Here is a 60,948-nt window from a genome sequence, read left to right as displayed (position 1 = left end):
TTAACATTATTTTTTAATTTATTTTAATTTCCGTTTTTTTTAAAACATACAAATTTGAAATTTAAACTAATACATTAAATAAGGAAAATTCATCACGTGCATGGGGCCCGCGTTCAGCGACGGGTTTTGAAAATCCGTCGCAAATAGCGACGGTTTCGAATTTTTTTTTTAAAAAAAACTGACACATGGACGTTCATACATATGAACGCATGTATGAACGCCCCACATCCTCTCTCATGTGAGTGGACGTTATGAGTGGGCGTGGGCGTAACGCCCACTCACATTAGAGAATGGATGTTAAAAGGGTGTTATAACACCCAACACCCAAAGTGGGTGCTCTTAACGAAATTTCAAGAAATTTCGTGTCTTGTTCGAGTACAGTTCCTCTCAAATCAATGATTATTATTTAGTGAAATTTCTTCGAACTTCGTGCCTCGTGCTCGAGTAAAGTTCCTGCTAGGATGAATGGCTATTACTTAGCGAAATTTCTTAAAATTTCATGTCCTTGGATTAATGAATATTAGTTAGTGAAATTTCTTCAAATTTTATGTCTTGTGTAAGCATATATAGTTGTTGTTCGGATTAATGATTATTATTTAATAAAATTTACGTCTTGTCCGAGTAAAGTTGCTGCTCGGATTAATGATTCTCACTTACTGAAATTTTCAGGAAAATTATATTCGGATCTATGGTGAAGAATTGTTTTACTCGGTTTTACTCGGGTGAGCTTGCAAAGGAAAGAGACATTTCAATAGATCGGGAAAGGTACAACTACACACCTACAAAAAAGGGAGGGGAAAAAGAGGAGAGAACTGAGCCAAGGCTTCTCTAGTTCGACCTCCTCCCCGTCTGTTTCGTCTGACCCGGATACCTCCCCTCCTCGGGCATTGTCCTCTTGGCATTTTATGGGATCAAGGAATTGGGCCGGGTGTCCCGCCTCAGGATACCCATTGGCTCAGAACCGAGTCAAGCAGCCTTTAAACCTCTCCTTTATCCAATCACCTCTGCTTTCCATTTGAGTGAAGGCGTATGCCATTTAATTTATTCAGATGCACGAATTAATGAAGAATACATTCGCAGTCCATGTAGTTGCTGCTTCTGCATCTGTGGCTCTAGGCACTACCATCATTTACCCTCTTGATAGTCTCACAGTCTTGAAACAGGTTCTGACCATGAGAACTAATGCTATAGTTTTCTTTATTTGGTGGACTTGCATTTTATCGTTCCCTTGAATTTTCTTTTTTTCAATATCCATTAGCGCTAAAACATACATAGAAAACAGGTTGGATCCACTATTAGGAAACAGTTGGCTGTGGGTCAGGTTCTCGCTAGAGTACGAGCTATATCTGGATATTCAGGTTAATTTTAGTTACTCACCTTTTCCAACATTTTTTAGGCATAGGGAGTTTTGTAAATTGCAAAGACATCATCTTTTCATTTTTGAACATAAATATTTGTGACAAAATCAATTTACTGATCAGGAATTGTGGCTCAAATTATGTGCCGTGCATCTTACCACTGTATACACAATGACATTTGCATGCATATGTTTCTGTAGATGACAAAATCTTGCTTAATGAGTCGGTGTTAAATGAGTTTTGTCCATGTCCTTGTGGAATTGTTAACCCAAAAAAAAAAAAAAATCAACTCTTCAAGCACTAGTAGGCTGAGTTTCAAGTACTCTGTGACACTCTCCTTTTACCATTGTGGGTCTGATAGGCCACCTGAAAATATAAGAATTTGGGGAAATGTATGTTACTGATATTGCCTTAATATGTGAATGCTAAAGATAAATTTTTAAAGATGAAATACCTAAATTTGTATATGAAATGAAATCAATTTAAAATTCTTACATATGTCAGGAAATGAATCAAGTCTAACTATATCAGAGTACCCAATCATCCAATTTAAATTTACTCCCCTAAATAATTACCTCAATTGATTTTGTCCGATTTCCTTTTTTAGGTTTGTATAGTGGTCTTGGATGGTTGATTGTGGGGAGAATATTTGGTCTTGGAGCTCGCTTCGGTGTTTATGAGATATTAACGGCCTTCTATAAAGGAATTTACTTTTCTGTATCTTTCCTTGTCTGTAGTTCTCTTTTTCTACTTGCTGCACCTTTACTTTCTGACTGCGAACTTGCTCAAAACTTTTGTGATGTATTATGCAAATGTTTTCTATCAGGGGACCAAATATATGAAAGCAAGTACACATAGTTATTAGGAAGGTCAAACAGTGTTATATTTTGACCAACTCTCTGAAGATATCTAACCTGTATGAAGATATGCACCATGGGCATGGATTAGAAATTTGTAAAGTAAAGGGGTCACATAACTAATGATACCTATCTCAAGCTTTTGCTTGACTATTTTAGTCATCATTGTGGATTTCTAACTGAGTTAGGTTGTGTTCATTCGACAGAAGGGATATTATGTGGGGTGCATTGTTTCGCTATTTATGCTTTCTGTCAAAGTTGTCACATTACACAAGTTTCAACAATGTGATCAAGCACAAGTGCTACTAACTAAAGATCGAATTTGTGTGTTAACAATGATTTGCCACCAGATGAAACAGTTAACATAAAGTTTACAGAGATTGCGCTCTTAATATATGTAATATGACAGTAAAGATTAGGGTGGTTAATGAGTAAACATTCTGGACATTGATGCGCTGCAAATTTTATTTACAGCGACAAGTGACAAGCAGTGAATATAATTGAATTGCTTATGTGAGGAATTGATTTAGAAATCAATTATGACAGATACCCCGTTCTTCATGCACATGCTTGTCTCCACCACTGTACAGATTATGTTTATGAGAGATTTTTATGCTGTGAGAAGGAAGGACACATCTTTATTCTTGTTTTGGCTCTTAGAAAATCCTATCATGTATCAATGATTATGTTATGCTCGCCCACATATTGTTTTATGTCAGATGGCCGTGTAGATTCTTATGTTGATGTCTCTGAGGCACTAATGGCTGGGTTTGCTGCTGGCATGGTTGAGTCACTTGGGTTGAGTCACTTGTAAGATCTCCCTTTGAAATTATTAAACTTCGTGCCCAGGTGGCTTCTGCCTCTCGTAGTCCGCACTCTTCATCGATTGCTGAAAAGAGTTCCGTTTCCCCTTTAATTTCAAGCTTGCTACCCAGATATACAATGAATATGATGTTGATGAGTAACTCTATAGGCATTTTCTCCACCTTGACCACTAAACATGAAAATCTGGTAAGTGAATTGAGAGAATATCCATGGATGATGACCGGATCTGGGAGGCCACCAGCTGTCAGTAATGTCAGAAAGCCATCAGACGTCATTGCGTTGGAAGGATGGCGTGGTCTATGGAGAGGTCTTAGATCTGGAGTATTTCGGGACTCAATATTTGGTGGCATATTTTTCTCGAGCTGGCAATTTCTGCACATTGCAATGATAAATTGGAAAGCAGTGGGAATGGACCCTGTACCCAGGTTAATATTAATATAAATCCAAAAATGGTTGTCCATCTAAGTTTTAATGGTTGAATTTTCTCTCTGGGATTTGAAAATGTGATTTTCTTGCTAATTTTAGTCTATAAAATGTTGATTCCTATTCTTGAGCACTTAAAAGTTTCGAACCTGAAATGCCATACCTAAATATATTGTTCATACCTGTTTATTGATAGTGTTGGTGGGGAAAGCTTGTGTAGGTTGTGACTGAGATAAAAGTGGAATTTTTCTTGTGCGAGTGGTTTTACTTTTTCTGTTGATTATCCTTCTGAGGCGAGATTTTTCATTACCAACATTTCAGAATGACAGTTGCATTTCTAGCTTGTCTTATGGTCACCAGTATGTCAGAGTTATAGAGCAAACCTCAACTAACCCAAACCTAGTTGACTAGTCACCTCTGAATTATACATTTGGTTGTTTTTAACTTTGTCTTCATTAATATTTTTTAATCACGTGATGGCATAAATTTGTTTGATATAAATGGTAGCTATTAGCGTAACCAAAGGGCAGAAGAACTGAGAAAATCTCTCTCTTTTAACTTATCTTTGCCATTTTCTCACGATTAGAATGATTATATACTGCTATACCCTGTAGCGCCTTGTGGTATATGGGCTGGATGTAGCTTTTACAAATTGAAAATGTCCGTCAAAGTGCTTTTTTCGAGTTGGAAATTCAACCTGTCATACTTAATCAGTCTTTACCTTATTCAGTTTTGTCTTGTTTGGAGGTTTATGTGGATGTCTTATGTCTCATTTCTCAAGAAGATGTTTCTCACTGTACATTCTCTCTCATTGCAAATCAACAAAAAACAGACATGAAACCTAAAGCACAAAGCAATAAGACTGACTTTTAAATTTATTATTTGAAATAATATTTTTTTCATTTATTGTTCAAGTTAATCTTCTGAATTCTACACTCTGCTGTTCAAAGTTCTGCAGGGTAGATTCTTTGCTACGCCAGATAAAATCATCTCCTTCATTTGGACGGCAAAAATGTAGAATTTAATATGTGAGTTTGGCAGTGAAGTTTAATAAGTTGGTAAAATTTGTAATCTTTGCTTTTCAGAATTAAGTTGCGGATATTCAGCAGAGTGGCTTGTGATTTGGAGTTCATGTGTGTCTATATTTTCTATCGATAAACTGAAAAAAATTGTACTAATGATCTGTCTGTTTGCCTTCTTTTCCTCATAGTGTAGACTGTGTTGTTCAGGGGCGATGAAGACGTGGGTCCATTGTCTCCACTGGCTGTTAGTATTGTGGCTGGAGTTTCCGGTTCAATTGCTGGTGCTGCTTCTCATTGTTTCGACACCGCTAAAAATCGATCACAATGTACCGTCATTCCCAAGGTATGATACTTGCTGAAAGGAGTTGGTTGCTGTTCAGTTTTGTTAGTAATCATCCCTAGTTCAAATACTCAATGTTTCTCGAAGCTTCATTGGGTTCTCCGTTGAGCGGAGACGCCTATCTTCAAATGCATATTCACTTTTATAGACGACTGGTAATTGTCATAGTCATCTCTTTTGTATGACCATGGCAAAGGAATATGATGGAGTTTGGGCATGGAATCTTCTTGGTGATCAAATTGTTGTTATGTGTCATTGTTATAAAAGGCGACTGGGTGCTGGGCAAAGCCACAGGCGCAGAGCCCTTGCAAAAGGCGCGTTGTGTTGCCCGGGTTTTGAGCTGGCTAAAAAAATTCGAGCCCAAGTTTTAAATATTAAAAAATAGCTTGTGTATGGCTCTCTTTGGTTCATTTTATCATTTAAGTATGACCCTTGTTTCTGTCCTTGCGCCTCAGATAACATATCTTATTCTTTGAAATGTTTCCTACAGTATATATCCATGGAGAGGAAATTACTTAAATGGCGCAAACCAGGAACAAGACTCGGGAGGCTAACTGGGATCCACCCAGCAGATAGAAACTTCTTGTTGAATGGCATACGATTGAGGACGGTTCGTTGTGGACTTGCATCTTTTTTGTAGCTGTTGGAAGTTATTTTTTGGCAATTGATCTTTTGGCTTCTGATTGAAGATCCCCACTGTTTGCACAATATTGATATTTGCGGGTGTGTCAGGTGCAAAAATGCACCGATTTGTGTAAAAACAATGAAATCTAACTTCTAACTATTCAAGCGACGTCAATTCTAAATTCGACTGTCGGTTCTAATCTCCTAAAACAAATATAACGCCAAAACAAAGAAAACTATTGGAATTTGAGGAATAAACCCCTGACATTGTTTATATTTTCAATAAACGGTAGGAATTTACAAAACATAAAAATATAACACATAAAGTTGCTGAAATCTAAAACAAGAAGAATTAGATTGCTAGAAATATGCTGGAAAGCTTGAAAAGTAATGCTTGAAGACTGAAAATTAGCTGATAGCTATTTGCAGATTTTTGTTCCTAGAGTTGTGTGTTCTTTCTTTTTTTCTTTTGCCAATCATTTTCTTCTGAATGCTGAGCCGTTCTCCACTCTCCCATGATTCACGTTCTTCTGCTTTTCATCCCACGATCTCCCTCTCTTTCCTCCCACGATCTCCTCCCTTTTCACCGCATTGCGATCGGTTTGAATTAATAAGAATTGATCCGCTATGGGCTTGTATTATTTAATTGAGCTTTATAATTTAATGTGGGCTTTATAACTTAATTATTTTAGCCCAAACAATTGCCCCCCGCAAGCATTGGCCCGTGGCTCAAAATGCCTGTATGTAAGCCAGGTCCAATTCGTTTATTTGGAGCGGCCGAAAGCATTTTTCTCGTGAAGTGGGCTAGTAATGTTGGGCCGAGCATCCAAGCCCATTTCTTTGTTGGATTTTTTACTGCCTCTTGGAGTTCCCTCCTACATATTCAAACATTTCAACCCTTTTTCTTCTTCCCTCTCGGTGCTCTTGCTCATCACTCCCCGCTACCACCGGAAGACCGTTGTTTCTTGGAATCCGTTCGCCTCGCCTTTGCCGTCGTTCCCCCCACGCAGTGGTTGCCGAGGATTTAACAATGGCTCAAGATTCTTCTCCGGCGCGCCCATCTGAATCGAGCGCTGCGAGCGCTCTTTCTGTTTCAGCCGTCGCCCCTATCTCGCCGACCGTCGCGTTCACTGGCCCCGCTATGGTTGCCGAGGGTTTAACAGTGGTTCGAGGCTCTCCTCCTGTGTGCCCATCCGAATCGAGCGCTGTGGGCGCCCTTTCTGTCCAAGTCGCCGTTGCTACCCCGCCGCCCGTGGCGTTTGCCGACTCTGCTATCGGCTTCAACTCCTTTTCCATCACCTCTGGGTCTTCTACTCAATCTGCTTCCACGTCAATCTCACCAGGGATCGCATCCGGCCTCTGCGGAGTTGTTGGCGCAACTGACTTCACCCTTTACTGCCATGGGTATTTCCTCACTTCCTTTTTTCTTGAACTTTATTCAATGTTTCTAGGTTCCTTGAATGTTGAACACTGTTAGTCGTCTTGATTGACTTGCAATTTTATTTCCTGCTTTGTATGATTAATCTTGATGTGTTTGAGAAGAGAGGGTGAATCCCTGTACTAGGGTCTTGTACTGATTCTTTTATGAGAGGCGGCACGATAAACATTTACGCTTATTTGTCTGATCCGTCTACCTTTAAAAAGGAAATTATGAACTTCGGGGCTGTCTGGCCATACATTGGCCTTTGCTCTGTGGATAGGGCAAAGGGATCATTGTTTACATCTATAGAATTGGCAATCTGATTGTTCAGTGGTTTTTAATCCCAATCAATCTACCGACCCCGGCTCTGTCCCCGTTGTCACCCCTATTGATGCTGAAGGAGCTAGGTATGTGGTGTATTTGCCCTAGGGAAGAGTGGGGAATTGCTTTGCTTATGCTTTGTTGTTTTACAGGTTGCCATCTAGCGCACTTTCTTCGTCTCTGACCACCTCTACCACGCTGACTCCATTCTCGAAAGTAGTCGTTCCATCTATTCCCACCTCAGTGTTGGCTACTCCAGCGATTCGTCCCTTTACATTTCTTGTAGGTGTATCCGGCTCTAGTCCGCTTACATCTGAGTCTGGGGCCCCTCACAAGTCTGATGTGGTTGCTAAAGCTGGGTATGAACTGTATCATCCATTGATGTCTATCTTCCTCATGTATTGCATTGGTTCTTATTTATCTGTTGTTCAAACTGCAGGACCGAAGCCTTTACTTCCCTGGCCCTGCTATTATTGGCCCTGTGCGGCATCCTTCCTACCCTGAGAATCAGTTTCCTCCATCAGTCCATCTGTTGTTCTTTCCCCTGCCTTCGCTACACCCTAGGGATTTGTTGCTCTCCAGACCTCTATTGCCTCATAGTGAGCCTTCAAAGTTTAAATCTTGGCCACGGGTTCCTGAAGATTGGGTTGAATGTGCGAGGCCCGGGGCCGAAGAGGGCGGGGGGTGATCGCTGGTGCCATCAGTTGCACGGACAATGAGCGGCTCCTGGCAGGCTTCTAGGTGGAGAGAATATGAATGAACCGACCCACACGTGAATGAGAGGGATTCCGAGACTGTTCAATGTAATGGACTGTACAGTTGAAGAGGGTTTAAAAGATTTGATTTGTACTACTCATATCACGAAGGTGCATCTTCTTTTTGGTAGCTCATCACTTAAGAACTCCAAAGTTAAGCGTGCTTGACTTGGGGCAATTTTGGGATGGGTGACCTCCTGGGAAGTTTCCCAGGGTGCGTGTGAGTGAGGACATAAGCACGCTGGAAAAACACGTCTTGATACAGTGAGGACGGTCGTCGAATCTGGGACGTTACAGTTGGTATCAGAGCCGACCTCTCTTAGTACAGTGTGGTTCGGGGACGAACCAAGCGGAAGCTGGTGGGCATGTGAGGCCCGGGGCCGAAGAGGGCGGGGGGTGATCGCCGGTGCCATCAGTTGCACGGACAATGAGCGGCTCCTGGCAGGCTTCTAGGTGGAGGGAATATGAATGAATCGACCCACACGGGAATGAGAGGGATTCCGAGACTGTTCAATGTAATGGACTGTACAGTTGAAGAGGGCTTAAAAGATTTGATTTGTACTACTCATATCACGAAGGTGCATCTTTTTTCGGTAGCTCATCATATAAGAACTCCAAAGTTAAGCGTGCTTGACTTGGGGCAATTTTGGGATGGGTGACCTCCTGGGAAGTTTCCCAGGGTGCGTGTGAGTGAGGACATAAGCACGCTGGAAAGACACGTCTTGATACAGTGAGGACAGTTGTCGAATCTGGGACGTTACAGAATGGATCGATCGCTTGGAACCTCATTTTGGACGACAGTGGCGCCAACAGGGCTTGTGGCCACTGGTCATGATTTCTAAGATGAAAATAACCAAACAGTCAGTTTTATTCGATCGTTTTCTTAGGTTTTGGTTCCTTTCTTGCAACGTCTTCATCTTCCCATTCGGTCCATTGTCCATAACTTTGTATGACATATCCTTGTTCCTGGGGTTGCCTGTGGTTGGGCCTGACTCCCCTATTTCGTTGATGATCCCGCTGCCCCGACTTTAGCTCATACTCGTTACTGCTGTCCCTCTTACCAGGCAATGGTTAAGGAATGATCTTCGCGTACCGGTATTCCCTCCGTGGTTGAACACACCATGTTTCTCTGGGTGTTTGTCTGTCATTATATATTTTACCCTTCGTTTGGCTAGCCATCCTCTGAGTAGCTGCCCTTGGCATGCTCCTCAGCACCGGCCGAGTGTATAACTTGGCGGTAATGTTCCTAAGGTCTGTATACCATGGTTTGAATCAGTGTGTTCGTCACGACCCTCTTTCCAAGTTGGGGAGAGTATCGTGGTTTTTGCAGATATGGGCCTTTTCTTTACTTCTCTGGCGTGATGGACTTCCTCGCCGGTCCTCCGACTATGTTGCGCACTACTTCACTGATGGGAAGCCGTCTCATTCTTTGAGCCCCTGATTTGATGGACTATTTGCAGCGGCTGAAACTTGAATCACTCCACCTACCTGCACGACCCAGCGTTTCTTGCCTCACACAGCCTTTCTGGGTTGGTGTTTTTCCTGATTTTCATGGTCGCTCTCCCGATAAGATTGCTGCTCTACTCTTAACCTGGTACATCCATCTCAGATTGTTGGTAGTTGATTGTTCTTCCACTCGCCCGCCGTACAACGATAAATCAAGTTGGTCGTTGAATTTTATAACCCTTCTTTATATGCATATCAATTCTGGCTTTCGCCGGCAGTCCCTCACACCACTCTGTCTTTCCTGGTGGGCTTGACGCATATTGCTTCGGAGGTCATGTCTAGAAGACTCTCTAAGGCCACAGTGCAACTCCTATCCACGTTGCCCTAGAGGTTTCTCAGCCCAATGGTGCAAATTGACCAAAATATGGCCGAGTCATTCGCTATCTGATGGAGGTGTCTCGCTATCTAGACCTGATTCCATTGGTAGTCCGACACTCTGGTATGGTCTGGTATCTTTTTGTTTTCATTTATGTTTACACAGTTTCTTTGTCATCAATATTTGTAATTCCCGTATTGTTTTGGTGCTTCCTATAGGTGCTCGCATGCGAGGCTCAATTCTCGATGATGACGCTTCTTTTGCTGTCAAACTCACAAAAGTGAACACCCAAGGGAGGTTGAAACTCAAACAAGGTTCGGACATCGTGTCACCAAGAACCCACTCTTCAAAAACGAAGGTTGTTCCTAAAGTTGCCCCGACAGGAAAACCCGCGCCTATACTTCGGATAGTGGGTCGACGATATCTTACTCCCCATATAAGCTGATTTCTGGCCCTATCAATATTTTTGATGATCCTATCATCCTTGGTGAAGATGATCCACCTCCCGTTTATGCGCAGCCAAGTCCCAAGAATTCTAGCACCGAAGTTTTAGACAGTGATGAAGCTTTTGAAACTGATTTCTGCCCAGCAGTATCTGGAAAGGAAGCCCCTCAAGCTGGAACCTCTGGGGTCAAACTCGATGATGATCCTGGTATGTTTGAGAAGCGAATGAATGATTTTTTAGTTGATGATGACACATTTCAAACCCTAAGGTAGCAAACTCTGGGGAAGTCTTGAGAATAGAGACAGGTGACAACATGGCTAATCGTTGGGACTCCCCAAGCTGATGCAAGCCAAGGCAGGGGAAGTTTCGAACATCCATCTTTGCATGAGCAAGCGCCTCCATAGACGGTGTGCACCTCTCAAGATTAGAAGTCATGGAGGAGATATTATCAGAGAAGCTCAAATCATCCTGGCTCTCAGGTTCGCCCGTAAGCCTGAGACGAGCCCTCCGAGATGTGAGATCCTATCAAATAAACAAAGTCTAAGTTGGGCGTGACAAGTACGTGGAGATATCTAAGACTAAGAGACATGTGAAGAATATTACCATAGAGGGAGTAGCGGCATCATGTAGAGAACTAGGTAGGTTCGGACTGGACCAGATAGTGGATGGAAACATCCGCGAGGCAAACGTGTTATCATCAACTAAAGAATCATCTGTTCGCGTCTCAGACATACCAGGATCATCATCGAGTTTGACACCAGAGGTTCCAGCTTGAGGGGCTTCCTTTCCAGATAATGCTGGGCAGAAATCAGTTTCAAAAGCTTCATAACTGTATGAAACTTCGGCGCTAGAATTCTTGGGACTTGGTTGCGCATAAACGGGAGGTGGATCATCTTCACCAAGGATGATAGGATCATCAAAAATATTGCTAGTGCCAGAAATCAGCTTAGTCGAATGACGAGTAAGATATCGCTGACCCACTGTCTGAAGTATAGGCGCAGGTTTTCCTGTCGGGGCAACTTTAGGAACAACCTTCGTTTTTTAAGAGTGGGGGTCTTGGTGACACGGTGTCCGAACCTTGTTTGAGTTTCAACCCCCCTTGGGTGTTCACTTTTGTGAGTTTGACAGCAACAGGAGCGTCCTCATCGGGAATTGAGCCTCGCTTGCGAGCACCTACATGAAGCACCAAAACAATGCTGGAATAACAAATATTGATGACAAAGAAACTGTGTAAACATAAATGCAAACAAAAGATACCAGACCATACCAGGGTGTTGGACTACCGATGGAATCAGGTCTAGGTAGCGAGACCTCCACCAGACAGCGAATGGCTTGGCCATATTTTGCTCAATTTTATTTCCTGCTTTGTATGAATAATCTCGATGTGTTTGAGAAGAGAGGGTGAATTCATGTACTAGGGTCTTGTACTGATTCTTTTCTGAGAGGCGGCACGATAAACATTTACGCTTATTTGTCCGATCCGTCTACTTTTAAAAAGGAAATTATGAACTTCGGGGCTGTCTGGCCATACATTGGCCTTTGCTCTATGGATGGGGCAAAGGGATCATTGTTTACATTTATAGGAATTGGCTATCTGATTGTTCTTTGCATGTGTGCAGTGGTTTTTAATCCCAATCAATCTACCGACCCCGGCTCTGTCCCCGTTGTCACCCCTATTGATGCTGAAGAAGCTAGGTATGCGGTGTATTTGGCCGTAGGGCCACTAATGTAAATGTTTGTTGATTATGATTCAAAAACGAAAACGATCAATTAAAGTTGGCCAGTAGGCCACTTTTATCATATTAGATTCATTGTGTTTCGATAGGGAATAAAAGAGGAAATAATCTCGAGTGGGGAGTTTTAAGCCAACCTATGGTTTTGCTTGAAGCTATTGAAGTGAGTTGGGTTAAGTGGATTAAGAACGAATAGAAACTCCTTCCCAACATCCAATATACAACATCACATACAAACCCACCTTCATTCCACATCCATCACCCAACAACCACAACACAAAACCAACAGTCAACAAATATAAAGCGGAGTCACCGCATGCAAGAACAACAAGTAAATGTGTATGCGGAAAGAGGTTCGACTGAACTGCAAATGCATATACGTGTATATGGGAAAGGGGTCCCACTGGGCGTGCCAAAAATTGTTTGCACAATTTTGATATTTGCAGGCGTGCCAGGTGCAAAAATGCACCGATTTGTGTAAAAACAATGAAATCTAACTTCTAACTAATCAAGCGACGTGAATTCTAAATTCGACCGTCTGTTCTAATCTCCTAAAACAAATATAAAGCCAAAACAAAGAAAACTATTAGAATTTGAGGAATATACCCCTGACAATTGTTTATATTTTCAATAAACAGTATGAATTTACAAAATACCCACGTAGGCATGAATTTGGCTCAGTACGTTGACAGGATCAAGGGGACGACATCTCTTGCCACCACCTACAAACTATACGATTTATCTTGAGGAGGTAAAGAGTTAGAGCTACGTGCACAGATTTGATTTTCGAGAATAAGGTTCGAACTTGTGCTTTCTTGATCATCCTGAGTTGGTGAAAGTCTGTATTTGTTTATCAGGATCCAGTTGTTTAATGTTTGGTACAGAAATGGATCTATTGACACCATTTACTTATGCCTACGTATTTGGTATTTAATATCATGTTTTAATGTGTATTGGTATGCAAATGAAACTAGAATCCTCCATATAATTATACAAAAAACATGAATTTCATGGAGTGTTTGCAACTTCTAAAATAAGTGATTATGAATTTTTCGTTCACAATCTTCTTTTATTTCATACATGGTGGCTTGTATAAGGTACTTCCATTTACACGACTCTTCGAGCATTATATACAAAGCACGACTCTTTAACCATAGGTGGATTTGAGGTTAGTGTTCGTAAGATAGATCTTGGATCCCACATGGTAAAAACAATTACAAAAAATTTTGTGAAATGGTCTCACGAGTCAATTTTGTGAGACATATTTCTTATTTGAGTTACCAATGAAAAAATATTACTTATTTTTATAAATATGAGCATTGTTGATCTGTGAATATTCGTGAGACTCTTTAACTAGAGGCCTAATAAAAAATATTGGACAGTTGGATTTATTTTTTTGGAGCTTTCTTCAGCAATTGATTAACCTAATCCACGTGATTACAAGTCAAAGTTGCAAGGGAAGAGTTATACACATTATACTAAATTAAGTATTTCACCACTAGCGGTGAAGATCCCATAGGCTTTATTTCTTGCTGTTATTTTCCATGTCTAAATCACAAGTCTCGCTTGCATATTTGAAGGGTGGGCAATGGCCGGTTTGGCTCAGTTTTACGTAATTACGGTTTAATTTTTCAGTTTACGATTTTTGAAATGTCTAATCAGATAACCAAATCACTTTATTACGGTTTGATTCAGTTTTATAATATTACGGTTTGGTTTATATGAGCGGCTTATGTGGTTTAGAAACAAATTTTTTTGCTTTTGTTTCGAGATTATTTCTGCTGTTGGATGAAGATACATGAGGCGAATTGAGGTTACATCTGCGATTTGGAGAGGAATTTCAGGTAAACCCTCGCAGTCGTGTGTTGAACCCAGATTTGATTTTAGTTGTATACGTGAGCTGGACAAATGCTATGTGCTTGTTCCATTAAATGCTTAGATTGAGACCGAGATCATATGCCACTGAATTCAGCATGCTACTGAATGTGGTTGTAAAGATGAAACACTGTCATGCTGCCCTCCTAATGTTGATTGAATTAATGGCTACACGATGAGTATCGCTAATTGCTATTGCCTGCTGAATCCAGTAGATTTTGGGTTCCCAATTTTGGGTAGATTCTTCAAGCTTGGCCATCAACCATCCATAGTTACCTTTAGCACCCTCATCAAAGGGCTCTTTTTAGCAGATAAGGTTTATGATGCGGTGGAAGTTTTTAAAAAGTTATTAAGAGAGATTATCTGTGCCGAATGAAGTCACGTATCTAGCTGTAATAAACGGGCTTCGCAAAGCTGGGTCTACTCTCATGGCCCGTGATTTGCTTGGTGTATTGGAAAAGGGAACATGCAAACCAAATGTTTACTCGTATAGCACAATAATAGACAGCCTATGTAAAGATGAAATGGTAGATGATACCCTCCAACTCTTAAGCCAGATGATTGAGAGAAGCATTTACGCAAATGAGGTCACTTACAATTCGGGGATTATGCAATTTTGGTCGATGGAAAGAAGTGAGGGACTTCTAAATAAAATGAGGAACCACAACTTTTTTTCGAATTTGGTGATTTTTACAATATTGATCGTTTTGCAAGAATGGAGTGGTTAACGAAGCTAATGGTTTGTTGAAAATCATGAACCGAAGAAATATTCCTCCTGAAATTGTCACAGGCAATGCCTTGATAGATGGGTATTGCTTGTGAGGAAAAATGAACAGAGCACGAAAAATATTTGATTCTTTAGCAAATATGGGCCTTAAGCCTAGTATCATTAGCTCCAACAGTATTGATCAATGGATATTTTAAGAAGGGAAAGGTGGATGAAGCTTGCAATCTTTTTCATCAAATTTCCTGTGAAGGATAGGAGCCTTCAACAATTACTTACAACATCATGTGCATGGATTATTTTGTGCTGGTAGATCTGATGATGGCTGGAAGCTCGGAAAGTGTCTCATGATATTGTTACATTTAATATTTTGTTGGATAGCTTGTGCAAGACTCAACAATTTGCTGAAGCATTTTCTTATTTACGAAATATGGAAGAGAAGGGCTTCAATCCGAACATAACTACCTATTTTATCGTAATAGATGGATTGTGCAACATGATATCTCCAGAAATCTTTTCAGTGAACTTCCTTTTAAAGGTCTGAAGCCTAATCTTATAACTTACAACATCATTATCGGTTCTCTTTGTCAAGAAGGATATGTACAGAAGGCAAAAGATTTGCTATTAGATATGGAAGACGGTGGTTGTACACCTGATAGTGCAACTTTCAACATTTTGGTCCAAGGTTTAGTGACAAGAAAAGAGTTTTATGAGGCAATGCCACTCTTGGAAGAAATGGCCAAAAGGGGTTTCTCAGCTGATGCAACAACTATGTCCATGCTACTTCATTTGGGGAATGTTAAGATGATGTTCTGCTAAATATGATTAAGAGAGTTGTTCCAGAAAAATGAATCATCCTTATCTGGAACCCGAGGTTTTTTTCTTTTGAAACTGAAATTCTATTCATCTTTCAACAGTTAATAAATATAAAAAAGTGAAAATTTACATAGAATGATTAAGGTTTACGAGCTAAACATTCTGGACATTGTTGCGCTGGAAATTTTATTTTACTGCCGAGAGACGAGCAGTTCATATAAAAATAGCTTATATGAGGAATGGAGTAAGAAAGCAAAATCCCTGTTCTTCATAGACTTGTGTGTGCTCCATTGCTCCTGCAGATATGCATATGACCGTTTTTTATGTTGTGAGTGTTGGGACATCGGTTTTCTCCTGTCCAAATTGCAGCGGAAATTTTAAAATTTTTTTGACAATCAAATTATTTGGACACTCCTGTGGTTTTAAATTAAATAAACATATATGTGATGTTTAAAACTTTTACTTTTAGTGAATTTTCACTTGGCTCCAACTACGACGCCGATATAAACGAACGTGGCTCTTGTTGTAAATCCCATGTACGTTCTTCAAATCTCATTTCTTCAATCTTTGAATCAGGTCGACGATCGGATTACTTGTTCTTTTTCTAACTTGCACTAGAAAATTAGAAGATATTTTACGTTGAGATTAATCAAACAAGAGAAGACTCAAAACCCTTTAAAAAATCAAAGGTGTAGGCCGAAATTATGATAGGAGGATTTTCGAAATTTGCAAGTGTGGAGGCTAGGGTTTGTGGCCTTTTTACTATCTTTTATAGTCAAGTCATGACATAATTTTCATAATTAACATTAATGGGCTTAATTAATTACTTGGACTAGTCCAATTAGTTTTAATTAATTAATCAAAGTCCATTAAGAACTTTAATTATTTAGTATGTTGGACTTGTACTCCTACAAGCCCATTAAATATACATCCCACTATGTTTAATTTAATATTTAATAAACTTAACTTTTGAGTTTAATAAATTAAATTCTCAAATTTTATAAATTCAACTATTTGAATTTATTCTCTCCAAATTATAAATATCATAAATTCAACTCCTTGAATTTACTTTATCATAAATTCAACTCCTTGAATTTGTTTTCTCAAAATTTAATTATTATAAATTCAACTCCTTGAATTTACTATATTATAATTTTATATAAATTCAACTCCTTGAATTTATTATCTCAACGAGGACAAAATAATCCAGTACTTGTGTGACCCTTAATGGTTCAGGGATACAGCTAGCCGTGAGTTCACAATTTTTTGTGATTCAAGACATAATCCTTTATTCGGGCTTACCTAATTTGCCTCATTCAATGTATCAACAATTGATCATGAGAATGTCAGAAATCATATTTCTGATTAAACCCATCAAATCATGGTAAGAGGGTCTAGTAGCATCGCCCATGATTCCCGAGGTATCACGTAAGAATTGAGCAAGTTATGCTTGTTTTACGGAAACTGCTCAGTATGAGATATTTTGTTCGAGAAATTGTTGAGTGGCATGATGTTCTTGATAATTCTGGGATTAATCTACTGAGATTCGGAAGATGGTTTATTCTAAACAAACTTAGATAATTGAGTTTTCTTTCATTTCCAATTGGCGGATATTGATTTGAGTTAATATTGAGCGATATATGAATTTTATCCTCTTTAGTGCCAAATCGGACATTGGAATTGAATGTAGTTTTCTTGATCGGCTTATTGTTGTTTTGTTTAGGCCGAGGATTTTGAAATAAAGTCGATCTTTGGATTTGTCAAGTTGGTATAGGTATGTTACAGCTCAGTAACATACGACGGTAAAACATAAATTATGTTTTAATTGTCATTCTGTATTGCACTGATCGTATCTATGGCTTGTTGACTGTTGTAAGTTGTTAAATGCCTTCGTTGTGATATATGGTTATTATTGTGAAATGTTATTGGCATTTAGCATAGGGCATATTTTAAGACATTCATGTTGAGCCCGATCGTTCTTGTTAGCCCATTGTTGATATCCATTATTATATGGCACTGTTGTTTATCTCGGGATTATGGTGCAGCTGATAGGCCTATACACATGAGACCGTAGATGTGATTGAACAATCTCGTGGTTAGTGCAGCCTTTTGAGGTAAGCGCTGGGATTGTGTCATCTAATTCGTCCTGTTGTATCGTATCAGCTGTATGGAGGCCGAGTCAGGGGTGTTATTCAGCATAGCCTGGCATACCTCGCATACTTGGTAGGACGGTTTAGCTGCATGACGATGTAGCTCCCCTGTGTGTTGTTGCTCGAGCATTATTCCAGTTGTTATCGTACCGTTTATTGGCTCCTGTTATCCCGATTATCATTGAGCCGTTCATGCATTGCATACTACATTTTATTATATGATTATGCATGATTTATGTTTATTTTTGCTATTGTTGAACTGTTTCATACCAGAAATCTAACCTCAGTTGTTTTCTGGGGGGCTGCTGTGGTTGCTATTGGGCACCATGGTAGATGTCCCGAGCCGTTTTGCAGCATCAAGCCGAGGTTCCGCCAGTGGAGCTCAGGATTGAGGTTGGATTGCTTGGTTCTGTTCATATGAATCTCCCAGTTTTTCTATATGTATGTCTTGAAGTTTTTTACAGTCCCGTGTTGTAGTTTATTTGCCGGGGAGATGCCCCGTGTATCTGTAGTGATATTTGGTTGTTTTTGTGATGTTTTGAGTCGACCTTGTCGTTTTTATGATCTGGTAAGTACTGGGTAAGTTTTAATCTCTGTTTAATCCTGGACAGTGCGGCTATATGTGGTTTGACTTCGTTTTTGTTTTAATGACTCTATTCGGAGTATATTTTGATATAAACTACTACTTGAGTTTTTCGGATGTACTATTTACGGGGAGGTCATGTCGAAATTTTTCTAGGCCCTGAGGTCCATTTTTAAGTATTTTAATCCTTTTTCCGCTGCTGCTTTAAATCAAATAATTATTGTTTGATAATTAATTGTCATTAGAATAAATGAGCCTCACATGGCAGCCTTTTCATGCAATAATATCATAGGTTTTGGATCATGAAATCTTACGTTCTTGTCATGTCAAAGCATAAAAACGAAAATAAATGCAAGGAATTTTTTTTTTTCATGCAAACACAATTCAAACATATAATATGGTGTGATAGATGAGAAAAAGAAAGTTAAGGCGTGCCTTTGCATATTTTACACACGAAAACAAATCGAGATGCGAAGACGTCGACGAACGGGGACCCTACTTATTTTTCTTTCAAAACCGATGCTTCCTCCTCCCACCTTCACGTGTTTGTGTGTGCCTTGTGCTGCTAGGAAGAGTTTGTGTGTGTGGGGAGTGCTGGGCGTGAATATGAGGGTTTAGGGCTTTAAGTAATAGTCAAACCAAGTGATGGGAGCTTGAGCCCATTTATATGATTTATTAGGCCCACTAAGCCATTAGTGCATATTTAAAATATTTTGCTCAGGGAAGTTCGTGAAAATATTAGCCGAGTTCTCGAAAAATTCATATTTTAGTCGAAAATCGAACACTGGTTCAAAATACGTATCGGCGTGTAAAAACACCTCAAAACCCTTTATTTTCGAAAATGTCAATTAAATTAGGCCATATATTAAACAATTAAAAATAATCATAAAAATATTTTCCTTTTATGGTCCCCAGTCTCCGTTCCTCGATCACTTCTCGAATAATTTTTAAAACACTGTTTTCATGTATTCGTGTAGAAAATATATTTTATACATGCAACCATGCACATCATATTCAATTTATACAATTAAACTATTTAATTAGCTATTTTTCATTTTCCCTAGATTTGCATATATTTAGGTTACGTTTTCGTATTTCGTACCTTACAATATATCTATGAACATGATAAATAATATATGGAAGCGGATCAAGTGTTATCTTTGGTCACTGAATAATTTGTAGATTTCTATTTTCTTTCGATTGAAGCCTTCTAAGTACTCCAACTCTCTCCGTAGATGGTGTAATTTTGTTCTTATGAGGTGTGTGCTTAGGAAACTCAATCATTGATAATTATAAGCATTTATCATACCATCAATGAGTTGATCGGGAGCTCGAGAGTCAAATGAAGAGGCACATTCGCTTCTCAATTTTCTAATGTTGTGGCGACACATGTATCGTTTGTAAAAAATGCAGGTTTATGACCGTCATCATTTCTCACACGTTTATTTTTCTTTTGATATGAGTCATTTTTTCTTACATTCTTTCACCTGGCCCATATATCTCATTTACCATACGAGAAAATAAAATACACGAATAATGACAATATTTTATCTAAAAATGAGTATTAACTTCCATGTATCACAATGCATTGTCTCTCAAATCTGTAGAACTTGATGAAAATCCCTATGTTTATTTAAGGTCCAACTTTATTGCTAGTTTTTGAATCCATGAATGTGTACACAATAAATATGAGAAAATATCACATCAGAGTTTCATTAATTTGTTCTTACAACAAAATTACATTAAAAGAAACCAAGTCTCACCATTTTTGTATGATCTTAAATTTCAACGGTGGCATGCTTTTAGTCAAAGGATCTTCAATAATCATTTCAGTGCTAATGTGCTCAATAATTAATTTCTTATCTTTAACACGTTTTCGTATGGCTAAATACTTAACGTCGAAGTGCTTGCTTCGACTATCACTTTTTTTTTTTAATTTTTAGCCACAAAAACAGTAGTTGAATTATCACAATATATTCTTAATGACCTAGATATAAAATCCATAATTTCAAGCCTCTAAATGAAACTTCTCAACCATATATTTGTGTGAGGTTGCCTCAAAACAAGATACAAACTAAGCTTCCATAGTGGAAGTTGTAGTCAGTGTCTGCTTTGCTCTCCTCAAAGATACAAATGCACTAGCTAGCATGAAAATATATCATGAAGTGGATTTTCGTGAATCAATTCAGCCAGCATTGTCTGAATCAGAGTAGCTAATTACTTCCAAATTCTTAGTTCGTCTAAACATAAACATATCATCTTTGGTCTGTTGAAGGTACCCCATCACTTTCTTTGCAGCTTTCAAGTAGTCTAAACATGGATTAGTCTGATATCTTTCCAACATTCCAAAAATAAATGCAATCCTATACATCAAGCTTCCGACAGCAGAAGCATAAGGAATGTTTTTCATTTTTTTTCGCTCTAGATCATTCTTTGAGCATTGGCTCAAATTGAACTTATCACCTTTCAAAATGAGAGCTATACTTGATGAACAATCTTTCATTCGATATCTCTCTAAAACTTTATTGATATAGGCTTCTTAAGACATATCTAACATCAAATTCTATCGCTATGTATCTTAATGCCAATGACATAAAATGCATCACCCATATCTTTCATATCAAAGGTTTTAGAGAGAAATTGTTCCACCTCATATAACAAACCCTTATCATTGGTTGCAAGCAATATATCATCCACATGTAGAATAAGGAAATAAATCTTACTCCCACTGACCTTCTGGTATATACATTGATACATGAGGTTCTCTACAAATCCGAATGAAGAGATAATATCATGAAAATTTAATTACCATTGACGGGAAGCTTGTTTCAATCCATATATAGATTTCTTAAGCTTATATACCAAGTGCTCACTATTACTAGAGAAGAATCCTTTAGATTATTTCATATAAATCAATTCCTCTAGTTCTCCGTTGAGAAAAGCCGTTTTCACATCCATTTGTTGTAAATCTAAGTCAAAATGTGCAATTAATACTAAATGATACGGAAAGGATTTTTCTTAGATATAGGAGAAAATTTTTCCTTGTGGTCGAATCTTCATGCTGAGTGAATCGAGCCTTGCTTTATGTCTTTCAATTTTGCCTAATGAGTCTTTTTTTTTTTGAAGACCCATCCAATGACTTTTATACCATCAGGTAACTGAACGAGATCCCGGACTCCATTAAATGCCATTGAATTCATCTATTCTTTCATAACATTAAACCATTGTTTTGACTCATACAACTCATGACTTGTAAAAATGTTTCTGGATCATTTTCGGCTCCGATGTTAAGTCTGATTATTTTAAATACACAATATAATTAGTAGATATTGTTGATCTTCTTATTCTAGTAGATTTCCTTAGGTAGTTTGGTTGATCAACAATTTCTTGTTGTTCCTCGTTACCAACTTGATCTAATGTATTTTAATTAGCAATTTGTAGAACTTCAGTAACCGGTTGTCTAACACTTGTTTGGTCTCGAATAGTGTGAATAACGACCAATCTATCATTTGAATAAGAGGATTGTTCATTAATGTTATCTTTCTAAAAGAATATGTTTTTGAATTATCACTTCCACTAATCAAGTCATTCTCAAGAAATTTTGGCGTTTCTTGATTCCACAATTATAATGTTGTGAGATAGACAATAGAATCTGTACCATTTGAATTTTTGACATACTCGATGAAATATCCACTTAGAGTTCTTGTGCGAAGTTTTTTTTTCATGTAGGTTGTAAACTATAATTTCTGAAAGACAACCCCAAATGCGTATATGTTGCAAACTCGTTTCCAATCTTTCAATAATTCAAATGGCGTCTTTTGGACAGCCATACTTGGAACTCGATGTAATATATATACAGTTGTCTTAAGAGCTTCAGTCCACAAGGATTTAGGAAGTTTGCACCTACTAAACATGCTCCTCGCCATGTCTAATAACGTTTGGTTTCTACTATCAGCTATGCCATTTTGGTGCGGAGAACTATGCATAGTATATTGGGCAACAATCCCATAATATTGGAGAAACTTTGCAAACGGACCAAATACTTGTCCATTCTCAGTGTATCTACCATAATATTCTTCACCTCTATCAGTTCTCACGGTCTTAGTTTGTTTTTCACATTGCTTCTCCACTTTAGCCTTGAAAATCTTAAAGGCTTCAAGTGCTTCGTTTTTATTATGAAGCATGTAATATACTTGTATTGTGAGTAATCATCAATGAAGGAGATGAAGTATTTCAGACTTTGAATGTCCATATCTGGACAACAAATATCTGAACGTATGACTTCTATTTTTTTACTCCTCTTTACATTCTTTTTAGATTTATTGGTCTGCTTTCTCTTAATGCAGTCCATGCAAGTCTCAAAATCAGTAAAATCTAAAATACTAAGTACTTCATCACTTACTAATATTTTAATATCTCATTCAACATGCATAGCGGTGTTATTATTTGTAAATAAATAGAGAAAAGACTATCAATCATTGTACAATTTCCAATCAGATCAAATTTGTAAAATAAATTTAGTGATTTATCCAAAAACTGAAATGAATAACCAATGAGTACAAGATTTGAAACTGAAATTAAATTCTATAAAAACTAAGAACATGAAATGTTTTTTTTTCCAATTTTAAAATAAAATCACTATTCTACACTTAGGCAGCAAGTGTCAATAGCCTCCACATGCGAAGACATCTAGTTTCCTGAATAGATGTTCCGCTCATTTCCTAGTGGTTTTCTTAGGCTTTGCAAATCCTGCATGGTATTTGTAACATGGATTATAGAACCTGAATTAATCCACCATGTTTTGTAAATCATATTAATCATGTTAGATTCATAATAGATAAATAAAATAGGAATACCTTTCTTTTCAAGCCAATCCTTAAATATAGTGCAATCTTTCTTCATGTGTTCAGTCTTTTTACAGAAGAAACACTTGGATTTTTTCTTGGTGTCAAGTTGGGGTATAATGTTTTTCTCTTTTTCCATTGACTTTGACTTGCTTCTTATACTTTCTTTGTGCGGTCATAAAAACATTATCACTTGTTTCCATCAACAGCCTTCTTTTTTCTTGAACTCACATTGTCATCAATTCATTGTTTGACCACTTATCTATATGTGTGTTGTAGAAAATTTTGAAGGGTCCATATTGTTATGAAAGAGAGGATAAAATGTAGTACATAAGAAAAGTTTCAGACATTTCCACTTCATGTTTTTGCAATTGAGCCACTATGTAATGCATATTCATGATGCGCTCTAGCACACCTCTCATGCTAGTGAGCCTTAATGAAGAGAATTCCATAATTAGGTGTTGGCAAGTGTCTTATCTGAATATTGAAACTGCTCATCAATAGCCTTAAGTAATTCTTTAACATTATAATATTAATCGACGGAACCATGCATATCAGCAAAATTTTGGTCTTTATGAATATTACACGAGTCGATTAGATCGCTCTCATTTTTCTTAAAGATCAACATCGTCGGGGATGTTGTTTTCAGTAATAGCATATGGTTCGTTTTTTTGTATAGCATAATCAATATCCATCCACCCTAACTAAAGAAAAATTCTTTGTTTCCATATTTTATAGTTATCGTCATTTAGTTCGAGAATGTCACATTTCATATCAGAAAATCTCGCAGGTTGCATAACTGCATAAAAATATAATAAGCTTATAGCATTAAAATTTTGAGGTAAATATCATGTTTTACCAATGTAAATCATGTCACAAATATCATGCGACATAAAATATGTATGTGAGCTAAAGTTTTAATTTAATAAGATTTTTCTGTAAACTTCATGATAAAACTATAATAATGTATTTTCATTAATCATGTGGGTATATTAAGAAAATATAATTTAATATTTTAACCTAATTATTTATATAAATATAATAAAAATCCATGTGGGATAAAATTTATTATGTTTATATAATTGATTGTAATTAATGTTTATTATGTGATTCAAATATACTTAATGCCTAATTTTTCATTATAAGAATGTTGTGACTATTCCTCAATTATTTAAAATTATACGGTTCGATCAAAAAAAATTTGGTTGTACTTAGTACTTTATATAATAATTATTTAGTGACACAATCGACATTTTCAAAAGTGCTCCCGAGAAACATAAGTAGGGCTAATGCCCTTTAAATACCTCACTTCTAGACAGAGCAACGTCCCTCAGGGAGGTCAGTGACAAGTCAAGGCAGTTTAAACCAATCTGTGAAGAACTCACTCAGAATATGTCTTTTTATGTTACCTTATAATTATTATTTAACTTAATTATTCACTTTTATGTGAATCTTTATATGGAAAACTTTTTATTAAACTACTTTATATCAACATTTTACTTAACAACTTTATATAATTTAATATGAATATAATGTGAAATTTAATGTTATGAAATCTAGCATAAACAATATTTATGATTTAAATTTCAATGCATTAATATTATTCCACTTAATATTATATGCATATGCATAAACAATAAAGTATACATACGAAAAACATAAAAAATATTTTTATACACAAATTAAAGTATAAAACTTTAATACTATTTTTAATGTGTATAAATTATTTAACCAAATGTTATATTAATAGGAAATTATATATATAACTTAATAACACATTAATTAAATAATTTATTTATTTATTTATTATTTGTAAAAAATTTGAATTTATTTACTGACTGTCTTCGACTGTGTGAGTCTTCAACTTTAACAATTCTAAAGTCTTCAACATTAACAATTCAACACACCACATGTGATTGCATTAGAATTATTAGATATAAGACTTTCAAGTCATCTTCCAAATTCACAAGTATTCTTCTTCAACTTCGGAATATTTTGCTTTCAAAAAATTTTCTCATTTAATTTCCAAACTCAGAAACTTTTTTTAATTTTCAAAACTTCAAGCAATAACTTCAAAGTGTCAATGAGAAAAAAATTCTCCTATCTGTTATATTCAGAAGAACTTCCTTGATAAATTTCTTAATATTATTATGTCTTAAATTCAAACTTAAAGTCTATTATGCAAAAATTCCATAAATAATGTTTCTCCACATCTATGAAAATAATAAACAATATGCGGAAGTGTATTAAGTGTTACCTCCTGTAACGCCCCAAAAAAATTTAAAGGTCCACACGAACCACATGCATGCAATTATTAAATTCTTTGTGTATTTTAATTAAACGTTTTAATTGCATGAATTAATTATGTTGTGCATATTTACATGTTTAAAATATATTTTTCTACATGGTTGCATTAAAATGTATTTTTAAAGGTTATTCGAGTTGCGATCGAGGAACGGAGACCGAGGACCGAAAAATAGAAAATGTTTTATTTGGTTAATTGTTTTTAAAATATGTGTGATGTTTTTTCTTATTTTTGAAAATAAGGGGTTTTGAGGTGATTTTATACGCCGAGACGTAATTTTTATCGATATTGGTTTTTCAACAAAAATACGAACGTTTTTACAACCCGACTAATAAATTCACAAACTTTATTAAACAAAATTATTTTTAATATCTTAATTAAGCACTAATGGGCCTAATTAGCCCCACTAATGGGCCTAAGCTTGATTAAGGTGTAATTAACTATATATTATGCTATAAACCTACCCCAATTCGTTGTAAACCGACGCCCCACACCCCTTCACAAATTCAGAACTCTTTCACCCCATCAAACATACGGCACACACATCATAATTGGAGGAAAAACATCAAGGTTCTTCAAGGAAAAATCAAGCCAAGGTTGTCGTCGCCGTTCTTAGCAATCGTCAACTTAAAATCGTGCATTAAATACGTAAAGGCACGCCATATTCTCCTTTTCACTCATCATTCACACCATAGTAATTATTTACAATTCGTTTTGCATGGAAAAACAAGAGGCACTTTTATGGTTTTCGTTTTTGTACAAGAACATGAATTTAAAGGCTTGATTTTTTATCCAAACCATGAGTTTTACGCACCATAAGGGGCTGCCATGATTAGGAAGGGTTAAGGGAATGTTTACACATGTTCTAATGTCCTAGGAAACTCACACACAGACTGCACATAAGAATAGAAACAAGTTGGAACCCAATTGTTTATTATTGTAGCGTATGTGTTTGATTGAAGTGAAATTGATGCATGGGAACAGGTGGCTCGACCTGGCCTAGTGGTTGGGTCCTAGGGGTCATGGTTAGGTCCTAGGAAGGGTCTTTGGAGGGCTAGGGCTCGAGCCTTGGGCTGAGGAAGTCCACGTGAAGTGGGACTCTCCCCCAAAGCTTGCGCAGAAGCTGGACGTGAAGTATGGGGCTTGCGGCTGGCTTGGGGGCGAGCCAGGTGGGTCCTATGTGGTCTAATGGCAGGGGCAGAGCCACATGCTCCTTCACCAGGGCTAAAGCCCGGGTGGTCCAATTTTTTTTAAAAAATGTATATGTAAATTTTGTATAATTTTGGAATAATATGATATTAGCCCTGGTATATCAATTTAAAATATTAAAAGATTCTAGAGTTTAAAATTTCAGCCCGGTCAGAGCCATATTTCTGGCTCCGCCACTGTCTAAGGGAGATGGTCTATGGTTGAGCCAGGGGCTGTTGTGGCTTGGGTGCGCTGTGGCTCGAAGGAACATGATGAAGCGCATGGGTAGCATGTTACGCGCGAGGCTGCTGGGCTATTTGGTGGCCCGCTGCGTGGGATCCAGGGCTTGGGCTGGTCTGGGCATGGTCCAGGGATGGTCAGGGTTAGGTGGGTTTGGTGGTGACTCGGCTGGAGGTGACCTAGGATGACTAGGAGTCTTCTAGCATGGGTTTTAGGAGAGTGCAGATCTTGGGTCGAGTTTCAGAAGGTTTTTGAGCGGGCCAGGGATGGTTCTTTGGGCTGGTCTTGGTCACGAGCATGCCTAGGTGGGTTGGCTAGGGTTTGGCTCGAGGTGGCTTGGGCGTGGCTCGAGTAAATCGGGAGATGGCTCGGGTTGATCGGTTAAGGGTTAAAAACAAAAATAATAAGACTAAAATAGAATCCATGGGTCCACGGGTGTGGCTCATGACTTAGAAGGGTATAATAAATAATAAAAATGTTATATTTAAAATTTGGGCTCAAAATATGGAGTTTCGGATTTATCCGGGATTTAACGCCGAACGAAACGCTAATTAAAGAATGTAAACACCTAGATTTAAGCTTAATAAAATTATGGAAAATTATATTTAAGCTCAAATAATTATTAAAAGTCTAAGTTTGTAATTTGGGAATTTTATACTGAGGTTTGATTTAATTCGGGATTAAAACGCAGTAATATGCTGTATTTAAAGATTAATTGAAAAGTTCTCGATTTAAGCTAAATAAAAATACGTGAAAATTCATGTAGGCTTAAATAATTATTTGAGACATGTTAGAGTCAATGGAATTAAGAAAATGTCAAAAAATTGAAATTTTACGCCCGGGGGTAGAACGATCATTTTACACCTAGAAATTAGTAAACGTCATGGCAGTGTTCTGAATGCTGTTTTATATGCTAATATGATTATTTTCAATGATTATGGATGTTTATGAATTTTTATATGTTAATATGTCAATTTTAAATATATATGAATTTTTAGGATGTTAATATGTTTATTTTTAATATGTTAAAATGTTATTCTAATATTTATGATTTAATATGTCAAAACATTTATTTTAAATGTTTATTAACATTTATGGATTTTTATAATTTTTATATGTTAAAACGTTTATTTTAAATGTTTTCGGATTTTTAATCTGTTAAAATGTTTATGAAATTTTTATACGTTAAAACATTTATTTCAAATGTTATGATTTAATATGTTAAAATGTTGGTTTTTAAATGTTTATGGTTTTTTATGATTTAACATTGATATTTAAAAGATATGTTGCATGCTTGATTTAAAAGAAAAAAGATATTATATGCATGTTTTTATTAAGTGATGAAAATACGAAATGTAGAAGGACGTGAAGGGATTGTGACTAATACGATGACATGTTGAAAATATCGTGAGGGTTATGGTCCCAGAGGGAACCCAACGATCGTGTTTCCGTTGATACGAATACGAATACGTGATACGAATATGAATACGTTAATATGTTAATAGGTTGGCCAAGGCCCAGTTGACCAGTGAGAGTGTCGCTGGTGTCCCCGCCGCCCAGTACTGTGGTTTTCTCTAGATGGATCCATCGCCTAATACGATTAAGAATACGAGTCACAATCACGATCTGAATTCAATAAAACACGAATATGAATATGAATATGAATATGTTGATATGAATATGGATACGAATATGAATATGTTTATGTTTATATGAAAATATATGAAAATATTTATGTTTAAAGTTGATGCATCATTATGAAAATATTTTATTTAAAGTTCATTCATCATGAAAATGTTTACGAAAATGTTATGTTTAAAGTTTATGCATCTTCATGAAAACGATATTTTAAATATAAGTATTTTTACTGTTGTGTGTGATCTGTATATATAGTACCTGTTATCAAGATTATGATGTGTTGAGTCTTTAGACTTACTAGGTGTGATTGATGCAAGTGATTATGATAATAATGTTTAATAGAGATCTTGATGGTTGATCTGACTGGACTGAAGGTGCACATAACCCGATGACCAATGCTAGTTTTCCACACTAGTTATGATTTATGATTTTATGTTATGTTAAAGATATTTTATGACTTTTATTTATGGCATGAGAGATTTTTGAGAGGTTATAGTATGAGCTATACTTTTCAAATAATATTTTTAGGTTTGGTAAAACATTTGACGATTTTACGATTTAAAATATTTTCATTTGATTTTTAAATGTTAGTTAATTGTTTATTTTTAAAATGGTACAAGGTATTCAAAGTATTTATACATATATGTAAGAGGAAAAAAAAATTTCTCTAGTACTTTTAAAAAAAACGATTTAGCAGACGTTTCACCTCCGGCCATCGAAGAATTTGTAAGTTTTCTATTTTTCCTTCGATTGAAGCCTCTCTCTATAGAAGATGTAATTTTGTTTTTTTATCAAGTTTGTGCTTAGAAACCTCAAACACTACTATTTATAAGCATTTATCATACTATCAATGAGTTGATCGAGAGCTCGAGTGTCAAAAGAAGATGTGCATATGCGTCTCATAATGTTGCGGCGGCACATGTACTATTTGTAAAAAATGCAGGCTTATAAACGTCGACATTTTCTACACGTTTATTTTTCTTTTGATATGAGTCATTTTTTCTTACAGACGACTCTTTGATGTGAACTTCCATCTTTTGTCAATGCAGAAAGTTACTTTTTTTAAAAAAATTATTTGTAAATATTAATTAATTTATCTTTCAAACAAGATTGAACTTTTTTTGTTTTAAAATTTTATTTATTTAAATATGTGTTAGTTTAGTTTTCGAAAAAAAAATGTATATTTGTGTCCATCCACTTATTGTTTTTATTACTAGTGCTATGAATAATATAAAAAATAATAATAATTGTTGGAATATTAAAATTTCTTGAATTTTCGTATGCAAAATGTTTGAGTTTATACTTTTTTTTCTTGAACAAAATCATTTATGTTGGAGATCGATAACGAGTTTAGAGGGGGGATGAATAAATTCTTTCCTTTGTTGGGCGATTTTCCAAAGGGTGCTACAATCATGTTAGAGAATATAGCTAATCTTGTTTGAATGTAAATCCAGCATATCACAATAATAAGTGCGTAACGATCTGATGGAGTACGGTGAGAAACAATAAAATAGTAGGCAGTTGAACATTGGTTGTTTCTGGAAGTTCGAAGAGAAAATCTTCTACGTCTCCCCTTCTTATGTTTCCAGAAGGTATCACTAAAAAACTTGGATATTACAGTACAACACTTGTACACAACTACTTCAGTAGGGCTTACCCTTAGCCTACTGAAACTCTTAGTTACACAACTAAGTAAAATGAATACAACAAAATTCTGGAAAAGACTCTTTTTCAGATTACAAACTCTTCCCAATAAGATATAGTAAAATGTTTAGCTTGAAGAAATTTCGAAACAGCACCAGCACAAAATAATCTCAAAAGATCGGATATAGATAATAAAGCGTGTGCTGCTTTTCTGTATGTTGAGCTTGAAGATAAGTATTTGATGATAGCTCAACTCACGTTGGAATAATCGTTGTGTGGATAATGATAATAACGTTGTTTTCTATAAAGGATTGACCTCTATATATATAGAAAACTTTGAGTCCAACGTCTATAATCAAAAACAGCTTTTGAGGCTCCTGAGTAAAATCAGCTTTAATACCTAAAAAAGGTCCTGCAGAAAACTTCAGAGAAATCAGCCTTGTTACTTACCAAAACTAGTAAGGAGCGATAAATGCCTTTGTATAGCATTAATGGTGCAATTAATACTTGTACTAGGTAAAGTAACAGTAACATTTAAGACTGTAACGATTCAAACAAAAGACGTTAAGTTATCTTTTGCTTAAGCTAAGTTCTTCTTTTAAATCTATGTTCTGATTCTGGTTTTCTAAGCAGTTTAAGTACTCGAAGAGTACTGATTTTGTTAATGCGATACGAAAACTTCTGCTTTTATACTGTCTTCTGATTATAGCTATCGCGACCTACTGGTTTTGACTCTCATCGCCACAAATAAATTAAGTCTAACAATTTTCCCCTTTGTGATGATGCTAAAACCTATAAGTTAGTAAACAACAATTATAACAATAAGTACATAGCAATTGTAACAGAATAATCGATAAGTGAATAGTCAGTAAAACAGAGTTCGAAAAGGTTTAATCATCAGTCCCGATGTCTCTGAACATCGTTTCCTCATCATGAGCACCTTAATTCCTGTAGAAAGATTCTGCATGAAATCCTCCAATTCTGCATTCTTCTAACCTGCCTTCTGCTTTCCTCTTTTTGGCATCATTGGTCTGAACTCGAGTGAGTAAGTCATCCACTCGGTCAGTAAGAGTAAGAATGTCATTATTCAGCATCTTCAGAAATGGTGCTTGATTCGAAACTCGCTCATTAAGATCATGAAGAGATTGAGATGGAGACTCAATCTTGGCATCAATAGTTTCAAGTTTCAAGTCCATAGCTTCTACTTTGGTGGAGGCTGAGTGAATAGCTGAATCATGATAAGAGACAGTTTTAATGATGTCAGCTTGACCAAGCAAGATGTTGGCTTGACTTGAGAAAACATTTTTTCTGAAAAGGCTGGTTTCTACATGCAATTTGGCCAATGATTTTGCAGTGCAAGTGACTTATTTTGAGATGCGGTCAAAGAAGAATATGGTGGCACTAACTTCACCAGCATGTTCAAATGGCAATTGTTTAACAATCTCTGATAGATTATCAAGATTTCTTCTCAGAATATCTATCTCGAATTCAAGATCAAACGTTTCTTTGCTGGGGATGGTGTTCTTTCGAGCATACGCTGTCTGATCTCTGTGAGACGATCGATGTGAGCAGGAGAATCAGCAAGAGGAACAATCAAAGCAGTAGAGGCATCTTCTGGTGGAGCAGTAGTTGTTTCAGCAGAAGTTCTTCCAACAACAGTAGTTTGTCCTGGAGATGCAGTCTCTTCTGGTTGGGCAGCTTCAGTGGTTTCCAGTTGCTCAGCGGCTGGAATGGATTCAGATGGAATATTCAAAATAGTTTCCATTTCCGCTTGATGTTCAGCAGAAAATATCTCAGATTTGACAGTGATTGAGATGGAGCAGCATCTGATTCTGTCATTGGTTGGTCTGTTGGTTGAGCTTCGGTTGGACCACATCATCAGCCTGAGCTATTTCTGGTGCAGTAGAAGCAGCAAGAACAATAGATTGAATGACTTCATCCACTGAAGCCAAGTCACAAACAGAAATCAGAGATGATGATTGAGTAGGCATCGTCAGGGATGCAGGAGTACCGGAGACTTTAGCTTCTGATGAAGCTGTGGTCCTTTCCTCAACTGGCTTATTCTGAAGAAAGTTTGGGATGAAGCCTACTTGGTACTACACAGGCTCTCCAAAGGCCTATTCTTGAGCAAGAAGTTGCTCATTCATCAATCTCAGTCGATTAGTCAAAAGTTGAATGACATTCTGATCTTGAGCAGCAGTAGGAATCATAGAGTCGAAATTAGACTTAAGAGTCTTTAAAACAGATTCCAACTTCTGGCACTTCAGATGCTCGAGAATGTAGCTTCTTCTGTTCATTTCCTCAATCACATTAATGGTCTTAGCAAAATCAAAGACCTTCTTTTCACTCTTCACCATTTTTGCATAAACACCTGGTGTTTTCAAATGAGTGATTGGGTGGAAAATTCTGACTTTCAGCCAATCATCAAAGAAAGTCCTGTCTTCACTGGCAGATTTTTCAATCTCCTCCATGTGAAGATCAATAGCAGTGGTAACAGATGGCTTGGCGTCACGAGTTTGCGATTCTGCAACAAGTTATCCCTTGCCTTTATCTGAAAAAGAGGCAGGCAGCACGAGTCTGAAGGCAGAAGACCCTGCAGTAGATTCTCTAATAACGACTCCAGACGTGGGTCTGAAAGTCGGAACAGAAGTTGAGGTGGTTGCAGTAGAGAAGGCTGCTGGTTTGGATGATGTAGCTTCTGGAAACACTTGTCTCAGAGGGACAATGTTTAAATCAGCAACAACTACTGTTTTCTTGAGGCGGAGAGTTGTGAGGGCTTTCTTCTTGCTTGGGGTGGCTGGGAGTGAGGCTTTGGTTGGAGCATCAGATTCCTCAGATACTGTTTTATCTGAATCAGTAGAAACAACCACTCTTTTCCTCTCTATTTTTTTTTGAGGTCCTTGAGCCTCAGTCTGAGTGTCGCCAATATACTTTTTCAAGGACAACAAATTCAGCCACAGTTGGCTTAGGCCTTAGAGAAAGTACATTATTAGCGTCGGCCATAGTAACAGATGAACCATCCTGTTCATAAATAAAAGACAACCAGCATCCTTCAATATCATGCTGATCTGAACATCAAAACCAGTATCCTTCCTCACAATCATGTCCTTCATGATTTTGAACAAAAATCGACTTCAGTTCACTTTAATATCAGAAGTGATAGCTACCATTACTTGAACATTTTCTTTGGTCAGCTTATCAAACGTACCGGCTTTGACCAGAAGTGCCTTTGCTACAATATCGGCAAGCACTTGGTATTCTATTTTCAGAAGCTTCTTGAAGCAAGAGGGATAGAGTTCCTCTCCAGAAGCTGAGAAGGAGGTAAGGGCAGTGGATATCTCCTCCTTAGAAATAATTGAGAAATCTGAAGTACCTGAGAGTGGAAGAAAGAAAGTCGATCCCAGCAGTGTAGCATCGATGGAGATGGATGCATCTCCCTGGAAGTAAATGATTTTCCCATCCTCAATGGTCGCTTTCGCATAGAAGTTCAGGAGGGTATTCTTGTATATGATTGCTGGAACCTCTAAAAACCTCCTTAGACCAGATTTTTCAATGGCCTTGAACATCTTAACAAGATTGTCATCCTTGATTTTCAGAACTGATGCAAAGTTAACTTGGTAAGCATTTAGTGTATAAGCTCCAGCCATTTCTGCAAATAAAATGAGTTTGAAGTAGGTTCTGTAATAGAGATGAATGCGAGAGAAAGCAGAAGCTAGTATGCAATAGTCTGAGATCGTAAAAGATGAAATGAGAAGGAAGAGGCGGTTAATATTCAAAATGTACAGCCGTCAGTGAAAACATAAGGACACGTGTCAATATGTTTGCGGTTTAGTTTTTGAAAAGTTAAAAGATGAGTGTGAGGTACGCCAAAATTTTAAAATATACTAAAAACGATTCGGGTTGTCCAAGCGGTTATTAAAGAAAATTAGAAGAGGATTTGTCGTCTTATGATAATATATACTGGAAGTCATAAAGTTCTGAAATATCTCCAGCACTTTGATAAAAACCAGTATCGAAAAGACAAATCTCCTTCTGCTTATGACATGGCACGGAAATATCAGTCACAATAAAAATAATTCCCCCTGAATAAATGCAAATAATAAATAAATATTAAAACGAAGATATTAGATCCGAAGGAAAGACAGACGACTCTTGATATTCGTGCATGAGATGAACAGTCAAGTGGCTCTTTGGCTTCTCCGAGGCTTAATATAAATACCTGCAAACACACAAACTAAGTCATTTACACATTTATCAAATCAAAACAAATGGATGGTGTAAGCATTCTCTCGGAGACTTCTCTAGAGTCGGATTCAACAGATGAGTTTCAAAGGCAACTTCCAGCTTATCGTAAGATGATGTTTGAAGACATCCTTTTCCAAGAGATGAAGACCTTGGAAGAAATTTCTTGACCTGTAATCTGAATAATCAGTTAGATTATTCTAAATTATGTTAGAAGATGTGGAATAATCCCTTTCACAAGCCACAATCCTGCAAAGAGAGGTGGATTATTCCATAGTATAGAAGGGCTAAACTGCGGAATCATCCCTTTCACCAACCACGATCATGCAAAGAGAGGGGGATGGTTCTAGTAGCTTCTAGTTAGGTTCCTCCTGAGAATCTCAGTATTGCTGATATCAACGATTGTAATAGCTTAGACAATGTAATGCATCTGATTTTATGAATGAAATGTTTCATTTTGTCATATTTCTTGTTTATCTACTGATTTTACTTACTGCATAAAAGAAAACAGAAGATAGTAAACAGTAATTTAGATAAGTCAATTAAACCGTGAACATTACGAAAATAAGAAAACTTATTCTCAAGCAAAGGCTTAGTAAACATATCTACTGCTTGCTGATCAGTAGGGACATATTCTAGACAAATGTCCTTCTTCTGCACATGATCTCTAATAAAATGATGTCTGATGTCAATGTGCTTCATTCTGGAATGAAGTACTGGATTGTGCGTAATTGATATAGCACTGGTATTGTCACATAATATAGGTGATTCAGAGGCTTGAACTCCATAGTCTTTAAGTTGTTGTTGCATCCACAGGTATTTGGGTGCAGCAGCTTCCAGCAGCAAGGTATTCTGCTTCTGCAGTAGACGTAGCTATGGAAGTCTGCTTTTTACTGAACCAGGAGACCAACCTATCACCAAGAAATTGACAAAAACCACTTGTGCTTTTTCTATCCAGCTTGCAACATGCATAGTCAGCATCTGAATATCCAATAAGATTGAAAGAAGAATCACTAGGATACCATATGCCAACATTTTGAGTACCCTTTAAGTATTTCAGTATACGTTTAACAGCAATATAATGTGATTGCTTAGGGGTTAGATTGAAATATTGCACAAATACAAACATCAAACATAATTTCAGGTCTACTGGCAGTAAGATATAACAATGAACCAATTATATCATGATACTGAGTTACCTCTACTGAAATTCCATTTTCACCCTTATCAAGTTTAGTAGATGAGCTGATTGGAGTGGAAGCAGCAGAGCATGTTTCCATGCCAAACTTTTTCAGTTGTTCCTTAGTGTATTTAGCCTGATTTACGAAGATTCCAATATCAAGTTGCTTGATCTGCAGTCCTAGGAAGAATGTCAATTCTCCCATCATGTTCATTTAAAATTGTTCATGTATTAATTTAGAAAACTTTGCACACAATTTGGGGTTATTTGACCCAAAGATAATGTCATCAACATAAATCTGTACTAACAGAATGTGCTTATTCTTAACTAAAGTGAACAAAGTCTTGTCTATTGTGCCGATTGTAAAATCATGATTGACAAGAAATTGTGAGAGCGTGTCATACCAAGCTCGAGGTGCCTATTTTAAACCATACAGGACTTTGTGTAATTTAAATACATGATGCGGTAAGAAATGATCAATAAAACCTGGAGATTGTTCAACGTAGACCTCTTCTTGCAGTAGAACATTTAGGAAGACGCTTTTGACGTCCATCTGATAAACTTTGAAGTTTTAGAAAGCAACAAAGGCTAAGAATATTCTGATAGCTTCAAACCTTGCTACTGGTGCATAGGTCTCATCATAGTCTATTCCTTCTTCTTGTCTGAAACCTTGAGCCACCAGTCTTGCTTTAATTCTGACAACAATACCGTCTTCATTTAGCTTGTTTCTAAATACCTACCGGGTTCCAATAACAGCTTGATGAGATGGTCTAGGTACAAGAAACCAAACTTCATTTTTTTAAAATTGATTCAGCTCTTCTTGCATAGCTTCAATCCAACTGGGATCCAGAAGAGCTTCTTCTATTTTCTTTGGTTCATCCTGAGAGATAAAAGCAGCATGCATATATTCATTAATCATTTGCCTTCTGGTTCTTAATGGAGCTGCTGGATTACCAATAACCAAAGATGGAGGGTGAGATTTTCTCCAGACAAAAGGGCTTAAAGAAATTTCTTCCTGGTTTGATGGATTCGGATCATGCTCAGCTAAAGCGGTAGCAGGTTTTGGAATTTCAACTTCTAGTTCTGGTATTTCCTGTGTCTGAACAACTGGTTCTACCAGAGGAATGTCTAGTTCTGGATTTTGAGCATTTTTGACACTTAGTTCTGCATCATCTTCACTATCTAGTTCCAGATGAATCCTGTCTAATCTGTTACTTAGATTTGACACGTTAGAAATTCCAGGAGCACTGCTATATTCATAAAAAAACAACACGAATAGATTCTTCAACATTAAGAGTTCTATTATTGAATATTCTGAATTCTTTGCTTACTGCTGAATATCCAAGAAATAATCCAGCATCTGATTTTGAATCAAATGCAGACAAATGATTTTTACCATTATTGTTCACAAAACATTTGCAACCGAAGACATGAAAATAAGATATATTAGGCTTACTCCCTTTCCATATCTCATATGGGGTGTGATTGTGTCTCTTGTTGATCATGGTTCTGTTTTGTGTGAAACACGCTGTATTGATTGCTTCTGCCCAGAAGCGCTGAGAGATATCTGCATCTGCTAGCATTGTTCTAGCAGCTTCTTTAAGAGTTCTGTTTCTCCTCTCAGCTACTCCATTTTGCTGAGGTGTTCCGGCAGCTGAATATTCATGACAAATACCATGTTCAATCCAAATATAACTCAAGAATCTTGTTAATAAACTCAGTGCTCCGATCACTTCTGATTTTAATGACATAAATTGATTTTTCATTTTGAATCTATTTCAGAAGCTTGATCAGGAAGCTAATGGTTTGATATTTTCCAGCAAGAAATATCACCCAAGTAAATTTAGAAAAGTCATCAACAAAAACAAGTGTATACTTCATTCACTCTAAGCTCATGATAGAGATTGGACCAAATAAATCCATATGCAATAATTCTAAACGCCTTGAAGTTGATTTACTACCTTTATTCTTGAAGCTAGATCTTACTTGTTTGTCAAGTTGACATGCAGAACATACATGATTCTTAACGAAATTAATATCAGGTAAACCATCAACTATGTTCTGCTTCTTAAGATAATTGATTGACTTGAAGTTCAAGGTGATTCAATCTTTTGTGCCAAAGCCAATGTTTACCACTAAGGGAGGCAACTAAACATGTAGGAACATTAACATAATCTATGTTCCAAGATAATTTGTAAGTGTTGCCTTCTCTTTTTCCAGTTAATACAGTAGACTCATCAGCATCTTTAACTGTGCATGTGTGCTTCTGAAAAGCTACTGAATAACCATCATCACACAGTTGACTAATACTGATTAAATTATAACAAAGATTTTCAACCAAGATCACGTCATTTATAGTAATGTTACCATTGATAATCTTACCATCACCCACGGTTTTACCTTTTGAGTTGTCCCCAAAAGTTATCTTTGGTCTAGTACAACTCATTATCTCTGATAGTAGACTCTTTTGTCCAGTCATATGTCTTGAACATCCACTGTCCAGATACCATGTGGAGCTACTTATCTTAGTTTTCTTCTCCTGTTCCTGGAAGCACAAATTTTAGTAACTGGTACCCATTCTATTTGGGTCCGAGCCTTATCAGTCCTTTAGGAACCCATATTTGTACAATTTTTGGTGACCTTGTACTTCAGGTATCCACAGAGGTGTGTGCAACAGAAGGTCTGTTATTTCTAACATAATGCATCTTAGAATGTTGTTCTTCCCTTATGTTTTTGTTGTCTGGCCTATATCTCTTCTGAACAGGTATAGAATTATAGTACTGGTAGTTTCTAACCTTCATAGAGGGTTGTCCTCCTGAGTTGAATCCTCTACTGGATCCAAAACTCTGGTGGACTCTTCCCTTAGGTTCAACATAACTCAGGCCATAATGCTTCATTCTGTTTGTCTGATCTACAATCTTTTCAACTCGAACAGTTGGTTCTACTTGTTCATATACCACACTGGATTTAACAAAATGAATGTATTTCCATTTGCTTGTATCCAGTTTTGGCTTAGTACTTGTTTCAGAAGTGCTTTCACTATTACTGAATCCGAGACCACTCCTGTCTCCATATTGTTTATGCAATTCTTGCATCTTCTCTAATGAAACAGAAGACTTGTTCCATGCATTTACCGGAGCCGATAGCTTCTGATTCTCAGACTTCATTGTCTGGTAATCTGCATTCACTCTGTCATTCTCAGTTCTTAATTTACTCATCTCAACTTCAAGATCGCTACAGTTGTTCTCTTGCAAGCAAGTGAACCTACTGATTTGATCCTTTAAGTTTTGATTTTCAATTTTGACTTCCTCGAATGACTGAGAAAGTCTCGAGTATTCTTCCACCATGTCATGCAATCCTTTAACCAAATCAGTTCGTGTAAATTCATTAGAGTCAAAGTCAAGTACCTCTCCAGATGTCGAGGTTGATTCAGTGTCTACCATGAGACATTTGATTTCTTCAGCGTCGCTATCACTGGAATGACTTTCTGAGTCAGAGGACTCAGAACTAGAATCCGCCCATTTAGATTTGCTTTCCTCAGCAATCATCGTTTTTCGGTCTCTCCTGGATTTTTTGTCATTCCTGTTGTATTCTTTTTTCTTCTGATCATCTCTCTTTGGCTTCGGGCAATCAGCAATGAAATGCCCAACTTTTCCACAATTGAAACACGCCATGTCACCAGGTGGTGAATCCTTCTTAAAGTTTCGGTTAGGACCCTGGTAAGCTCGATGATTCTTCTTCATGAATCTGGAAAATTTCTTCACAAATAAAGACATTGCATCGTTACTGATCTGTTCAGCAGTCTTTTCAGATGTGCTTTCAACGGCAATAGCAGGTGATGCACTTGGAACAACTGCAGCAGTAGCAGTAGCAGTAAGAGCCTTATAGGTGTATTTGATGAGGGCTCTTCTCCACTTTCTCACTTCCAATTCAAACTCATAGGCTTTTAATTCTGCAAACAAGTCGTGTAGTTCTAACTTGTTCAGATCTTTAGATACTCTCATAGCCATAGTTTTTACATCACATTCTCTGGGTAAAGCTCTTATTACTTTGAGTGCTATTTCTCTGTTGTCATATTCTTTACCCAGAGCTACTAGCTCATTAACTAAACTGCTAAAACGTTCATCAAACTCATTCAGAGTTTCTCCAGCTTTCATTTTGAGATTTTCAAATTTCCGCATTGCTACAGACAACTTATTCTCCTTTTTCTGTTCATTTCCTTCACAGATTTGGATGAGTTTTTCCCAAATCTCTTTTGCAGTAGGACACATCTTGATCTTACTGAAGGTGTTCTTGTCGAGAGTTTTGTAGAGAATGTCCTTCGCAACATTGTCAAGATTAGCTTTCTTTTTGTCTTCACTTGTCCATTCTCCTCTATGCTTCTCAACCATCTGAGGTGCCCCCTCAGTGACAACAATAGCAGTGTTAGGCTTTAAAATCTTCAGTGGACCATCTGTGATGACAAACCACATGTCATCGTCTTGAGCTGCAAGATGAGATTGCATCCGAATCTTCCAATCATCGGAATCTTCTTTAGAGAACATGGGTACTTTGCTGAAGTGTGCCATATCTGTTGTAAATATTTAGAATAAGAAAAATCTGCTCTGATACCACTTTTTGGGGATCGATAACGAGTTTAGAGGGGGTGAATAAACTCTTTCATTTGTTGGACTGATTTTGCAAAGGATTCTAGAATCCTGTTAGAGATTATAGCTAATCTTGTTCAAATGTAAATCCAGCAGATCACAATAATAAGTGCGGAAACGATCGGATGAAGTACGGTGAGAAACAATAAAACAGTAGGCAGTTGAACAGTGGTTGTTTCTGGAAGTTCGAAGACAAAATCTTCTACGTCTCCCCTTCTTCTGTTTCCAGAAGGTATCACTAAAAAACTTGGATATTACAGTACAACACTTGTACACACCCACTTCAGTAGGGCTTACCCTTAGCCTACTGAAACTCTTAGTTACACAACTCAGTAAAACGAATACAACAAAGCTCTGGAAAAGACTCTTTTCTAGATTAACAACTCTTCTCAATAAGATGTAGTAAAGTGTTTAGCTTGAAGAGATTTTGAAACAGCAGCAGCACAAAATGATCTCAAAAGATCGGAATATAGATAATAAAGCATGTGCTGCTTTTCTATATGTTGAGCTTGAAGATAAGTAGTTGATGATAGCTCAAAACTCACGTTGGAATAATCTTTGCGTGGATAATGATAATAACGTTGTTTTCTATAAAGGATTGACCTCTCTATATATAGAAAACTTTGAGTCCAACGTCTATAATCAAAAACAGCTTCTGAGGCTCCTGAGTAAAATCAGCTTTAGTACCTAAAAAAGGTCATGCAGAAAGCTTCAGAGAAATCAGTCTTGTTACTTATCAAAACTAGTAAGGAGCGATAAATGCCTTTGTATAGCATTAATGGTGCAGTTAATACTAGTACTAGATAAAGTAACGGTAACATTTAAGACTGTAATGATTCAAACAAAAGACGTTAAGTTATCTTCTGCTTAAGCTAAGTTCTGCTTTTAAAGCTATGTTCTGATTCTGGTTTTCTAAGCCGTTTAAGTACTCGAAGAGTACTGCTTTTGTTAATGTGATACAAGAGCTTCTGCTTTTATACTGTCTTCTGATTATAGCTATCGCGACCTACTGGTTTTGACTCTCATCACCACAAATAAATTAAGTCTAATAATTTATTTATTTAAATATATGTTGATTTAATTTTCAAAAAAAAAGTTGTGTATATGTGTCGATCCACTTATTTTTTATTTTTTAAAATTAATGAATTTGAGCTCCAACTTCCATTCTTTGTACGTGGACTCATTTGAAAAATAAATCACTTTTTTTCTTAGCCATAAATTTTGAATATGTGCAAAATTTTCTTAAGATAAATTTCTTAATATTTTTAATATAAATATATTTTCTCAAATTTATTAATTTTAAAAAATAAGTAGATCGATATACGTAAACAATTTCTTTTAATTTTTGAACAAACTAAATCAATGTATATTTATATAAATTAAAAAATGTGCTTAAAAAACAATAAATGTACAAATTCAAAAAATTTGCATACGAAAATTCACGAATTTTCATATCCCAATTATTATTATTATTATTATTATTATTATTATTATTATTATTATTATCAATCATATTATTAGTAATAATCAAATAAAAAACAAATAGATGGATACACATATACATTTTTTGAAAACTAAATCAAGACATATTTAAATAAATAAATTATTTTTAAAAATAAAGTTCAACTTTTTTTGAAAGATAAATTAATTAATATTTTACAAATAAAGAATTTTGTAAAAACAAATTGGTTGACTTACTCACCATTTAAAGCGATCTATTTTTCAAATTATTGAATTTGACTTTCAACTCTAATTTTTTGCATGTAATCTTCCTATTTTACTAATAAGATATAACATAATTTTACAATGTATGTGTTATTTATACCCAAATTTTTTTAATGATTTTTTTGTTGTTTTATGATGAAAATGAAAATGTTATCTGTTTAATTTACAAATTTTGACAGAAATAGTTTATGCGTTTAGCAAAAATTTATAAGCAAATTGACTTTGATGTGGAAAATGAAAAATTTAAGAAAATATATCATGGTGGCACAAAGTTTTAGGTTGAAAGTGATTCCCTGGATCGATGGACTCGATCATATAACCCAAGGTCTCGTTATAAATTATGACAACAAATGGGACATAATCATTAAACGCGAGACTACGTGAAGAAAGACAGCTTCTAATAATTGCACTGTTAGATTCTTTGCAGAGATTGACCACATCTTGGTTTTCGAGGTATCACAATGCATTCGTAGCATCTACAACAAATTTCACTTTGATAGTTGAGTCAATTATTTGTGAAAGGTCTACTGATGCTCGGTGATATCAAGTTTATGATTTGGGCCGTCTTGAGTTTGATGTCCAAAGTGCTACACATAGTGCTATCTTGGATATGTAGTCCAAGATATGATCATGCTGAGAATTTGATATTGACAGGATTCTATGTTCCATGCAATTGCAGCGAGTTGCTTGTCTAATGTTGATTTTTATTCTTTGTGCTCATAAAGCGTATTCTGAGACAATCTATCCCGTTTCGGATCAGAATCAGTAGGCACATAATGACATGTTAGTGTTACCACCTGATATCAAGAGAAGACGTGGACAATGATATGTAATTTTTGTATTGTATTCTTATCAATTTATTTGACTGATATATAATTTGTTTGCTTTTAAAAATAATTAGTTGTTTTAATAGAATTTTTCACTATACAATTGATTTATATTGTGTAACATTTTTTTAATAAATATTTGATTGTATACCCGAGTTTGGGGTGGAGTTTAGGTACAATTTTATTTGGTTTGAATTTGAGGTGAGGTTTTTAGATGGGTAGAGTTTGAGGTGGAGTTTTAGGTAGTATTTGGTTCTAGGTCGCGTTTGATGTAGGGTTTTTGAGGTAGAGTTTTGGATCTTTGATGTAGAGTTTTCAAATGGGTCGAGTTTGAGGCGGAGTTTTTGAGATAGAGTTTTGGGTCATGTTTGATATGGATTTTTTACGTGGGTCGAGTTTATGACTATAGTGCTTAGGGAGTTCAAAGTTTCAGGTTTAAGGCTTAGGGTTTTGGTTTTATGGGTTTATAGATGGGTGGAGTTTGGGTCGGGTTTAGGTTGTGTTTTACCCTTGGGTCGATATTGGGTCAAGTTTGAATCGAGATTTACAGATGAGTCGTTTTTTGGGTCGGGTTAGTGATCTATATTGAATTGAATGTTAACATATGTCTTATATGCTATGAATTTATAAACATATCATATATAATTATGTAATATCTGTTGGGATCGATTAGGGGGATCATCGTTGAGCTACAATAGCCCGGTTCTTGAAATATTGAACACCGATAAATTAAATCGAGTTTGATTTTCAAACCAAGCGGAAGACACTCGAAATAATCCTTCGTAGAAATCGATTAAACATTTTGTAAAGCATTTTAAATATATGCAAGTTGAATGAGTAAAAATATTTTGGTTGAAGCATTTTATCAACCACTTTATATGCAATATTTTGGTATTTGAAGAACACATAAAATGCTTCAATAATGCTTATTTAAAAAAACAATGAAAATGATAAGTAAATGCAATAAACAAATAAACACGAATTTGTTTATGGACGTTCGGAGACTTCAAATGCTCCTATGTCACCCCTTCTTCGCCTTGGGAAGGATTTACTAGAAGACTTTGATTTATACAATTATTTGTACAAACCCACTCCGGAAGGGCAGCAACCAACTAGAACTCCTAGCACTCAAGATTGTAGGCAGCACTTCACAATCAGCATATTGTTTAATGTCTCATATGCGAAGACTACAAAAACAATGTTTTACGTCTTTGTGTGAAGACTCACTCAACTAAACTTTGAAATTCAACTCTCTTGTATATATGTGAGTGATTGTGTGTGAGAAATTTATTCTTTACAGTGTACATCTCAAATGTATCCTCACACAAGGACTTTTGCTCTCAACTAGCTGATTTCTTCATGCTAACTGCCCATGCTTTGAATCCTCTTCAAAAGCTCTTGTTTGATCTTCAATATGTTGTATTTATAAGCCCCAACAATGATATATACGTTAGACACAAGAATATGACCGTTTAAAAAGTTTCTGTACTGTTTCTGGAATTGCAACGGTCAAATTCGCCTTGCTGGACATTTTCCCGACTGGTCAACTCTGGTCAACTCAACTGGTCATTCAGTTCAACTAGTCAGCAGCTGGTTCAGTTCAGTTCAGTTCAGTTCAGCTGGTTTGGTTCAGTTCAGCTGGTTCAGTTGGTCTGGTTCAGTTGATCAGCAGCTGGTTCCGTTCAGCTGGTCTGGTTCAGTTGGTCAGTAGCTGGTTCAGTTCAATTTTAGTTGGTGTGCTGAAATCAGCCTAACTGATTTCAATTTGCGCAGAACCAGTAGCTTCATCGTCATTTATCAGAATCTTAAACTTCGATTCAGATTTTGACTTGTGAAGATGATTTGTAGATCTTCTTCTTATCTTTCCAACACATACTGAATCGCTTCATTTCGATAATTGAGCTGAGAGATATGACCAAAATACCGCAACTGCTCAAATCCAATTGATTGTTGTTTTTGTGTGATCAGTTCGGTAATTCAACGATCAGTTAGACCATGATAACATCCGATTTTGCCCAACTGACGTGAGATATGACTTGTTCCAAATTGAGTTTTATGATAAGTTAAGTTGGCGGATTGTCATTTTGATAATCCAGTTGAGAGATATCATCGAAACACCGAAACTCGCCAGAAATTCAGTTTCAGTTTGCTTCTTGTGTTTGCAACTTCACACATAAGTAAATTTGTTAGAAATACAATAACAAGTTTTGTTAACATCAAAATCAAGATTGCGAACATGAAATGTTCTAACAATATCATTATATAATATGATTGAATTAAATGTTAACATATGTATTGTATGATATATAATTATGTGATTTTGAGATAACAAGTCCATTTTGAATAAAAAAAATTTTAAACATATCTAAATGTTTAAAATATATTTCAATATTATTAGAAAATACTAAGATATCATCAATATAAACAATTATAAAATTGCTATAATTATAAAAAATATCATTCATAATTTGTTGAAATTCAGAAGGGGCATTTTTAAGGCTAAATGACATTACTGTTCATTCATAATGTCCTATTAGAACATTAAAAGCAGTTTTATATCTATCGGAATCTTTAACCTGAATCTGCCAAAATCCTGATTTTAAATCAAATTTTGAAAATATGATAGCATGTACAAGTCTATCTAATAAATCTTTTTTATTAGGAATAGGATGTCTAATCCATTTTAAAACCTTATTAAGAGGTTTATAATTTATAACTAATCTTGGAACACCTCTTTCCTGTTCAGAATGTTTATTAACATAAAAAGCAGTACATGACCAAGGAGATTGAGAAGGCTTTATCAAACCTTTTTCTAATAAATTATGAATTTCATTCTTACATAATTCTAAATAATCAGAATTCATTTGACAAGGACGAGCCTTGGTAGGAATATTTTTTTCATCAAAATTCTCTTCATAAGGAAGAGATATAATATGCTTCTTTCTATTCCAAAAAGCATTAGGAAGATCATTACATATTTCTAATGAAAACTTATTATAAATAAGTGTAATTTTTTTCCTGTAATTAAGGATTTTGTAATTTATCATCTATAGTTAATATATTAACTTCTTCTTTTAAAGAATTAATCTGAAAAGTTTTTCTATAAATCTTATCTTGTAATTCATTAAGAATTCTATGAACAGGTTTAGTTATAAACTTAAAGGAAATAGGATTTCCTTGAAAAGTTCCTATAATACCTGTTTCATCAACATAAGTTAAAGGATAAATTTGATAAATAAAAGGAAGACCAAGTATAAGTTGGCTAGAAATATCTTTTGCTAATAAAAAACTGGTTTGAATACAGTTTTTATCTTTGCAAATATAAACTTTTGGTAATTTATAATTTATTTCTAATGGTTCTCCTCCTGCATGAGAGAGAGAATGAGTAGTTTTATGAAAATATTTCGTAGGAATTAATCCTTCCTGTATAACATTTAAGTCTGCACCACTATCAATCATAGCAATGAAATTCTTTTTATAAGAATTTTCAATTAATAAAGTTATATTGGTATACCGATTTTTGAGATATAATCATGCTTAAAACAGATAAATGTTTTTTATCTGGATCAGGAAAAGAAATATCTTGTAGATTATCAAAACTATCAGAATTATTAACTGAATTATTATTATTAGTTTCAATGATTGAAACACTATAATTTAAACTATTATTATTGTGTTGTAAAATTTTTACCCGTTCTTTAAGATTTTCTATTTCTTTAACTAAATCCTGTATAGTAACTGGATTCTGTTTACTATATTTTCGTTGAAGAAGATTTTTAACTTCTTTCATAGAATAAGCTTGTTCTTGTTTAACAAGAATATTATTATTATCATTGCTAGTAGAAGCAGTATTCTCCATTTGATCAATAATTGTGGATTTTAATACTGGATCCTTAATCATTTTAAGAAATTCTAAAATATTATTATTAGTTAACACATTAATATTTAAATCATTGAATTGAGACATTATTTTATAAAATTCATCATTTTTCTCTTCTATATGATTTAAACAAGATTTTCCTTATATACAATTATTACATTCATTTAAATCATCAGAAATATCTGATTCACTATCTATTATTTCTTCTGAAATATAAGATTCTGAAGAAGTCTCAGTTTCACTGTCAGAATTATTATTTGAATCCATTATTATTTTAAATAATGTTTCTTTTAGATTATCGTCTATATCTAAATTATTAATTTTGTTTCTAGCCCAACATTGATTAGCATAATGTCATGGCTTTTTACATTTTCTACAAATTATTAATTTATTTTTGTATTTTTCTTCTTTTCGTAAATTACGGGTTTCTTTTCTTTTCTTCTTTTTATCTCTTTGTCTATCAGACAAATGTCTTTTCCTTCTATAAAGTTTTTCATCTTTTTCTTTAATTTTCTTCTTACCTTTATTAGGTAAGTCCATACCAAATTGATCACAAAATTTACCTAATTGTTTTTTCTCAAGTAAATTTTAGTCTTTTAATTTGATTATTTAATTTTAATTCATTACAGAGAGCTAGACCCTCTTTAATGCAAGTATTAATTAAATTTCCATAAGTATAATTATCATATGGAATATTAATCTCATCTTTTCTTAATACTTTTCTAATTCTTTCAGAAAATAGAAAAGGTAAACCATCTATAAATTTAGCTTTCCAGAAACTATTATTACAATCTGGTATCTCATATATACGAGATAAAAAGATATCTTTATACCATCTAAAATCAGTAAGTGTTTTACATTTTAGATTACTTAATAAAGTACGAATCTTTTCACTATCATCAGTGAATTTACCAGTAAAATGTTCAATCATAGTCATTATTAATGAATATACAACATTTTCTGATTGAATATTATTCTCTATCTTTATAGAATTAATAATATCTTCTTTTTGGAATTGATTTAAATAATTATCCCACCAACCTTTAAGTTGACCAGTAAAACCTGATATAATCATCTTAGCAATATTTTTATCAGTATTGCCAGAAGTTTTACACACAGTACAATACATAAGCATTCTGTGAGCAGTATTATAAATTTGTTTATCACTAAAACCATCAATATTCCATTCATAAATACTTTTCCCATTATAACTATTAGCAAATATATATTCCTGTTGTTCAATAAGAACGTCCATAGGAGTAGGTCTATTATAATAATATTTATTTTGGTTAGGTCTATCTGCCCATTTAATTTTATTAATTTCTTCATCAGAATGATTTTCTAACTCTTTATTAAGAGTATTTAAATTAAGATTTCTAAATTTTTCTTCTAGTAATTTTTCTATATCAGAAACAGAAGATTTAAATTTAAAATCCTTTATATCTGGAGGGGATTTAATAGAAGAAGTAGCAATAGAGACAATATTAGTTTCTTCTTCTTGTGTTTGAATATGAACATCTGGTTTAATTTGATTAATAGCCAGAATAATTTTATCAATACGATCCTTAAGAGAAACTATTTCTTCTCCTATTATCATAAGATACAAATTTGTATAATTCTGTTTTTCAATTATCTGATTAATATGTTTAACAGTTATTTGTAACATATCATTTTCAAATAATTTAGAAAAAGCAGTAAAATTTAAAATTTTATTATTCTTTTCTATAATAAAAGATTGTTGAGGAGGATAAACATATTTTTTGATCTGTCCTGAAGAAAGTTTATAATTTCTTTCAAGAATAGAAATATAATCTATAATAAATGTTTTAAAGAACCAAGGAACAAAATGAATTAATTTATTCTGGTTTTCACAATATTTATAAAATTCCGAAAATATATAATCAAATTCTTCTTCAGAAAAACTTTTAAAAATACCAATTTCTGAAAGATTCCCATTTGGGTAAATAAAATTCTGCATTGATCCTTGCTCTAGCAAGAGATCCTTTAGTAAAATCAATTTTAGATTTACTATCCATTAAATACTAAAATTCATTTCTGAAACGGAATCAGTTTCTCTAACTTTTTGAAAGTTACATTTATGCACAATATTATTCTGATTAATAATTAATTCATCTACTGTATCTTGTACAGGAGACTCAACATCTTCTCTTATCTGAGAAGTAGAAGCTTTAGAAGTTTGAGGAATATCCACAAATAATCTAAAGGCAAAATAAAAGAATGACTGGATCTTGATCTAGTATAGATAGAAGATGGCAATAATCTTCTTTGTTCATTATTAAACTGTATTTGAACAGATCCTTCAATATTTTTTATAACCTGATGTAAATCCCCATTTATTATAGGATTTCTAGGAACAGCTTGTTCAATTATCCAGCTTTCTGAAAATTCAATTTCTTCTCATTTTATAGATCTACGTGTTGTAATATTAGATCTATTAAAATTAGTTTCTATAAGAATAGTTTCATTTAATTTTTTATCTATTTTTTTACACATAGGATTTAGTGTAAATAATGGTTTATAATAAATACGATAACAGATACATATAACTTCTGTACCAGGAGTATAATTATAACCATGAGTTTTAACATTTAATGTTAAAGAATCTAATATATTAATATCAGACAAAGATAAATATAAATTTGGATAAACATCAAAATATACTGGACCATGAGCCAAACTAGATTGAATTATTCCCATAAGGGATTGTTTCCAATTCAAATTTCTACCATCTCTTAAAGCTGCTATAAAGATTTCTGGTAGTCCTTCTAATGTTAAAGGTCTAAAAGCTATTTGAATTAAACATATATGCATGAATCTGTAATTTTTTCTATAAGGTAAAATATCTTTATTGTTTAACAATCTAATAACCATTTCATTATCATGAAGAGGTACGGAAAGATTCTGTAGTTTTAACTACTTGTTTAAAACCAATTCTTTCAAAGGTTCCTAACTTATAGATCATTTTAGAATCTATCTTAGGAATAGTCCATTTATTCAATAAATCTAAATTCTCAGGTAAATCATATTCTTCATTTAAACTGTTTTGAACAGTTTCTTTAAAATCGAAAATATTCATTTGAATAAAAGTGCTAAATTATTATCCAGACTATTTCCATGGCTCTGATACCATCTGAGACTTGGGATCAAAATGAGGAATCTGATATGTGGCTTTGTTTTATCCAACTTTTCCATATACCATATTCAACTCTGATTGAGCTAAGAAAATGAAAAATTTAAATCTCAGAATAATAATGAATATAAGATTTATATTTGGAACTTTTACAAAACATAAAAGGATTTGTAAAAGATATACCAAAGAAATTAAACAACAGAGGATTTTACCGAGGATCCACCTCAGAATCATAAATTCATAAAAATCACCCATGAACGCCTTAAACGCCATAACTCGGCTAAGCAGGCTAAAGGGCTACAACATGAATTTATTTTTCCTGGTTAAACTCGAACATTGTGTTTACCATTTCCTGGTTCATCTTTTTACTTTATGTTCTAACCAAAGAATCTTATATTACATTAAATTCCAAAAATTTAAATAGATCTTTTATTATCTCAATTTGATCTCAAGAACAAATAAATATAGAACATGTCATAGTAAGGTAATAATTTAGCACGAATGATTGAGCATGTCATTCAGGCTCAACTTATGAAATAAAAAATTTAAAACAGTAAATAAAACAGAAAATAAAATAGTGAGAACTTACAAAGTTGTTACAAGAACTTCAAACTTTTATTGATATACTTCAGAAGGATTTTTACAAGAGAAAATAGAGAGGGGAGCAAACTCAACCGTGTCCCTCTAAAGACACAGAATAAACCTATAAATAGATAGAAGAGCCGGACTATGAAACCCCGGATTCCATCTTAAAAATAAAAACAGTACAATACTTTATTAAAGTAAATAATACACTGCTTTATAAAAGCAAATAGTAGTCAAAAAGTCTACAGTTATATACCACCTACTTTTGTCACAATATGCCATAATGAGATGTGATATTCCACCTAACTGCAGATTCCTTTTCTGACGATCATCTTTTGACGATTTTAATCATCTTTAATATTGTCTTTTAAAGAATTTTTCAAATTCTCAAAAATGTCATCTATCTGAGAAAATTGAGGAATATCATCCTCAGGGTCTTGAGCATCCTGCATCTTCATTAGATGAATAAATTGATTTTCACTAGATTCTGACGCCATAGATTTGTCTGATTTTGAATCAAAACCTCCAATATTCTGAAAAAGATCTTTTTTCATTTCTTCAATATAGATCTCGATCATTTTTTCATTTGAATATATTTCAGAATATTTCTGAGTTAGAATCTTGAAAGGACTCATAGAGGCTTTTTTCCTTTTCTTGTTGATTATTAATTTCTTTCTGGCATTAAAGAAATTTTTTCTTCCATTTGATGAAGAGTTTCATAACCATATGGTTTACCAGTTTCTGGATCATCTCTTAATAATTTGTCCCAGAATTTTGTGGAACTGACCCTCCATATGCAAGGGATACCTTCATCAGTGTAACCGAATTCTGGCTGCCATTTCCAAATCCATGGAATTCCAAATTCCATGAAAAATAGACATAGAGTCTTACCATCGATCCAATGTTCAGAAAATGATTTTTTAATACTTGGAGAAACATTTAACCAAGTATTCATGGGTTTTATAAAAACCTCTGGCAAAATCTTTGCGGATGGACCAAATATCTTCCACCATATTAGAAACCAATTTGGAACTGGATAGTGAAAAATATTTTCACAAATCTTTAAAAACCAAGTATGTTTTCTTTTTTCATTTTCATAAAACAAGGTTTTATTAAAACTTTCAATAAAATCCCAAAAATTAAATTTAAAACTCATTTTATGATTTTCAGAATAAAATTATTTTTCAACTAATGGAGATATACCCCATTCTTCAATAGATATAATCTTCTTGATGATAAACTTTGAAAAGTTATAACTTCCTTTTTGCTGAGTATTACTGAAAAAGTGAGTTATGTCAACACTTTTTGTAGATATCAGAAGATTTTCATAAAATCCTCTTTGCTTATAAGAACCATATACATATGATGTATTAGTTAAATATCTTTCCATGATAGTCCATGGAGTTTTTTCTCATTGGGTATCTCTTTCTTCTATAAGAAGAATCAATTCTCGATGTTTTGTCTCTGTATATAGAGCTGAATCATTATCATCTTTTTTGATAATATTAGCATATGATGCTGATGATTGAGAATCTGTATTACTTCTCTGCTTTTGTTTCAAGAATTCATGAAATTCATTGTATAACTCATTATTTTGCTCAGTATTACTGGCTGATGAACTAGATAAGTTCTGAGCTATAAGCCTCTGTTTACCATGCTGTGCAATGATATTAGGGGGTTTTCCCCTACCTCCTCGCCCTCTATAAGAGGACTCTCCTCTTCCTCGGGAATACATATCTGTAGATAAAAACATTAGGATAAATATTCTCGAATTAAGAAATCTGATAAGTGATTATCTTCACCTTTTTTATAAATGATTTCAAAATCAAAAGAAGCTAAATGAGCTTGTCATCTAGCAAACATTTGTTTAGAAACATCATGTTTAAAATCTTTATTAAACATAAATTTTGCAGATTTTCAATCAGTTTTTATAATAAACTTTTGATTATATAAATCATCTTGGAATTCCAAAATACATCTGACAATAGCTAAAATTTCTTTTGCTACAGTGGAGTAATTTTTCTGGGCATTATTCCATTTCCCAGAATAAAATCTAATAAGATATTCTTGTTTATTTTGGGAATTTTTTTGTTTTAAAATTCCTCCAAAACCTATATCAGAGGCATCAGTTTCAACTATTTTATCCCATTGGGGATTAGCAAGCATAAGACAAGGAAGATTTTTAACCTTTTCTTTAATATTTTTAACAGCTATTGTATGTCTTTCAGACCAAGGTAAAGAATTTTTCTTTAACCTATCATATAAAATAGCATAATCTTTAGTAAGATTTTTAATATAGGGAGAAATATAATTTAAACTTCGTAAAAATCTCTGTAACTGAGTTTTATAAGTTATAATATCAGGAAATTTTGAATCAAATTCTATACTTCTCTGTATAGTTGAAGTTCTTGTAACAACTTTGTAAGTTCTCACTATTTTATTTACTGTTTTAAATTTTTTATTTCATAAGTTGAGCCTGAATGACAGGCTCAATCATTCGTGCTAAATTATTACCTTACTATGACATGTTCTATATTTATTTGTTCTTGAGATCAAATTGAGATAATAAAAGATCTATTTAAATTTTTGGAATTTAATGTAATATAAGAGTCTTTGGTTAGAACATAAGGTAAAAAGATGAACCAGGAAATGGTAAACACAATGTTCGAGTTTAATCAGGAAAAATAAATTCATGTTGTAGCCCTTTAGCCTGCTTAGCCGAGTTATGGCGTTTAAGGCGTTCATAGGATGATTTTTATGAATTTATGATTCTGAGGTGGACCTCGGTAAAATCCTCTGTTGTTTAATTTCTTTGGTATATCTTTTACAAATCCTTTTATGTTTTGTAAAAGTTCCAAATATGAATCTTATATTCATTATTATTCTGAGATTTAAATTTTTCATTTTCTTAGCTCAATCAGAGTTGAATATGGTATATGGAAAAGTTGGATAAAACAAATCCACATATCAGATTCCTCATTTTGATCCCAAGTCTCAGATGGTATCAGAGCCATGGAAATAGTCTGGATAATAATTTAGCACTTTTATTCAAATGAATATTTTCGATTTTAAAGAAACTGTTCAAAACAGTTTAAATGAAGAATATGATTTACCTGAGAATTTAGATTTATTGAATAAATGGACTATTCCTAAGATAGATTCTAAAATGATCTATAAGTTAGGAACCTTTAAAAGAATTGGTTTTAAACAAGTAGTTAAAACTACAGAATCTTCCGTACCTCTTCATGATAATGAAATGGTTATTAGATTGTTAAACAATAAAGATATTTTACCTTATAGAAAAAATTACAGATTCATGCATATATGTTTAATTCAAATATCTTTTAGACCTTTAACATTAGAAGGACTACCAGAAATCTTTATAGCAGCTTTAAGAGATGGTAGAAATTTGAATTGGAAACAATCCCTTATGGGAATAATTCAATCTAGTTTGGCTCATGGTCCAGTATATTTTGATGTTTATCCAAATTTATCTTTATCTTTGTCTGATATTAATATATTAGATTCTTTAACATTAAATTTTAAAACTCATGGTTATAATTATACTCCTGGTACAGAAGTTATATGTATCTGTTATCGTATTTATTATAAACCATTATTTACACTAAATCCTATGTGTAAAAAAATAGATAAAAAATTAAATGAAACTATTCTTATAGAAACTAATTTTAATAGATCTAATATTACAACACGTAGATCTATAAAATGAGAAGAAATTGAATTTTCAGAAAGCTGGATAATTGAACAAGCTGTTCCTAGAAATCCTATAATAAATGGGGATTTACATCAGGTTATAAAAAATAATGAAGGATCTGTTCAAATACAGTTTAATAATGAACAAAGAAGATTATTGCCATCTTCTATCTATACTAGATCAAGATCCAGTCATTCTTTTATTTTGCCTTTAGATTATTTGTGGATATTCCTCAAACTTCTAAAGCTTCTACTTCTCAGATAAGAGAAGATGTTGAGTCTCCTGTACAAGATACAGTAGATGAATTAATTATTAATCAGAATAATATGTGCATAAAAGTAACTTTCAAAAAGTTAGAGAAACTGATTCCGTTTCAGAAATGAATTTTAGTATTTAATGGATAGTAAATCTAAAATTGATTTTACTAAAGGATCTCTTGCTAGAGCAAGGATCAATGCAGAATTTTATTTACCCAAATGGGAATCTTTCAGAAATTGGTATTTTAAAAGTTTTTCTGAAGAAGAATTTGAGTATATTGTTTCGGAATTTTATAAATATTGTGAAAACCAGAATAAATTAATTCATTTTGTTCCTTGGTTCTTTAAAACATTTATTATAGATTATATTTCTATTCTTGAAAGAAATTATAAACTTTCTTCAGGACAGATTCAAAAATATGTTTATCCTCCTCAACAATCTTTTATTATAGAAAAGAATAATAAAATTTTAAATTTTACTGCTTTTTCTAAATTATTTGAAAATGATATGTTACAAATAACTGTTAAACATATTAATCAGATAATTGAAAAACAGAATTATACAAATTTGTATCTTATGATAATAGGAGAAGAAATAGTTTCTCTTAAGGATCGTATTGATAAAATTATTCTGGCTATTAATCAAATTAAACCAGATGTTCATATTCAAACACAAGAAGAAGAAACTAATATTGTCTCTATTGCTACTTCTTCTATTAAATCCCCTCCAGATATAAAGGATTTTAAATTTAAATCTTCTGTTTCTGATATAGAAAAATTACTAGAAGAAAAATTTAGAAATCTTAATTTAAATACTCTTAATAAAGAGTTAGAAAATCATTCTGATGAAGAAATTAATAAAATTAAATGGGCAGATAGACCTAACCAAAATAAATATTATTATAATAGACCTACTCCTATGGACGTTCTTATTGAAGAACAGGAATATATATTTGCTAATAGTTATAATGAGGAAAAGTATTATGAATGGAATATTGATGGTTTTAGTGATAAACAAATTTATAATACTGCTCACAGAATGCTTATGTATTGTACTGTGTGTAAAACTTCTGGCAATACTGATAAAAATATTGCTAAGATGATTATATCAGGTTTTACTGGTTAACTTAAAGGTTGGTGGGATAATTATTTAAATCAATTCCAAAAAGAAGATATTATTAATTCTATAAAGATAGAGAATAATATTCAATCAGAAAATGTTGTATATTCATTAATAATGACTATGATTGAACATTTTACTGGTAAATTCACTGATGATAGTGAAAAGATTCGTACTTTATTAAGTAATCTAAAATGTAAAACACTTACTGATTTTAGATGGTATAGAGATATCTTTTTATCTCGTATATATGAGATACCAGATTGTAATAATAGTTTCTGGAAAGCTAAATTTATAGATGGTTTACCTTTTCTATTTTCTGAAAGAATTAGAAAAGTATTAAGAAAAGATGAGATTAATATTCCATATGATAATTATACTTATGGAAATTTAATTAATACTTGCATTAAAGAGGGTCTAGCTCTCTGTAATGAATTAAAATTAAATAATCAAATTAAAAGATAAAATTTACTTGAGAAAAAACAATTAGGTAAATTTTGTGATCAATTTGGTATGGACTTACCTAATAAAGGTAAGAAGAAAATTAAAGAAAAAGATGAAAAACTTTATAGAAGGAAAAGACATTTGTCTGATAGACAAAGAGATAAAAAGAAGAAAAGAAAAGAAACCCGTAATTTACGAAAAGAAGAAAAATACAAAAATAAATTAATAATTTGTAGAAAATGTAAAAAGCCATGACATTATGCTAATCAATTTTGGGCTAGAAACAAAATTAATAATTTAGATATAGACGATAATCTAAAAGAAACATTATTTAAAATAATAATGGATTCAAATAATAATTCTGACAGTGAAACTGAGACTTCTTCAGAATCTTATATTTCAGAAGAAATAATAGATAGTGAATCAGATATTTCTGATGATTTAAATGAATGTAATAATTGTATACAAGGAAAATCTTGTTTAAATCATATAGAAGAGAAAAATGATGAATTTTATAAAATAATGTCTCAATTCAATGATTTAAATATTAATGTGTTAACTAATAATAATATTTTAGAATTTCTTAAAATGATTAAGGATCCAGTATTAAAATCCACAATTATTGATCAAATGGAGAATACTGCTTCTACTAGCAATGATAATAATAATATTCTTGTTAAACAAGAACAAGCTTATTCTATGAAAGAAGTTAAAAATCTTCTTCAACAAAAATATAGTAAACAGAATCCAGTTACTATACAGGATTTAGTTAAAGAAATAGAAAATCTTAAAGAACGGGTAAAAATTTTACAACACAATAATAATAGTTTAAATTATAGTGTTTCAATCATTGAAACTAATAATAATAATTCAGTTAATAATTCTGATAGTTTTGATAATCTACAAGATATTTCTTTTCCTGATCCAGATAAAAAACATTTATCTGTTTTAAGCATGATTATATCTCAAAAATCGTATACCAATATAACTTTATTAATTGAAAATTCTTATAAAAAGAATTTCATTGCTATGATTGATAGTGGTGCAGACTTAAATGTTATACAGGAAGGATTAATTCCTACGAAATATTTTCATAAAACTACTCATTCTCTCTCTCATGCAGGAGGAGAACCATTAGAAATAAATTATAAATTACCAAAAGTTTATATTTGCAAAGATAAAAACTGTATTCAAACCAGTTTTTTATTAGCAAAAGATATTTCTAGCCAACTTATACTTGGTCTTCCTTTTATTTATCAAATTTATCCTTTAACTTATGTTGATGAAACAGGTATTATAGGAACTTTTCAAGGAAATCCTATTTCCTTTAAGTTTATAATTAAACCTGTTCATAGAATTCTTAATGAATTACAAGATAAGATTTATAGAAAAACTTTTCAGATTAATTCTTTAAAAGAAGAAGTTAATATATTAACTATAGATGATAAATTACAAAATCCTAAATTACAGGAAAAAAATTAAACTTATTTATAATAAGTTTTCATTAGAAATATGTAATGATCTTCCTAATGCTTTTTGGAATAGAAAGAAGCATATTATATCTCTTCCTTATGAAGAGAATTTTGATGAAAAAAATATTCCTACCAAGGCTCGTCCTTGTCAAATGAATTCTGATTATTTAGAATTATGTAAGAATGAAATTCATAATTTATTAGAAAAAGGTTTGATAAAGCCTTCTCAATCTCCTTGGTCATGTACTGCTTTTTATGTTAATAAACATTCTGAACAGGAAAGAGGTGTTCCAAGATTAGTTATAAATTATAAACCTCTTAATAAGGTTTTAAAATGGATTAGACATCCTATTCCTAATAAAAAAGATTTATTAGATAGACTTGTACATGCTATCATATTTTCAAAATTTGATTTAAAATCAGGATTTTGGCAGATTCAGGTTAAAGATTCCGATATATATAAAACTGTTTTTAATGTTCCAATAGGACATTATGAATGGACAGTAATGCCATTTGGCCTTAAAAATGCCCCTTCTGAATTTCAACAAATTATGAATGATATTTTTTATAATTATAGCAATTTTATAATTGTTTATATTGATGATATCTTAGTATTTTCTAATAATATTGAAATACATTTTAAACATTTAATTATGTTTAAAAATATTGTTATTCAAAATGGACTTGTTATCTCAAAATCTAAAATGATTTTATTTCAAACTAATATTAGATTTCTTGGTCATATGATTGAAAAAGGAAAAATAATTCTACATAATTATATAATATGATTGAATTAAATGTTAACATATGTATTGTATGATATGACTTTATAATATATATGTGATATTTTATGATGTGTAATTATCATATCATATAATATTATATGTTAAAACATTTAATAGTATAAGTAATATTATATCGTATGCATACGAGTGTGATATATAATATTATATATGATATAATTATGTAATATCATTATATGATTGAATTGACTGTTAACATATGTATTGGATCGAGATTGTTAAACTCGATCCAACTATTGAGTAGTTGGGTCGAGTTTCTTTAAAATCCAACCAAATATATTGTGGATTACAGAACATATGAACTGGTCGAGTCTGTATTGAATGTTAGAAAATATGTATTGGTTCAAGACTTTAAAACCCGACCCAACTATTGAATAGAGGGGTGGAGTTTCTTTATAATCCGACCCAATAAATTGTGGATCATGGGGTCAAGTGTTTGAGAGACTCGACCCAAAGATAATATTGTTGGGTTGTATTTTACAATATGTACTAAGTCGAGACTACAAAACATTCTGAATCAATACAACGCAGTTTGCATAAATATAATTTAAAAATTGTTCAAACAAACTTTGTTTATATAAAACAATATATTTTTCTTAAGTAAAAAGTCAATCCAACAACCACATGTTGTCCAAATAAAAAAAAAAGTAAAAAATCTCCTAAATTCTGCAAAACTCACTCATCATTGAACCGATAAGTATTTTCTCCAACCATTGAAAGAGCTGCAGCCATGATGATATAAAACTCACACTCACCGCTGCAATAAAAAAAGATAGGAAAATATTTTGTATCTTAAAAACATAAATTATATAGAGCTATTAAAAAATATAATAAATTTAAACCTGATCTTTTACGTTGGGAATTCATTTGGCCAAATTATGTTCTATTCTGTAACCAAATCCGTAGTAATACCAAGCACAACAATAATGTGTGGGATCATATGAGTATTCAACGTAATTTGCTCAAACAATGTGTTGTCGCTCTGTCCGCACTGCGATCGGAATTCATAACAATGATCTTCCTTGTTCTAGGCACGTGTTTCAACGAAATCCAATCGTCGAGAACATGAAAGGGGATCAAAATCAGCTTGGCCTTTATCCATGAAACTATTGGCCAGTCACTGTATTCTGCTCTTACATATTGCATCAAACTTTCTATGTTGCTTCGCCCGCGCTCGTTGAAAGCACTAAAAACTAGCAGGTGGAAATCGAGGTCCATCAATGGCACATTATGTGAAAAAGAAATACGGTTAAGTCTTTTGTAATTCAATCAATCTCCGTGAGTGTTCTTGGATATTATGAAAAAAACATAAAAATAAATATGTTAATTTCTAAATCAACGTGTAATAAGCCAAAAAACAACGAAAAAAAATCACATAATTACACAATCAACTACCAGGTGAGCTAAGTCAAGGAATCGTTTCTTATTGTAAGATGATATCAACCCAGATTTTGCCGTTATTCCTATAGCATGATTAATATCAGCCTTACATCGTTCCCACGATCTATAATGAATCGTCGTATTCTTTTTGAAACATCTGCCCTTTTTATTGCTTAAAAAGTACTAGAAAATTTTTTTATATATAAACACTCAATTCACATTTGAAAATCAAAGAAAATAATTTAGCAGAAAGTTATCCAACATTTTACTAAACCTAAAAATAACATTTGAAAAGTATAGTCATACTATAACCTCTCAAAAACCACTCAAAATCAATTGTCGTAAAAATCGAATGCATGACACGAAACAAAAACAACAAGTTCTAGTCTTCATGTTTTCATACAACTATTTTTAAAACTATAATATGACATGATGGATGAGAAAAAGAGATGTATGGCGTGCCATTGCGTTTTATACGCTCGAAAATCCGTTGACGACTAAGAACGGGACACAACCTTGGCTTTGTTTTCCCTTGAACCTTCGAAACACCCTTGAATGTGATGTGTAAGTGTGCTGCCGTGTGTTTGTGAGAGTTTGGGGAGAGTTTTTCAGATTTTAAAAAGTTGTGGCCGATTGATTGCGATGCTAGGAGTGTAGGGTTTAATATATTTTATACATTAATTAATTACTAACTAGGCTTTGGCCTATTAAGCCAATTAAATTAAGCCCATTAGTCTAATTAGGTTTTAAATAAAATATTAACAATGTTTTGTTTAATTAAACATGTGAATTTATTAGCCGGGTTGCCAAAAAGTTCGTATTTTAGTTGAAAAACCAACACCGATAAAATTTACGTCCCGGCGTATAAAATCACCTCAAAACTCTTTATTTTCAAAAATACTAAAAAGCATCACCCTTAATTTAAATAATTAAAAACAATTAACCAATAAAAACTTTTTTACACTTTTCAGCCCTCGGTTCCCGTTCCTCGATCGTCACTCGAATAACCTTTAAAAATACATTTTTATGCAACAATGTAGAAAAATATATTTTGAACATGTAAATATGCCCAACATAATTAATTCATGCAATTAAAACATTTAATTAAAATACAGGATAATTTAATAATTCAAATGCACGTGGTTCGCATAGACTTTTAAATTTTCGGGGCGTTACAATCTTCCCCCCTTAATTGAATTTCGTCATTGAAATTCGTTTATCCTTAATAACCCAAAGTTTAGACTTAGTTCTAGTATCCCAAAAATCCACGCATCCGCTGCGCTACTCTGATAATACTTAAATTCTAGAAGGTCCTTACGTCTCCTTGATCCCAATTAAATTTTTCCTTTTAAATTCTTATTTGCGACTCGCAACTTAAAAAGACCCATAATGACTTATTGTTGTTACTATTATAACCTCGAATTTCAACTTTTCTTAAAATTTCCGATATAAAAATTTGGCTGACCATACTTATCGTATATTACTTTTTTTATTTTATACCCAAAATATTCATCAACTTATCATATTTCAACCTTAAAATCCCCAACGCATCCGCTAACGCTTAGATTT

At 33.9% G+C, this 60,948-nt stretch overlaps 2 pseudogenes; both read left to right on the top strand.

Moving 5' to 3' along the window:
• Positions 1 to 439: 439 nt before the first annotated feature.
• LOC142547536 (uncharacterized) lies at positions 440 to 15,693 on the top strand (annotated as a pseudogene).
• Positions 13,744 to 15,693, top strand: LOC142547535 (uncharacterized; annotated as a pseudogene).
• Positions 15,694 to 60,948: the final 45,255 nt, after the last annotated feature.

The sequence above is a fragment of the Primulina tabacum genome, chromosome 5 (genome assembly GCF_025594145.1).
Source record: "Primulina tabacum isolate GXHZ01 chromosome 5, ASM2559414v2, whole genome shotgun sequence".
Taxonomy (NCBI): domain Eukaryota; kingdom Viridiplantae; phylum Streptophyta; class Magnoliopsida; order Lamiales; family Gesneriaceae; genus Primulina; species Primulina tabacum.
This window is presented reverse-complemented; position numbering and strand designations above follow the sequence as displayed.